Below are 62,578 nucleotides of genomic sequence, written 5' to 3'. Positions count from 1 at the left end.
GGGCTAAACAGTAGGGCGTCACTGGGCTCAGGCTAAACAGTAGGACGTCACTGGGCTCAGGCTAAACAGTAGGACGTCACTGGGCTCAGGCTAAACAGTAGGGCGTCGCTGGGCTAAACAGTAGGGCGTCGCTGGGCTAAACAGTAGGGCGTCACTGGGCTCAGGCTAAACAGTAGGGCGTCGCTGGGCTCAGGCTAAACAGTAGGACGTCACTGGGCTCAGGCTAAACAGTAGGGCGTCACTGGGCTCAGGCTAAACAGTAGGGCGTCACTGGGCTCAGGCTAAACAGTAGGGCGTCACTGGGCTAAACAGTAGGGCGTCACTGGGCTAAACAGTAGGGCGTCATTGGGCTCAGGCTAAACAGTAGGGCGTCGCTGGGCTCAGGCTAAACAGTAGGGCGTCACTGGGCTCAGGCTAAAACAGTTGGGCGTCACTGGGCTAAACAGTAGGGCGTCACTGGGCTCAGGCTAAAACAGTTGGGCGTCACTGGGCTAAACAGTAGGGCGTCACTGGGCTCAGGCTAAACAGTAGGGCGTCACTGGGCTCAGGGGCGTCAAAACAGTTGGCGTCACTGGGCTAAACAGTAGGGCGTCACTAAACAGTAGGGCGTCACTGGGCTAAACAGTAGGGCGTCACTGGGCTCAGGCTAAACAGTTGGGCGTCACTGGGCTCAGGCTAAACAGTTGGGCGTCACTGGGCTAAACAGTTGGGCGTCACTGGGCTCAGGCTAAACAATAGGGCGTCACTGGGCTAAACAGTAGGGCGTCACTGGGCAAAACAGTATGGCGTCACTGGGCTAAACAGTAGGGCGTCACTGGGCTAAACAGTTGGGCGTCACTGGGCTAAACAGTAGGGCGTCACTGGGCTAAACAGTAGGGCGTCACTGGGCTAAACAGTAGGGCGTCACTGGGCTAAACAGTAGGGCGCCACTGGGCTCAGGTTAAACAGTAGGACGTCACTGGGCTCAGGTTAAACAGTAGGCGTCACTGGGCTAAACATATAGGGCATCACTGGGCTAAACATATAGGGCGTCACTGGGCTAAACAGTTGGGCGTCACTGGGCTCAGGCTAAACAGTTGGGCGTCACTGGGCTTAGGCTAAACAGTAGGGCGTCACTGGGCTCAGGCTAAACAGTAGGGCGTCACTGGGCTCAGGCTAAACAGTAGGGCGTCACTGGGCTCAGGCTAAACAGTTGGGCGTCACTGGGCTCAGGCTAAACAGTTGGGCGTCACTGGGCTCAGGCTAAACAGTTGGGCGTCACTGGGCTCAGGCTAAACAATACGGCGTCACTGGGCTCAGGCTAAAAGTAGGGCGTCACTGGGCTCAGGCTAAACAGTAGGACGTCACTGGGCTCAGGTTAAACAGTAGGCGTCACTGGGCTAAACATATAGGGCGTCACTGGGCTAAACATAAAGGTCGTCACTGGGCTAAACATATAGGGCGTCACTGGGCTAAACAGTTGGGCGTCACTGGGCTAAACAGTTGGGCGTCACTGGGCTCGGGCTAAACAGTAGGGTGTCACTGGGCTCAGGCTAAACAGTTGGGCGTCACTGGGCTCAGGCTAAACAGTTGAGCGTCACTGGGCTCAGGCTAAACAGTTGGGCGTCACTGGGCTCAGGCTAAACAGTAGGGCGTCACTGGGCTCAGGCTAAACAGTTGGGCGTCACTGGGCTCAGGCTAAACAGTAGGGCGTCACTGGGCTCAGGCTAAACAGTTGGGCGTCACTGGGCTCAAGTTAAACAGTAGGGCGTCACTGGGCTCAGGCTAAACAATACGGCGTCACTGGGCTCAGGTTAAACAATACGGCGTCACTGGGCCCAGGCTAAAAAGTAGGGCGTCACTGGGCTCAGGCTAAACAGTAGACGTCACTGGGCTAAACATGTAGGGCGTCACTGGGCTAAACATATAGGGTGTCACTGGGCTAAACATATAGGGTGTCACTGGGCTAAACAGTTGGGCGTCACTGGGCTCAGAATAAACAGTTGGGCGTCACTGGGCTCAGGCTAAACAGTTAGGCATCACTGGGCTCAGGCTAAACAGTAGGGCGTCACTGGGCTCAGGCTAAACAGTTGGGCGTCACTGGGCTCAGGCTAAACAATAGGGCGTCACTGGGCTCAGGCTAAACAGTAGGGCGTCACTGGGCTCAGGCTAAACAGTAGGGCGTCACTGGGCTCAGGCTAAACAGTAGGGCGTCACTGGGCTCAGGCTAAACAATACGGCGTCACTGGGCTCAGGCTAAAAAGTAGGGCGTCACTGGGCTCAGGCTAAACAGTAGGGCGTCACTGGGCTCAGGCTAAACAATACGGCGTCACTGGGCTCAGGCTAAAAAGTAGGGCGTCACTGGGCTCAGGCTAAACAGTAGGGCGTCACTGGGCTCAGGCTAAACAGTAGGACGTCACTGGGCTCAGGTTAAACAGTAGGCGTCACTGGGCTCAGGTTAAAAAGTAGGCGTCACTGGGCTAAACATATAGGGCGTCACTGGGCTAAACATAAAGGTTGTCACTGGGCTAAACATATAGGGTGTCACTGGGCTAAACATATAGGGCGTCACTGGGCTAAACATAAAGGTCGTCACTGGGCTAAACATAAAGGTCGTCACTGGGCTAAACATATAGGGCGTCACTGGGCTAAACAGTTGGGCGACACTGGGCTCAGGCTAAACAGTAGGGCGTCACTGGGCTCAGGCTAAACAGTAGGGCGTCACTGGGCTCAGGCTAAACAGTAGGGCGTCACTGGGCTCAGGCTAAACAGTTGGGCGTCACTGGGCTCAGGCTAAACAGTTGGGCGTCACTGAGCTCAGGCTAAACAGTTGGGTGTCACTGGGCTCAGGCTAAACAATACGGCGTCACTGGGCTCAGGCTAAACAATACTGGGCTCAGGCTAAAAGTAGGGCATCACTGGGCTCAGGCTCACAGTAGGGCGTCACTGGGCTCAGGCTAAACAGTAGGGCGTCACTGGGCTCAGGCTAAACAGTAGGACGTCACTGGGCTCAGGTTAAACAGTAGGCGTCACTGGGCTAAACATATAGGGCGTCACTGGGCTAAACATAAAGGTCACTGGGCTAAACATATAGGGCGTCACTGGGGAAACATATAGGGCATCACTGGGCTAAACATAAAGGTTGTCACTGGGCTAAACAGTTGGGCGTCACTGGGCTCAGGCTAAACAGTTGGGCGTCACTGGGCTCAGGCTAAACAGTAGGGCGTCACTGGGCTCAGGCTAAACAGTAGGGCGTCACTGGGCTCAGGCTAAACAGTTGGGCGTCACTGGGCTCAGGCTAAACAGTTGGGCGTCACTGGGCTCAGGCTAAACAGTAGGGGCGTCACTGGGCTCAGGCTAAACAGTTGGGCGTCACTGGGCTCAGGCTAAACAGGTCACTGGGCTCAGGCTAAACAATAGGGCGTCACTGGGCTCAGGCTAAACAGGCTAAAAGTAGGGCGTCACTGGGCTCAGGTTAAACAGTAGGACGTCACTGGGCTCAGGTTAAACAGTAGGACGTCACTGGGCTCAGGTTAAACAGTAGGCGTCACTGGGCTACACAAAGGTCGTCACTGGCTAAACATATAGGGCGTCACTGGGCTAAACATATAGGGTGTCACTGGGCTAAACAGTTGGGCGTCACTGGGCTCAGAATAGACAGTTGGGCGTCACTGGGCTCAGAATAAACAGTTGGGCGTCACTGGGCTCAGAATAAACAGTTGGGCGTCACTGGGCTCAGGCTAAACAGTTGGGCGTCACTGGGCTCAGGCTAAACAGTAGGGCGTCACTGGGCTCAGGCTAAACAGTAGGGCGTCACTGGGCTCAGGCTAAACAGTAGGGCGTCACTGGGCTCAGGCTAAACAGTTGGGCGTCACTGGGCTAAACAGTAGGGCGTCACTGGGCTCAGGCTAAACAGTAGGGCGTCACTGGGCTCAGGCTAAACAGTACGGCGTCACTGGGCTCAGGCTAAACAGTAGGGCGTCACTGGGCTCAGGCTAAACAGTAGGGCGTCACTGGGCTCAGGCTAAACTGTAGGGCGTCACTGGGCTCAGGCTAAACAGTAGGGCGTCACTGGGCTCAGGCTAAACAATACGGCGTCACTGGGCTCAGGCTAAAAAGTAGGGCGTCACTGGGCTCAGGCTAAACAGTAGGGCGTCACTGGGCTCAGGCTAAACAGTAGGCGTCACTGGGCTCAGGTTAAACAGTAGGCGTCACTGGGCTCAGGTTAAACAGTAGGCGTCACTGGGCTAAACATATAGGGCGTCACTGGGCTAAACATATCGGGCGTCACTGGGCTAAACAAAGGTCGTCACTGGGCTAAACATATAGGGCGTCACTGGGCTAAACATATAGGGCGTCACTGGGCTAAACATATAGGGTGTCACTGGGCTAAACATATAGGGCGTCACTGGGCTAAACAGTACTGAGCTCAGGCTAAACAGTCACTGGGCTCAGGCTAAACAGTAGGCTAAGGTAGGGCGTCACTGGGCTCAGGCTAAACAGTTGGGCGTCACTGGGCTCGGCTAAACAGTAGGGCGTCACTGGGCTCAGGCTAAACAATACGGCGTCACTGGGCTCTGGCTAAACAGTAGGCGTCACTGGGCTCAGGCTAAACAATAGGCGTCACTGGGCTCAGGCTAAAAGTTGGGCGTCACTGGGCTCAGGCTAAACAGTAGGGCGTCACTGGGCTCAGGCTAAACAGTAGGGCGTCACTGGGCTCAGGCTAAACAGTAGGGCGTCACTGGGCTCAGGCTAAACAGTACGGCGTCACTGGGCTCAGGCTAAACAGTAGGGCGTCACTGGGCTCAGGCTAAACAGTAGGGCGTCACTGGGCTCAGGCTAAACAGTAGGGCGTCACTGGGCTCAGGCTAAACAGTAGGGCGTCACTGGGCTCAGGCTAAACAGTAGGGCGTCACTGGGCTCAGGCTAAACAGTAGGGCGTCACTGGGCTCAGGCTAAACAGTAGGACGTCACTGGGCTCAGGTTAAACAGTAGGCGTCACTGGGCTACACAAAGGTGGTCACTGGCTAAACATATAGGGCGTCACTGGGCTAAACATATAGGGTGTCACTGGGCTAAACAGTTGGGCGTCACTGGGCTCAGAATAGACAGTTGGGCGTCACTGGGCTCAGGCTAAACATTTGGGCGTCACTGGGCTCAGAATAGACAGTTGGGCGTCACTGGGCTCAGGCTAAACAGTTGGGCGTCACTGGGCTCAGGCTAAACAGTAGGGCGTCACTGGGCTCAGGCTAAAAGTAGGGCGTCACTGGGCTCAGGCTAAACAGTAGGGCGTCACTGGGCTCAGGCTAAACAGTAGGGCGTCACTGGGCTCAGGCTAAACAGTAGGGCGTCACTGGGCTCAGGCTAAACAGTAGGGCGTCACTGGGCTCAGGCTAAACAGTAGGGCGTCACTGGGCTCAGGTTAAACAGTAGGGCGTCACTGGGCTCAGGCTAAACAGTAGGGCGTCACTGGGCTCAGGCTAAACAGGGCGTCACTGGGCTCAGGCTAAACGTCACTGGGCTCAGGCTAAACAGTAGGGCGTCACTGGGCTCAGGCTAAACAGTAGGGCGTCACTGGGCTCAGGCTAAACAGTTGGGCGTCACTGGGCTCAGGCTAAACAGTAGGGCGTCACTGGGCTGAGGCTAAACAGTATGGCGTCACTGGGCTCAGGCTAAACAGTAGGGCGTCACTGGGCTCAGGCACTGGGCTCAAAACAGTAGGGCGTCACTGGGCTCAGGCTAAACAGTAGGGCGTCACTGGGCTCAGGCTAAACAGTACGGCGTCACTGGGCTCAGGCTAAACAGTAGGGCGTCACTGGGCTCAGGCTAAACAGTAGGGCGTCACTGGGCTCAGGCTAAACAGTAGGACGTCACTGGGCTCAGGTTAAACAGTAGGCGTCACTGGGCTCAGGTTAAACAGTGGGCGTCACTGGGCTAAACATATAGGGCGTCACTGGGCTAAACATAAAGGTCGTCACTGGGCTAAACATAAAGGTCGTCACTGGGCTAAACATATAGGGCGTCACTGGGCTAAACATATAGGGCGTCACTGGGCTAAACATATAGGGCGTCACTGGGCTAAACATATAGGGCGTCACTGGGCTCAGGCTAAACAGTAGGGCGTCACTGGGCTCAGGCTAAACAGTAGGGCGTCACTGGGCTCAGGCTAAACAGTAGGGCGTCACTGGGCTCAGGCTAAACAGTAGGGCGTCACTGGGCTCAGGCTAAACAGGTGGGCGTCACTGGGCTCAGGCTAAACAGGTGGGCGTCACTGGGCTCAGGCTAAACAGTTGGGCGCCCCGGGGTCAGGCTAAACAGTAGGGCGTCACTGGGCTCAGGCTAAACAGGCGTCACTGGGCTCAGGCTAAACAGGTGGGCGTCACTGGGCTCAGGCTAAACAGTTGGGCGCCCCGGGGTCAGGCTAAACAGTAGGGCGTCACTGGGCTCAGGCTAAACAGTTGGGCGTCACTGGGCTCAGGCTAAACAGTAGGGCGTCACTGGGCTCAGGCTAAACAGTGGGCGTCACTGGGCTCAGGCTAAACAGTAGGGCGTCACTGGGCTCAGGCTAAACAGTAGGGCGTCACTGGGCTCAGGCTAAAAGTAGGGCGTCACTGGGCTCAAACAGTTGGGCGTCACTGGGCTCAGGCTAAACAGTAGGGCGTCACTGGGCTCAGTAAACAGTTGGGCGTCACTGGGCTCAGGCTAAACAGTTGGGCGTCACTGGGCTCAGGCTAAACAGTAGGGCGTCACTGGGCTCAGGCTAAACAGTAGGGCGTCACTGGGCTCAGGCTAAACAGTAGGCGTCACTGGGCTCAGGCTAAAAGTAGGGCGTCACTGGGCTCAGGCTAAACAGTAGGGCGTCACTGGGCTCAGGTTAAACAGTAGGAACAGGTTAAACAGTAGGGCGTCACTGGGCTCAGGCTAAACAGTAGGCGTCACTGGGCTCAGGTTAAACAGTAGGCGTCACTGGGCTAAAAAGGTCAGGCTAAACAGTAGGGCGTCACTGGGCTAAACATATAGGGTGTCACTGGGCTAAACAGTTGGGCGTCACTGGGCTCAGAATAGACAGTTGGGCGTCACTGGGCTAAACAGTACTGGGCTCAGGGTTGGGCGTCACTGGGCTCAGGCTACATTGGGCGTCACTGGGCTCAGGCTAAACAGTTGGGCGTCACTGGGCTCAGGCTAAACAGTAGGGCGTCACTGGGCTCAGGCTAAACAGTAGGGCGTCACTGGGCTCAGGCTAAACAGTAGGGCGTCACTGGGCTCAGGCTAAACAGTAGGGCGTCACTGGGCTCAGGCTAAACAGTTGGGCGTCACTGGGCTCAGGCTAAACAGTAGGGCGTCACTGGGCTCAGGCTAAACAATACGGCGTCACTGGGCTCAGGCTAAACAGTAGGGCGTCACTGGGCTCAGGCTAAACAGTAGGGCGTCACTGGGCTCAGGCTAAACAGTAGGGCGTCACTGGGCTCAGGCTAAACAGTAGGGCGTCACTGGGCTCAGGCTAAACAATACGGCGTCACTGGGCTCAGGCTAAAAGTAGGGCGTCACTGGGCTCAGGCTAAACAGTAGGGCGTCACTGGGCTCAGGCTAAACAGTAGGGTCACTGGGCTCAGTCACTCACTGGGCTCAGGCTAAACAGTAGGGCGTCACTGGGCTCAGGCTAAACAGTAGGGCGTCACTGGGCTCAGGCTAAACAGTAGGGCGTCACTGGGCTCAGGCTAAACACTGGGCTCAGGCTAAAAGTAGGGCGTCACTGGGCTCAGGCTAAACAGTAGGGCGTCACTGGGCTCAGGCTAAACAGTAGGGCGTCACTGGGCTCAGGCTCAGTAGGCGTCACTGGGCTCAGGCTAAACAGTAGGGCGTCACTGGGCTCAGGCTAAACAGTAGGGCGTCACTGGGCTCAGGCTAAACAATCACTGGGCTAAAAAAGTAGGGCGTCACTGGGCTCAGGCTAAACAGTAGGGCGTCACTGGGCTCAGGGGCGTCACTGGGCTCAGGCTAAACAATACGGCGTCACTGGGCTCAGGCTAAAAAGTAGGGCATCACTTGGCTCAGGCTAAACAGTAGGGCGTCACTGGGCTCAGGCTAAACAGTAGGGCGTCACTGGGCTCAGGCTAAACAGTAGGACGTCACTGGGCTCAGGTTAAACAGTAGGCGTCACTGGGCTCAGGTTAAACAGTGGGCGTCACTGGGCTAAACATATAGGGCGTCACTGGGCTAAACATAAAGGTCGTCACTGGGCTAAACATAAAGGTCGTCACTGGGCTAAACATATAGGGCGTCACTGGGCTAAACATATAGGGCGTCACTGGGCTAAACATATAGGGCGTCACTGGGCTAAACATAAAGGGCGTCACTGGGCTAAACATATAGGGCGTCACTGGGCTAAACATAAAGGTCAGTCACTGGGGCTACAACAGTGGGCGTCACTGGGCTCAGGCTAAACAGTAGGGCGTCACTGGGCTCAGGCTAAACAGTAGGGCGTCACTGGGCGGCACTGGGCTCAGGGCTAAAACAGTTGGGCGTCACTGGGCTCAGGCTAAACAGTAGGGCGTCACTGGGCTCAGGCTAAACAGTAGGGCGTCACTGGGCTCAGGCTAAACAGTAGGGCGTCACTGGGCTCAGGCTAAACAGTTGGCGTCACTGGGCTCAGGCTAAACAGTAGGGCGTCACTGGGCTCAGGCTAAACAGTAGGGCGTCACTGGGCTCAGGCTAAACAGTAGGCGTCACTGGGCTCAGGCTAAAAATTGGCACTGGGCTCAGGCTAAACAATACGGCGTCACTGGGCTCAGGCTAAAAAGTAGGGCGTCACTGGGCTCAGGCTAAACAGTAGGGCGTCACTGGGCTCAGGCTAAACAGTAGGGCGTCACTGGGCTCAGGCTAAACAGTAGGACGTCACTGGGCTCAGGTTAAACAGTAGGCGTCACTGGGCTAAACAGTGGGCGTCACTAAACAGTAGGGCGTCACTGGGCTCAGGTCTAAAACATAAAGTAGGGGCGTCACGGGCACTAGGGCGTCACTGGGCTATAAGGGCGTCACTGGGCTAAACATATAACTGGGCTCACTGGCTAAACATATAGGGCGTCACTGGGCTCAGGCTAAACAGTAGGGCGTCACTGGGCTCAGGCTAAACAGTAGGGCGTCACTGGGCTCAGGCTAAACAGTAGGGCGTCACTGGGCTCAGGCTAAACAGTAGGGCGTCACTGGGCTCAGGCTAAACAGGGCGTCACTGGGCTCAGGCTAAACAGTAAACCCGGGTCAGTAAACAGTAGGCGTCACTGGGCTCAGGCTAAACAGTAGGCGTCACTGGGCTCAGGCTAAACAGTGGGCGTCACTGGGCTCAGGCTAAACAGTATGGGCGTCACTGGGCTCAGGCTAAACAGTAGGGCGTCACTGGGCTCAAAACAGTAGGGCGTCACTGGGCTCAGGCTAAAAAGTGGGCGTCACTGGGCTCAGGCTAAACAGTAGGGCGTCACTGGGCTCAGGCTAAACAGTAGGGCGTCACTGGGCTCAGGCTAAACAGTAGGGCGTCACTGGGCTCAGGCTAAACAGTAGGGCGTCACTGGGCTCAGGCTAAACAGTAGGGTCACTGTCACTGGGCTCAGGGCTCAGGCTAAACAGTAGGGCGTCACTGGGCTCAGGCTAAACAGTAGGGCGTCACTGGGCTCAGGTTAAACAGTAGGCGTCACTGGGCTCACAAAGGTGGTCACTGGCTAAACAGTATAGGGCGTCACTGGGCTAAACATAGCACTGGGCTAAACAGTTGGGCGTCACTGGGCTCAGAATAGACAGTTGGGCGTCACTGGGCTCAGAATAAACAGTTGGGCGTCACTGGGCTCACAGTTGGGCGTCACTGGGCTCAGGCTAAACAGTAGGGCGTCACTGGGCTCAGGCTAAACAGTAGGGCGTCACTGGGCTCAGGCTAAACAGTAGGGCGTCACTGGGCTCAGGCTAAACAGTTGGGCGTCACTGGGCTCAGGCTAAACAGTTGGGCGTCACTGGGCTCAGGCTAAAAGGCTAAACAGTAGGGCGTCACTGGGCTCAGGCTAAACAATACGGCGTCACTGGGCTCAGGCTAAAAGTAGGGCGTCACTGGGCTCAGGCTAAACAGTAGGGCGTCACTGGGCTCAGGCTAAACAGTAGGGCGTCACTGGGCTCAGGCTAAACAGTAGGGCGTCACTGGGCTCAGGCTAAACAGTAGGGCGTCACTGGGCTCAGGCTAAACAGTAGGGCGTCACTGGGCTCAGGCTAAACAATACGGCGTCACTGGGCTCAGGCTAAAAAGTAGGGCGTCACTGGGCTCAGGCTAAACAGTAGGGCGTCACTGGGCTCAGGCTAAACAGTAGGACGTCACTGGGCTCAGGTTAAACAGTAGGCGTCACTGGGCTAAACATATAGGGCGTCACTGGGCTAAACATATCGGGCGTCACTGGGCTAGGTTAAACAAAGGTCACTGGGCTAAACATATAGGGCGTCACTGGGCTAAACATATAGGGCGTCACTGGGCTAAACATATAGGGTGTCACTGGGCTAAACATAAAGGTCGTCACTGGGCTAAACAGTTAGGGCGTCACTGGGCTCAGGCTAAACAGTTGGGCGTCACTGGGCTCAGGCTAAACAGTTGGGCGTCACTGGGCTCAGGCTAAACAGTAGGGCGTCACTGGGCTCAGGCTAAACAGTTGGGCGTCACTGGGCTCAGGCTAAACAGTAGGGCGTCACTGGGCTCAGGCTAAACAGTACGGGCGTCACTGGGCTCAGGCTAAACAATACGGCGTCACTGGGCTCAGGCTAAACAATACGGCGTCACTGGGCTCAGGCTAAAAAGTAGGGCGTCACTGGGCTCAGGCTAAACAATACGGCGTCACTGGGCTCAGGCTAAAAAGTTGGGCGTCACTGGGCTCAGGCTAAAAAGTAGGGCGTCACTGGGCTCAGGCTAAACAATACGGCGTCACTGGGCTCAGGCTAAAAAGTAGGGCGTCACTGGGCTCAGGCTAAACAATACGGCGTCACTGGGCTCAGGCTAAACAGTAGGGCGTCACTGGGCTCAGGCTAAACAGTAGGGCGTCACTGGGCTCAGGCTAAACAGTAGGGCGTCACTGGGCTCAGGCTAAACAATACGGCGTCACTGGGCTCAGGCTAAAAAGTAGGGCGTCACTGGGCTCAGGCTAAACAGTAGGGCGTCACTGGGCTCAGGCTAAACAGTAGGACGTCACTGGGCTCAGGTTAAACAGTAGGCGTCACTGGGCTACAGGTGGTCACTGGCTAAACATATAGGCGTCACTGGGCTAAACATATAGGCTGGCTAAACAGTTAGGGCGTCACTGGGCTCAAACAGACAGTTGGGCGTCACTGGGGCTAAACAGTTGGGCGTCACTGGGCTCAGAATAGACAGTTGGGCGTCACTGGGCTCAGGCTAAACAGTGGGCGTCACTGGGCTCAGGCTAAACAGTAGGGCGTCACTGGGCTCAGGCTAAACAGTAGGGCGTCACTGGGCTCAGGCTAAAAGTAGGGCGTCACTGGGCTCAGGCTAAACAGTAGGCGTCACTGGGCTCAGGCTAAAGGTGGTCACTGGGCTCAGGCTAAAACAGTAGGGCGTCACTGGGCTCAGGCTAAACAGTAGGGCGTCACTGGGCTCAGGCTAAACAGTTGGGCGTCACTGGGCTCAGGCTAAACAGTAGGGCGTCACTGGGCTCAGGCTAAACAGTAGGGCGTCACTGGGCTCAGGCTAAACAGTACGGCGTCACTGGGCTCAGGCTAAAAAGTAGGGCGTCACTGGGCTCAGGCTAAACAGTTGGGCGTCACTGGGCTCAGGCTAAACAGTAGGGCGTCACTGGGCTCAGGCTAAACAATACGGGCTCACGTCACTGGGCTCAGGCTAAACAGTAGGGCGTCACTGGGCTCAGGCTAAACAATACGGCGTCACTGGGCGTCACTGGGCTCAGGCTAAACAGTAGGGCGTCACTGGGCTCAGGCTAAACAGTAGGGCGTCACTGGGCTCAGGCTAAACAAGTAGGGGTCACTGGGCTCAGGCTAAACAGTAGGGCGTCACTGGGCTCAGGCTAAACAGTAGGGCTAAACAGTTGGCATCACTGGGCTCAGGCTAAACAGTAGGGCGTCACTGGGCTCAGGCTAAACAGTAGGGCGTCACTGGGCTCAGGCTAAACAGTAGGGCGTCACTGGGCTCAGGTTAAACAGTAGGCGTCACTGGGCTCAGGTTAAACAGTGGGCGTCACTGGGCTCAAACATAAAGGTCGTCACTGGGCTAAACATAAAGGTCGTCACTGGGCTAAACATATAGGGCGTCACTGGGCTAAACATATAGGGCGTCACTGGGCTAAACATATAGGGCGTCACTGGGCTAAACATATAGGGCGTCACTGGGCTAAACATATAGGGCGTCACTGGGCTCAGGCTAAACAGTAGGGCGTCACTGGGCTCAGGCTAAACAGTAGGGCGTCACTGGGCTCAGGCTAAACAGTAGGGCGTCACTGGGCTCAGGCTAAACAGTAGGGCGTCACTGGGCTCAGGCTAAACAGGTGGGCGTCACTGGGCTCAGGCTAAACAGGTGGGCGTCACTGGGCTCAGGCTAAACAGTTGGGCGTCACTGGGCTAAACAGTAAAGGGCAAACAGGTGGGCATCACTGGGCGGTGGGCGTCACTGGGCTCAGGCTAAACAGTAGGGCGTCACTGGGCTAAACAGGCGTCACTGGGCTAAACAGTTGGGCGTCACTGGGCTCAAGTTAAACAGTAGGGCGTCACTGGGCTCAGGCTAAACAGGTGGGCGTCACTGGGCTCAGGCTAAACAGTAGGGCGTCACTGGGCTCAGGCTAAACAGTAGGGCGTCACTGGGCTCAGGCTAAACAGTAGGGCGTCACTGGGCTCAGGCTAAACAGGTGGGCGTCACTGGGCTCAGGCTAAACAGTAGGGCGTCACTGGGCTCAGGCTAAACAGTAGGGCGTCACTGGGCTCAGGCTAAACAGGTGGGCGTCACTGGGCTCAGGCTAAACAGTTGGGCGCCCCGGGGTCAGGATAAACAGTAGGGCGTCACTGGGCTCAGGCTAAACAATACGGCGTCACTGGGCTCAGGCTAAACAGTAGGGCGTCACTGGGCTCAGGCTAAACAGTAGGACGTCACTGGGCTCAGGTTAAACAGTAGGCGTCACTGGGCTAAACATAAAGGTTGTCACTGGGCTAAACATATAGGGCGTCACTGGGCTAAACATATAGGGTGTCACTGGGCTAAACAGTTGGGCGTCACTGGGCTCAGAATAGACAGTTGGGCGTCACTGGGCTCAGAATAAACATTGGGCGTCACTGGGCTCAGGCTAAACAGTTGGGCGTCACTGGGCTCAGGCTAAACAGTAGGGCGTCACTGGGCTCAGGCTAAACAGTTGGGCGTCACTGGGCTAAACAGTAGGGCGTCACTGGGCTCAGGCTAAACAGTAGGGCGTCACTGGGCTCAGGCTAAACAGTTGGGCGTCACTGGGCTCAGGCTAAACAATACGGCGTCACTGGGCTCAGGCTAAACAGTTGGGCGTCACTGGGCTCAGGCTAAACAGTAGGGCGTCACTGGGCTCAGGCTAAACAGTAGGGCGTCACTGGGCTCAGGCTAAACAGTAGGGCGTCACTGGGCTCAGGCTAAACAATACGGCGTCACTGGGCTCAGGCTAAACAGTAGGGCGTCACTGGGCTCAGGCTAAACAGTAGGCGTCACTGGGCTAAACATATAGGGTGTCACTGGGCTGAACATATAGGTCGTCACTGGGCTAAACATAAAGGTCGTCACTGGGCTAAACATAAAGGTCGTCACTGGGCTAAACATAAAGGTCGTCACTGGGCTAAACATAAAGGTCGTCACTGGGCTAAACATAAAGGTCGTCACTGGGCTAAACATATAGGGCGTCACTGGGCTAAACATATAGGGCGTCACTGGGCTCAGGCTAAACAGTTGGGCGTCACTGGGCTCAGAATAAACAGTTGGGCGTCACTGGGCTCAGGCTAAACAGTTGGGCGTCACTGGGCTCAGGCTAAACAGTAGGGCGTCACTGGGCTCTGGTTAAACAGTAGGGCGTCACTGGGCTCAGGCTAAACAGTTGGGCGTCACTGGGCTCAGGCTAAACAGTAGGGCGTCACTGGGCTCAGGCCAAGGTCTCATTTAGTGTTTCTTACCTTTCAGCTGCTTCTTCAGTGGTTTGTTGGCCTCCAGCCACCTCTGCAAGACAAACTATGTTAATCAAAGACATGATGCTACATTCACCATCTGTTGTGTGCGTTTTAGAGTATTCACTAAGTGTGTGTGTGTAGCTACTCACAGGAGAGCGTGTTTGAGCTGTGTTAGTGTAGCTACTCACAGGAGAGTGTGTTTGAGTGACGATGGTGGTGTTGGAGTCTCGTAGCTGCAGACTGAAGAAGTGTCTCTCCAGCAGACCCAGCTGGTTACACACCTGCTCCAGTAAAACCTCACCTGCATCCTGCTTCTGAGAGACGCAAAACACACCTTATACCGGGAGTCAGTCAGTCTGTGTGTGTGTGATATATTGCAGTACAGTGTGTTTTGGTAAAGCCTTTCTAGTGAGTATGTTCTCCAGGTCAAGGTTGTGTATTGAGATCAATGGGAAGCTGAGATCTGAGTCTCCCGGTCTATCATTCCCACTCTACTCAGGACTGTGTGTACTCACGTTGACTGTAAAGGTCTGGATAGTGTTGTCCAGTAGTTGAACCAAACACAGTAGATCAGGTTTGGGCATGTCTGTTACAGCAGGTTACTCAACCTCTTACACACACACACACACACACACACACACACACACACACACACACACACACACACACACACACACACACACACACACACACACACACACACACACACACACACACACACACACACACACACACACACACACACACACACACACACACACACACGTCTATCAGTGTCCAAAATGTGCACGCACAGCAGTATTCTAGAATATTGGACCATTGGCTTTCATACTTTTCTAATTCTCAATGCGGCTCAAGCTATTTCTCCAACTGTCAACACATTCAAATCAATAGAGGGACGAGTATGTGGAGCCGCGTTGGTTTCGGAATGTTGGGGAGGTACCCGTTATGGCTGTGTGTTCCCCCCTGCAGACTGGTCTCAGAGCTGCGTTGGTTGGGAATGTTGGGGAGGTACCCGTTATGGCTGTGTGTTCCCCCCTGCAGACTGGTCTCAGAGCTGCGTTGGTTGGGAATGTTGGGGAGGTACCCGTTATGGCTGTGTGTTCCCCCCTGCAGACTGGTCTCAGAGCTGCGTTGGTTGGGAATGTTGGGGAGGTACCCGTTATGGCTGTGTGTTCCCCCCTGCAGACTGGTCTCAGAGCTGCGTTGGTTGGGAATGTTGGGGAGGTACCCGTTATGGCTGTGTGTTCCCCCCTGCAGACTGGTCTCAGAGCCGCGTTGGTTGGGAATGTTGGGGAGGTACCCGTTATGGCTGTGTGTTCCCCCCTGCAGACTGGTCTCAGAGCCGCGTTGGTTGGGAATGTTGGGGAGGTACCCGTTATGGCTGTGTGTTCCCCCCTGCAGACTGGTCTCAGAGCCGCGTTGGTTGGAAATGTTGGGGAGGTACCCGTTATGGCTGTGTGTTCCCCCCTGCAGACTGGTCTCAGAGCAGCGTAGCTATGTCACAATGGGACGCGGGACTGTCACGTCTCTGTGTCTTTGCACTCTGAATTACGCGTCACTCACTCACACACACACACACACACTGACACAACCCTCAGTCCATCTCTCCACAACCTGGGGAGAGAACACACACACACACATCTTAATGAAACACCTCCAGACTCTGGAAACTGTGATGATATCTGCTCATGTAGTTTAGCCCCTCCCTAAGGATGACATCGTCTGCAGTGAACAGCTCCTTTTCTACTTCACACACACACACACACACACAGTGAGTAATTTGTGTGTCTGAAGCAATAGCATGCTACAATGAGTAATGCAGTGTGTATGTTGGTAATACATTATTATCTGTCCAGAGTCTTAACATGTCCTTTTTCCCTGTTCTCTCCTCCACCCTGTGCAGACTGCTGAATGATAAGAATGTTAAATATTGTCAGAGACAAGCTGGTCCATCCACAGGCCTAGGAACTGATCTCAGATCTACATGCACACACACGAACTGCAGTGTTGTTTACACACCAGTTCTGCTGGGCATCCCACTAACCCATACTTTTAATAACAGCCCTGTGTGTGTGTGCTTGTTAATGTAGGCTGAGGGGAGTGGGACAGGTCTTTTTGTAGGTCTCTCTCTCTCTCACACACACACACACACACACACACACACACACACACACACACACACACGTTAATCTGAATACTTTGAATACATTACAGTGAGTAGAGCACTCTCTCACGCCTGATTTTCCATGATGATAATGACATTCACACCAGTTAAACTGAGCTGCCTAAACTATTTTAGGACAGAGTTTTTTGCCAAGTCTAGACTGTTGAGTGGGCAGTATTGGTATACAACATTGCCTATTTAAAGTGTGTCAACTAGGCCTGAGATTTGCACCTGGTTGCATTGGCAAACTTGTTTTCAGATGAGCAACGTCATCTCGGTTATCGATTAAACTAGTGTATCGCAATGATTAACACGGAGAATAAGATAACCTACCATATAGTATATTGGACGTTATTTGAAACATACAGCCTCGACGTGAACTTTAAACTAAGTAGGCTCTATGAACGACCAACATAAACGTAGCCTAATGTTATAGGTTATTCTGCTGCTACGCTCAACATGCCATTCAGCAACTTTAACGTTACTTCACTTCAGATATCAAGTTGATCCTGGAGGTTTGTTAGGAGAACACAGACAATCTAGCTCGAGAAGATCAGTTAAAATACCTCAGTAGTCCTGGATTTGGGAACTTTGTCATGTCCGTTGATACTACCGCTGTTAAAAACCTTGGAACTGGGCGCGTCGCGCGGGCAGGTGGAGGTAAATATCCGGAAAGAGATATTCCCGCTGCCCCGCCTCTTCACAATGCGCGCTCCCGCCTTGATGGATGCGTGTTCTGGTCCTCAACCACCCCCGCTGTAGCCTACAGCATATCATATTCTTTCATCAGAGGAAGAAGATATCATGTCATCTATTCACGCAGCCCTACAGAACTGTAGAGTGACACTCTGATTCACCAGAACAAGGGGTGGAATATACTTTGAAAAAAAGCTCAACTTCCAGAGATGTGAAAGTGAAACCCGGTCTAGGTTCTTGGCTGGTCCGCAAAAGAGTGGAGTCCCTCCGGATTTGTTCATTGGGACTACTTTGGGAACGAATCATTCTTTCCTTCCTTCCTTGAAGTAGCCTATGTTACTTATTCATATGACAAAACGAATGGTGTCTCAGCATAGCTTCCACATGTCCTATTACATTTACATTTAAGTCATTTAGCAGACGCTCTTATCCAGAGCGACTTACAATCGTGAGGAGGCTCATCCATGGTCCATTCAGGGGCTCGCACCCTCTCTTAAAGCAGCGTCATCTCCTTGTCTCCTCTCCAATATCTCAATCGTCAAATGACTCCATCTCATTGTCTCTTCTCCTCGTTCATCTGTACTCATCCTTAAAGTCAGATATCTCCAGTTGTTCCATTCCAGGGCAGATGAAGAGAATGAAACCTGTCTAATTACATCCCCAATTAAAATGTGATTTTCTTATCCGATCGAGACAATCACATTACTATCAATGTACCGGTCTGTGTCCTAACAGAATATGTTGTAATCCAATGTCAAACAGCCTGTAATTTACTCCCATAGAACCTCTCTGGGGTCCTGCTGCCATCTACAGGGAAGTTGAGGTACTGCTGAAGCGGGTGTTCGTTTGTTTTTTCAATTCGTGGCGAATTAATTTGTGTAGACAACCAGGTGAGGGGAGATCCTAACTAATCAATGGCGTTAATTGATCAATCAAGTACAAGGGAGTAGCAAAAATCCACTGACACTCTGGCCCACCTAGGACAAGGGTGGGCAAACGTTTTGGTTCGAGGGCCGCACAGATTTTGGGGGGGACTGATTTGTTTGTCAAAATCAATTTGCAGGCCAGAAAAGGCGGAGTTATTTGACAATGTATAGTGTAGGTCCATTATAATTTATATAAATATATAGTATATAAATATATAGTGTAGGTCCATTATAATTTATATAAATATATATTGTTGATCCATTATAATTTATATAAATATATAGTGTAGGTCCATTATAATGCAAGCATGTGTTTTCTAAATGGCCAATGAGAGGAAGGTTAAATATCAGAGGTCATAGATCAGGTCAATGTTGAGTGTAAATCGACAGTTGTCATTCCTCCTCAGACAGGTCTATATAGCCTACAGTCTGTAGTGACTCTGAACAGAGTGTACCTGTATCTGGACCAAATCAGATTAAGTCTGACCTTGACCTTTGTATCTTCCTGGGGTAGTTTGGAAAACAGCATGGTCTGACTGTCACGCCCTGACCTGAGAGATCCACATTTATTCTCTATGTTTGGTTAGGGCAGGGTGTGACTCGGGTAGGAAAATCTATGTTTTGTATTTTTTTATTGTTTTGCCGAGTGTGGTTCCCAATCAGAGGCAGCTGTCTATCAGTGTCTCTGATTGGGGATCAAAAATAAGTTGTGATTTTCCGTTTAGGTTTTGTGGGGGTGTTATTTTCTGTTTAGTGTCTGTGCCTGACGGAACTGTTCGTTTTCGGATTTGTTATTATTTTTGTTTGAGTGTTTCTTGTAAATAAATATCATCAACACTTTCCACGCTGCGCTTTGGTCCACTCTTCTTTCTACCGACGACGAGCGTTACAGAACACCCCACCAAAGAAGGACCAAGCAGCGTGGCCAGGAGGACTGGACATGGGAGGAAATACTGGAGGGGGAAGGACCCTGGACACGGGCTGGGGAGTATCGCCGTCCAAGGGAGCAGATGGAGGCAGCGAGAGCGGAACGGCGACTATACGAAGAGTTAGCTCAACAACGGAAGCACAAGAGGCAGCCCCCGCAATTTCTTTTTGGAGGCGGCACACGGGGAGATTGGCGGAGGTAGTGTTTAGACCTGAGCCAACTCCCCGTGCTTACCGTGGGGAGCATGTGACTGGTCACACACACACACACACACACACACACACACACACACACACACACACACACACACACACACACACACACACACACACACACACACACACAAAGCAGTAGCATTGTCTGTCCATGCATAGCTCTTACAAAGTTTGAGTTTTTCCATTGATAGGAGCGTTGATTCGACAATACACCCGGGGCGCGCGGGAGCCCCTGTCAGGATTTCGTGGATGAGTGACTTGAGCCCAATGCCCACACAATAATGTTGCCTACAGAGGTGCCTTGGACTCAATTAGGCCTACGTCAGAGAGGTCTTTTGACAGGAGCGCGTGTGGGATTGTTGTAAATAGCCTGCCTGCCGAGCGCGCTGTCAGTGGTGCTGAAATCTTCAAACCGCAGCCACCAGAGTTAAAGAACATGTAGTTACAACTATGTGTTTTCATATTCTAGTGTTTGAATGCTCGGTGGCCTAACACATTTTCTCACCAACTGCTATAATGCGTTATTATGGGGTTATAAAGCATTGTCAATAACAGGTACACTACATGACTAAAAGTATGTGGCCACCTGCTCCTCGAAGATCTCATTCCAAAATCATGGACATTAATATGGAGTTGGTCCTGCATTTGCTGCTATAATAGCCTCCACTCTTCGGGGAAGACGTTCTACTAGATGTTGGAAAATTTCTGCTGGGACTTGCTTCCATTCAGCCACAAGAGCATTAGTGAGGTTGGGCACTGATGTTGGGCAATTAGGCCTGGCTCACAGTCAGCGTTCTAATTCATCCCAAAGGTGTTCAATAGGGTTGAGGTCGGGGCTCTGTGCAGGCCAGTCAAGTTCTTCCACACCGATCTCGACAAACCATTTCTGTATGGACCTCGCTTTGTGCACGGAGTCATTGTCATGCTGAAACAGGAATAGGGCTTTCCTCAAACTGTTGCCACAAAGTTGGAAGCACAGAATCGTCTAGAATGTCATTGTATGCTGTAGTGTTAAGATTTCCCTTTGCTAGAACTAAGGGGCCTAGCCCGAACCATGAAAAACAGCCCCACAACATTATGCCTCCTCCACCAAACTTTACAGTTGGCACTATGCATTGGCGCAGGTATTGTTCTCCTGGCATCTGCCAAACCCAGATTTGTTCGTTGCACTGCCAGATGGTGAAGCATGATTCATCACTCCAGAGAATGTGTTTCCAAGGCTCCAGAATCCAATGGCGGCGAGCTTTACACCACTCCAGCTGAGGCTTGGCATTGGGCATGGTGATCTTATGTTTGTGAGGCTGCTCGGCCATGGAAACCCATTTCATGAAGCTCCTGACGAACAGTTATTGTGCTTATGTTGCTTCCAGAGGCAGTTTGGAAATCGGTAATGAGTGTTGCAACCGAGGACAGATAATTTTTACGTGCTACGCGCTTCAGCACTCGGTGGTCCCGTTCTTTGAGCTTGTGTGGCCTACCACTTCGCAACTGAGCCGTTGTTGCTCCTAGACGTTTCCACTTCACAATAACAGCCCTTACAGTTGACCGGGGCAGCTCTAGCAGGGCAGACATTTGATGAACTGACTTGTTGGAAAGGTGGCATCCATTCTATTTCCATTCCATTATATTCATTATCTATCACTCTCTCCCTCTCTCCTTCCAGCAGAGACGTGATGGTAGAGAGGTTGTTGCTGAAGGGACTGCGAGGGCATGTCTGTGGGTGGGACTATGGAAACCTTCTGTGGAACCCCTGAGTATCTGGCACCAGAGGTGCTGTTAGGCCACACCAGCTGTGGACTGGTGGGGGCTGGGGAGTGCACTTTATGAGATGCTTCAAGGACTGGTGAGTGTTTCTCTTTCTCTTCTCTTTCAGCTACTTTTCAACTAGCATATTCTATCCACTGCACACTTATCTTGCTCCCTATTTCTTATTTTCTCTCTCGCTGTTCCTCAGCCCCCCGTTCTACAGTCGCAGTAAAGCAGAGATGTTTGAGAATTGATAGAGGAATTCTAAATTCCTGTATGTTTTATTGCCAAAACCAATTCGCACACTAATCTCTTTTTCGGCGCGTCCCATTCTCTTTTTTGCTTCCGAAAGCCAAACTCCGGCTGTGTATAACCCCTGTTTATTCTGCTTTTTCACATTATTACCACATTCCTTATGTATCTGTTTTATAAGGGATTCCAGCTTTTCTACATTTAGACGGCCATCAAAATCGTATTTTCTTTTCCATCTTAGACCGAAATCGATGTTTCTCTTGTCTTTCTGTTCCATATAACGCTCGTCTCCCGTTAGTTCTGGGGCTTCTTTCGAGGCATTTCTCCCCATTCTTAATCCTTACCGTTACTAGTAGCTATGGTCTTTAAACACTTATCTATGCCTTTCTATATAATTTTAAATTCTATGTGCGTGCAGTTCTATAAATTTGTAATTTACCGTTACTTAGTTACTTCTAGTTATTCTTCTGTCTTAATCTCTCATGATTAAGTTTAGCTCTTTTATGGAAATCTTACCAATAGTTTTGACTTTTGAATCAGATTTTTAGGTCTAACCTAACAACTATAAGCCCAGGGTTTGTAAGGCCCTAGTTAAAATATTATTTTCCGGTTGTGTCAGTAAAGAACTCTAATAATCGTTATCTCACGCCACTAATTGTTAGACTTCCCTCTCGCATGGAACTATCATGTCTATAGATATGGCTTTTATCTCATTTCTTTAGATTTAAGTTTCCCTCTCCTCCTCATTTGGATATTTTCTGTAGTATTAGTTGAATCGGGACGGTGATCAATACTGCCACTATTTAAATGACCCATCCAGTTATCTTGCGCATTCTTGCCGTCTCTCTACGCCCAGTATTTCTACAAGATCACCGTCCTATCTCCCAGTACCTATTTAATATCCCTTCTTAATCTCGGGCGCTATATACCTCTCATGATTAAGTTTAGTTTATTTCCTGTTGTGCACATTACCACAGGTTATTTTCGAACCTGCTTCCGTGTATATCGGTTCTACAAAACCCATTGTATGATGATCATACATCCCTGTGGGGATAGCAAAGTTCTCACTATTGATGAATTCTCAGAACATCAATTAAAGAACTCAAATCCCCCCAAAATCAAGAATAAAGGCTACTTTACCTGGCTGCCGGCTGGGAAAAGCACTGTTCGTTTGAATCTAGTCACTCTCTCTGTCCTCTGTGATAATACGCAGGCCTGTTTCAATTTTAACCTCAATTCAGAGGTCAGGTCTTTAGTAAAACGAGTCAAAAACTTGTCCGTGCACGATTTTCCAGCGTACTACCTCCAGGCACAGGGAGAGGTATTTAGATCCGGCACTCGAAGGACCAAATTGATAGAGGAATTCTAAATTCCTGTATGTTTTATTGCCAAAACCAATTCGCACTCATTTCTAATTCATTAATGAGTTGTAAGTTCATTAATTATGCATGAAGTAGATTGAGACCAGTCTTAAAAGCCAAAGGTAACAGCGTGTATTACAAGAGAGTACTAACCACATACACATATTTCCACAGGTTATAAACTGCAAATGACATAATCAGTTTCCCACCCTCTCTCCGATTCTCACAAGAGCCCATTGTTTTTTGGTCTGGAACTCTTCCTCTACTCCCCCCATAAAACTACATTCCAAACTGTCTAAATGATATACTTTTCTCCACTAATGGAACACCACCCAAACATTTCTTATCTGTCTGAAAAGCTATAGCATCTCTCCCCCTTTAACTTCCCAAGAGGCACAGACAATTAATTCGTTCTGCTTACATTTTCAGTAACAGCCAAGAACCAAGAACCCATGCATTTCATATCATAACATAATAGTATCAGAATAAATGGTTCTAATCAATAATGTATACATAATTAATCATTTCAACCATAATTTCCTCTATCAAGAACATCCTTCACGCCCCTCTGCAGCTCCATAGAAGTGTGTCCCAGTCTGCCCGGACTCTGCTGCAGAGCCTGCTGGAGAGAGACTGTACCAAACGCCTTGGGGGGGACATGACCTTGTAAGCACCCCCCAGTACCCCACCTGGCAGAGTGCTGACACATGCATGCAAGACCACATACACACTCGCACCCATACACACATTGACGTGCTGTCTCACTTTGTTTGTTGACTGAGCTGCAGGGCTACACCTTCTTCATGTCCATCAACTGGGATGACCTGCTAGCCAGGAAAGTCCCTCCCCCATCCATTCCCAACCTGGTGAGCGTGTGTGTTTTATAGGGGCTATGGGTCAGTTTGGATCTGTGACTACCTGAATGTGTGTCTGGTCACGCGTTCCCTCCCTCTCTCTTTCAGTCTGGTCCGTGTGATATGCTGTATTTTGACCCGGAGTTCACGCTTCTTCCAGCCCCCGCCTCCCTCGGTTTGAGTGACATGTTGGGAGACGTGGTCAATGGAGCCTTCCCAGGGTTCTCCTATATGTCTCCGGCTGAGGTTGGAGTCACAGAGCCCTGATATCATTCTAATATTATTTGTGTTTTGAATAAATTAAAATGCATTTATCAGATTGTTTATATCTCACAGAGAACGGAGGCTCAGGCCGGGTTAGAACCAGTGGTTAAATTGAACCGGAGCTACCTGGAGTCAGCCTCCTGCACCCTGGGTCAAAGGGAGAACCAGGTGGAGCCTAGCTTCATCACATTATGGGTCAAAGAGAAAAGTAGGATTAGGGTAAGGGTTGAGGTTACGGTAAGGCTTGTGGTTGAGGTTACGGTAAGGCTTGTGGTTGAGGTTAGGGTAAGGCTTGTGGTTGAGGTTAGGGGGTTAGGGTACCGGTTGTGGTTAGTCTTAAACCAGGATGTGATAAGAAAAAGTGTGTGTGTGTAGAGCCAGCCCAGATGTGAGGTTACAGCTAGTTTAATACTTTAATACTAAGATGATCAATTACATGATTAACATTGTCTGACATAAGATTAACATTCAATTACATACTACAGATATGACATACTACAGATATGACATATAAGAGCTGTTTCCTGGACTCAAAAGCTTGCTCATTGGAGAATCACTTGGCTCAATTGGTGTCTGGGAAGCCGGTCCAACAGAAACAAAGTGCAACAATCAAACAGGTAACCAAGTCAACAGGAACATTTGGTTTCCCTCCATTTCCACCGGACTGACTGCAAAGACTGTGTGTGTGTGTGTGTGTGTGTGTGTGTGTGTGTGTGTGTGTGTGTGTGTACTCAGTAGCTGTTGAAGGTGGGGTAACTCTGGTCACTCTGGCAGGTGAAGTAAGCTATCAGCTGACCGTTACAGATCATCAGAAACAACCCGCTGCCTTCAAACAAAACATACAACCACACACACACACACACACATAAAACCATTAATAAAGAAGAGACAACCAATTTCTTGTCTATAACTCCTCCTCAGGTTTCACACAAAACAGAACATGTGAGGGTGAGGTACAGGTCTTACCAAGGGCCAGCCACCACTGCCATACCAAGGGAAACTCCAACATCACTGAAACACACACATTAAAAACAGGCAATATGCCACACAGAACTAAGGATGGGGAGTGTACATCGTATTGCTTTAGAGCTAGACCCATCTAATCCTTACACATGAGGAAGGGGAATTAAAGAAGACCATGGGATAGGGTCAATATATGTGCCTTGTTTTGGGCCCAGCTGCTTCTCAACTCTAACCCTACTTCCCATCCTGTCATGATGTCATCCAAGCTGGCCCTGAGCACTCTGCTCTGCCAGCAAGGGATCATTCAGAGTTAAGCCAGTGTGTGTGTGTGAGTTCAGGCATGTGTATGCATTTCTCTGTGTATGTGTGTGTGTCTCACCCAGGCTGGTGAGCAGTACGTGCAGTAGTGTGACTGTGAGAGCGTAGTCCCAGACCCATCTCCTCACCACGGCTGCAAACAGCAGACCACTGCAGAAATAGGTCAACTCCATGGACAGCAGGTTCACTGGAACAACAATATAAGACCATAAACATATGTAGAGGGCATGCATGCGCACACACACTACCATACACATCTTCACTCACCCAGGTATTTGGAGTTGGACTCCAAATTGGTTGGTTCAGTCTTAAAGTCAAAGGGAATAAGTCCATCAAAGTGATCCAACCTGAATGCAAACAGAAGAGCAGCAGATAAAACAAACAAACAAACATGATATTCAAAAGGAGGAGCTAGGAGGGAACCAGGGTGGTTGAAACTGACTGTCATTCCAATCAATGAAAACAGACCAATAGTTGCTGTGTATTCCACGAATCCCTCCTCCTCACTTCTGTCACCTGGTGTAAAAGTGTAACTTTTGACCGTCCCCTCGCCCATACCCGGGCGCGAACCAAGGACCCTCTGCACAAATCAACAACACTCACCCACGAAGCATCGTTACCCATCGCTCCACAAATGCCGCGGCTCTTGCAGAGCAAGGGGAACTACTACTTCAAGGTCTCAGAGAAAGTGAGGACACCGATTGAAACGCTATTTAGCGCGCACCGCTAAATAAACTAGCCGTTTGACATCCGTTACACTGGCACCAGGTTTATAGAAGCCACGTGAGGACAGCTCACCGTTCAAGCAAGGTCACTTACCCAATAACCACACGTGAACGCAGAGAGAGGAAAAGAAAAGTGTCGCACCTGAACGCGCCGAAACACACACTCCCAATCATGTAGTAGAGAGAGTAGAATATGACGAGGCATAGCAGCAGGTGCACAAGCACTGTCTGGGGGAGAGAGATCGAGAGAAAGAGAGAGTGAAAGAGAGAAAGAGATTGAGAGATAGTCAGAGTCATTCATCCCAATAATAATATATCACATATCATAGACCTAGGCTACACTCAAATCAGCCGCCAAGACACTGTGGCAAAGCCGTGACAGCACTGTCAACTGAACCGTGGATCATTCAGCAGGTGTAAAAGCTCCCATGGCAGAACTCCAACAGACTCTGCAGGGGATGCGCACTGCGGGGGAGCAGCAGAGGACAGAAGACCTTCATTTGCACAGACTGAGTGATCATTATCTGTTGCTTTTGCCATTCACGATAAATTAAATATCAGTCGCTGAATATAAATGATAGGCTGATAGCTTATGTTTCATAGTCGCCAACAACGACACCTGATGATTTCGTATTTTATTATAACAGCGTCCATATCTGACCCACGGCTGCCCGGTTGGTACATAATTCGATTTTTTCTGAGTGAAAAATCAGAGTAAACAGTCCTCTTACCCTCGTGTCGGCCACTTTACCCCTGAAGGCCATCTCATGGTTTGCATCTGTCGTTCTTCTGATGTTGAGAATAATGTATGTGACTGGGCAACTGAGATGCTACAGTGTAATCCGTAAGAAAACAGCATTATTACTGCCATCTAGCGGTAGCGACTGGAAAAAGCAGGCTTATTTATAGTCGACACTGCCATTGAAGGTCTGCATCTCATGCCAAATAAGACTACAGTAGCCTCTTCCAGTCCAACGTTTCACTTGTAATAAGAACAGTAGGGATGTCTTATTAATTAACCCTTAAAATAGCAAAGTCAGAGAGCTTCTATTCCGGACGTCTGGTCTGATTGGGCATAGATAACAAACATGAAAATGCATCACGTTTTACAATTAAAAAGCATTCAGAGTTTATAGGCCTTGTTGTAATCAATACTACGGTATAACTACTGTAGACCTATTTGGCGTCTGGATTTGACTGTTCTTATTTTTTTGCTTAATTACTGGTTGAAAGTGTGGCCAAGTTCATACAACAGCTAGAAATTGGGATTATGATTAATCTACTGTCATCTTTCTTTTAACACATGGAGACAATATTGACTGGTGGTGACGTAAAGAGTTATTGACGGCATACAGCGACATGACCACAATGGAAATCGCGCGCCACGCCAAACAGACTCTGCACGCCCCTGCGCTCCAATTGTATGCTCTCTGAGATTCTGAAATTAAGAGGAAGAAAGACTAGTCCCAAGGCATGAATACAATATTTAATAAACGATATGTCAACTCTAAGCGTCCGCCTTGCTGTACCTATTGATCATCAATAGTTGTGTGCTCAAGTTTACCAAGATCCAAAGTTGTCAGGCAGCGTTCATTGAACGCATGCGCATTGCATCCACTATCCAGCTCAAAATAAGAGTTAAAACAGAAACGAGGTGAGTTCCATAATTTTCAAACAATATAATCGCTGTTAAACATTAAATGTTGCAAATAACAACAGTAATCGAAAAAGCATCGTTCGTTTTATAATTTGCACCGGTTCTTATTATTTGTACTGTGATTTAAAACCGTAAAGATAAATCGGAGAGTCAAGTTTCTATTGAAGAAATTAAAAGCAAGCAATTCTATATTTTAGCCTTGAACAAATAAGGCAGTGTAGGGGCGGTTATTTACTTATTCATACCAAGTAATGTGGAAGTCCGTTCCTAAGCATTCTACAACGTTCAAAACCTGGAAACTTATTTATTACTGGTTGTTCTTACTTCGCTACACCAAGCCAAAATGCTAGTCCCAGTTCCTAGCCGTCTCGCTACCAATTTGAATTGAACCGTAGTGACGCTTTGCTAGCCAGAAGCGGTTAGCAAGCTAGCTGGCAGCTAGCTGGCTGACATTCCGAGACAAGGGGAAAGTAAAGAAAATTGCCATGATGAGGGAAAACACTAACCTATGAAATTGCAGGGTATATATGTGGTTTTATTTGACAGACACGGCCCTGTATTATATGTTTCAATAAATAACTTGAGTCATTTACATAGTTTTAACGTGTTGGTGGCCTCTTCCTTTGCTCCGCCATTTTGTACAAGACGAATGATAATCATGGGCGCACGAACACTTTATTTATGGTCGAATAAATTCGAGGTTTAAACTTGGGAACGTAAACTGACAGCTGTTGAACAGAACACTTGATTGTTTACTTCCCATCCGTATATTTCAGTCAAAAAATATTATTTCTGACCAAACTATAGGGTTGATTCAGCGTCGAGGCGAAAACGTTATATCGTGATCTTGGTTTGATTAAAACACACGCAAATTTGACATTTCTATGCAGAACACATTGTTTTCTTTAAAATCATTGATTATTCTACCATCGCTGTTGTCCGCGTCAATGCAAACAGCCGATTTAATAAGATACTGTTAAAACAAGGAAAAGCTGAACTTGTTCTTTTAACTTGTATTTGACACGTCTCTCACGGTGTTTGTCAATACTTGTGTTCTAGGCCAATCCATGCAGGGGTGCTTGTGCATTTATTTTTTGATATTTAGCTTTAAAAAGTTAAATATTTTCTTGTTTTGCTTCATATAAGTGCATGCATGTATTCCACAACAGTCGCCCTCTAGCGGCGATGGGATGCAGTTCTTTAGTACCCGACTTGCACGCGCTGGTTGACTTCTTGCAGGTACCTGTACTTTTTGTGCCAGGGATATTTTTTGAGTACCCCATTTTGGATAATGTCATTTGATTGATTGTTTTTATTAGCTAATTTAAAAAATATACATACACACTACATTCATTTGAAAAACTTAACAGTGATTGCTAAATAAAGTCAGTGACTTATTCCCATTGTGGTCCCTAAAGTACAGGGTGGAAAAATATTACAAAGATACAGACATAGATATCTTATATATATATATATAATGAAAACAACACATAGATAGACATTTGAGAAAGATCTGTCAAATGGATACAATTTCAGTTTTACTTTGAGAACATACAGACAGACCTATTCTAGCCCATATCCTTGCATGAACAAACCCCCACACATCTTGCATGAGACAGACAGATGTCAATAGGCATGTGGCAGTGTTTCCCCATCCACTGCTGAAGTGGGCGTGCTGTCTTAATTCAAATCAAATGTTATTTGTCTCATGCATCCTAAACAACAGATGTAGACTTAACAGTGAAATGCTTACTGATGGGCCCTTTCCAACAATACAGAGAGAAAAATAGAAAAGTAATATAAAAAATAAGAACACAAGGAATAAATCCACAATGAGTAAGAATAACTGGGCTATATACACGGGGTACCAGTACTGAGTCAGGATAACTGGGCTATATACACGGGGTACCAGTACTGAGTCAGGATAACTGGGCTATATACACGGGGTACCAGTACTGAGTCAGGATAACTGGGCTATATACACGGGGTACCAGTACTGAGTCAGGATAACTGGGCTATATACACGGGGTACCAGTACTGAGTCAGGATAACTGGGCTATATACACGGGGTACCAGTACTGAGTCAGGATAACTGGGCTATATACATGGGGTACCAGTACTGAGTCAGGATAACTGGGCTATATACACTGGGTACCAGTACTGAGTCAGGATAACTGGGCTATATACACGGGGTACCAGTACTGAGTCAGGATAACTGGGCTATATACACGGGGTACCAGTACTGAGTCAGGATAACTGGGCTATATACACGGGGTACCAGTACTGAGTCAGGATAACTGGGCTATATACACGGGGTACCAGTACTGAGTCAGGATAACTGGGCTATATACACGGGGTACCAGTACTGAGTCAGGATAACTGGGCTATATACACGGGGTACCAGTACTGAGTCAGGATAACTGGGCTATATACACGGGGTACCAGTACTGAGTCAGGATAACTGGGCTATATACACGGGGTACCAGTGCTGAGTCAGGATAACTGGGCTATATACACGGGGTACCAGTGCTGAGTCAGGATAACTGGGCTATATACACGGGGTACCAGTACTGAGTCAGGATAACTGGGCTATATACACGGGGTACCAGTGCTGAGTCAGGATAACTGGGCTATATACACGGGGTACCAGTACTGAGTCAGGATAACTGGGCTATATACACGGGGTACAAGTACTGAGTCAGGATAACTGGGCTATATACACGGGGTACCAGTACTGAGTCAGGATAACTGGGCTATATACACGGGGTACCAGTACTGAGTCAGGATAACTGGGCTATATACACGGGGTACCAGTACTGAGTCAGGATAACTGGGCTATATACACGGGGTACCAGTACTGAGTCGATGTGCAGGGGTACGAGGTCATTTGGATGTGACACCTGTCTGGTTATTGATTGATTGGGTGTGTTCAAGTAGTAAGGCTAACAAAACTTTGTGTTAACGAGTAAAGTCAGGTGAGGTGCATCTGCGACAACCAAATGCTGGACACTGTAATGGTTAGCTGTGTATCGCAATGTTTTTTACACGGCAAAAATTCAAACCCAGACAAAACACTTTGGTCCTTTAATATCCTGCTGTATGTAAAATATTGTGTCTATAGCTTGGAAACAAATCAATGTGATTCTGGATGACAACATAATACCGTTTATTTCCACCTATAGGGCTTCTTTGTTTGTTTCCGTGCCATGATCCTAACGAGAATCGCGATATTGGTATCTTCCCGGCCCAAGTAATGGTTTTCCAACAGAAAGGGTCAGATCAACATGGCAGTGTCAACATACCTGCTATTGTATATACATGTTTTTCTTTTTCTTTACTTTTCTATATCACACACTTACAAACTGAAAACATAACATGTGTACAATTAATTGGTTAGAGAGAGGTCTCAAATCACTTTAATTTGTATCCCCTATAGCTTTAGAATCGCAAAAAAGTTGGTTCCTGTTTCAGTCACATCTATGGTCATGTTCACATGGGTCCATCAAAAATATCCTAATGATTGGTTGACAAATAATGCATGGTGCAGTTGGTGAGAAGCAACAGCAGTGACTTCATCAAAAACTGCACGACCTTTGATCACACTGTTTTTGTCAAGTTCAAGCAGTCGACATGTAGGCACAAGTCAAACAATTTTTATCCCCATCCCTATGTTGCAACCCGACTAGACGAAATGTACCCGCTCGAACACGCCCGCTGACTGGACAACAACCTCTCCCTCAACGCGAGCAAGACTAAGGAGATGATTGTGGACTCCAGGAAAAGGAGGACCGAGCACACCCCATTCTCATCAATGGGGCTGTAGTGGAGCAGGTCGAGAGCTTCAAGTTCCTTGGTGTCCACATCACCAACAAACTAACATGGTCCAAGCACACCATGACAGTCGTGAAGCGGGCACGACAAAACCTATTCCCCCCTCAGGAGACTGAAAAGATTTGGCATGGGTCCCAGATCCTCAAAAGGTTCTACAGCAGCACCATCGAGAGCGTCCTGACTGGTTGCATCACTCTTTGGTATGGCAACTCCTCTCCCACCGACCGCAAGGCATTACAGAGGGTAGTGCGTATAGCCCAGTACATCACTGGGGCCAAGCTTCCTGCCATCCAGGACCTCTATACCAGGCAATGTCAGGTGAAGGCCCTAATAATTGTCAAAGACTCCAGCCACCCTAGTCATAGAATGTTCTCTCTGCTACCGCATGGCAAATGGTAACGGAGCGCCAAGTCTAGGTCCAAGAGGCTTGTCAACAGCTTCTATACCCAAGCCATAAGACTCCTCAACATCTAATAAAATGGCTACCCAGTCTATTTGCATTGTCCCCCCTCTTTTACGCTCTGTTATCATCTATGCATAATCACTTTAACTCTACCTACATGTACATATTACCTCAACTAACTCCTGTATATAGCCTCGCTGTTGTTATTTTATTGCTGCTCTAATTGTTAGTTACTTTTATTTCTTATTTTTTTTAGGTATATTTGTTTTTTAAACTGCATTGTTGTTAAGGGCTTCTAAGTAAGCATTTCACTGTAAGGTCTACCTGTTGTATTCGGCGCATGTGACAAATACCATTTTGATTTGATTTTGATTGATGTCAGTGCAGGAGGAGGAGAGCGGGAAGAGATGACTGACACCCCTCCCAGTGATGGCCCCTCCCAGGGGGCAGAGTTTGACATGATGGGCGCTCTGGACTGGCAGGACGGCATCGCCACACTGCCTGGCAGCGACATCAAGGTAGTGTGTGTGTGTGTGTGTGTGTGTGTGTGTGTGTGTGTGTGTGTGTGTGTGTGTGTGTGTGTGTGTGGATACCACAGACAGGTAGACTGACTGGTATCTCTCAGTTCCGTATGACAGAGTTTGGAACTTTGGAGATTGTGACAGAGCCAGAGGTCAAAGAGTCAGGGCCAACCCCCCAGAACCCCGCCCAGTCGAAAAGCCCCACCCCTCCACCAGAGGCCCAATCAGAGAGCAGCGCAGCCTCTTCTGCAGCCAAGGAAGTCCAGCCACTTGCACCTAAGGGTAAAGTAAACGTATGGTTATGAAGGAGTTATAACGTAGTTTTGACTGTTTATAATACAGGTGTGTAGTATTTAGACTCATAGCTCTGATATATGTCAGCACTGTGTATATTAGCATACTACATACCGGGTGCTCTGCAGATGGGGGCATAGAATTACAAAGCTTCAATATTATTCTGCTCTTTCCCCCAGCTCAAGGCCCTGTGCTTCTGTCTCTAGAGGAGGGTCCCATGGTGGAGGAGCCCAGGGTGGAGGCGGGCCCCAGGGCGGAGGTATGCCCCGAGGTGGAGGCAGGCCCCAGGGCTGCGATGGCTAGCTGTAGGTCATGTGGGGGCTCCGGTCCACTGGAAAGTTTCCTCCAGGGCAAATACTGCAGCTCCATTTGTGTCCAGCCCTCCAGTGGCAGGTAAACATGTTAGCTGTTCTTACTGTACTATATTTTAGAAAGCATATTGATAGTAGTAACAGTTAAGACCCAAAACAGTCATCACATGAGCATAGTTCCTAGAATGACCTCTGTTCCATGTGTGTTTAGGTCATCACCCGGAGAGCGGAGGGAGAGAGATGGGGGGGAGGGGGGACTGGGGAAACGAGTGAGGAAGAAGAGGAAGATCTACATGGACTCTGGTGATGAAGAGGAAGACAACCAGGAGGAGGAAGAGGTGATGATAGAAGATGTGGCCAACGCTGGTCCTGAAAAGCATTGTGATGTTGTGTGTGTGTGTGTGGCAGCTCACCTGCCGATGAGTGACTGTGTCTCTCTCTACAGGACAAGTCCAAGGCTGTCAAAGGGAGGAGAGCTGCTAAGCTGGCCAAGCTAGGTATGTCCTATTATTACACTGAGGGGAGGGAGAGGATGGATAGATGAGAGGATGGATAGATGAGAGGATGGATAGATGAGAGGATGGATAGATGGAGGGATGGATTTGTTGGGAATGACAAGGGTTGGAAAGTTTGTCCAATTAGTTAGACCAGGGGTCAGTGCTGCAATCCTGCTGCTTTTCATGTCACTGATTTGCTGATGTGACTGTTTTGTTGTCCCACCCCCAGTGACAGCCCCACCCAATAAGAAGCGATCCTGGAGCTGGCCCTCCTACATGGAGGAGGAGAAGGCTATAGCTGCCCCCCTTAAACTGTTCAAGGAGGTGAGGCACGCACACTTTATCATACTCTCTCTGACACACACACACAGCTGTACAGACATGTGAAAGAGTGTTATGTGTGTGTGCCTCGCAGCACCAGTCGTTCCCTCAGAGCAGGAATGCCTTCAAAGTGGGGATGAAGTTAGAAGGACTGGACCCCTGTCACCCCTCTCTGTTCTGTGTGCTCAGTGTTGCTGAGGTACGTGTCTAACAGGTCAGACCAATAAGATATAGGAGGAATGTCTGCTTTCTAACAACTAACCCTTCGCTTTCCCTCATTTCTTTGCGTTCCTTCCTCTCTGTCTCTTTCTCTCTCTGTTGGTCTCAGATCCAGGGTTATAGGGTAAGGCTTCATTTCGATGGGTATCCAGAGTGTTATGACTTCTGGGTAAATGCTGACACCTGGGATGTGAAGCCGGCGGGCTGGTGTGAGAAGATGGGACACAAGCTGCTACTGCCTAAAGGTACACATACACACACACAGACACACACACACACACCCCAGACACAGATACAAACACACCCGACACGCATACACACACACCCGACACACATGCATATTCTACCGACTGTACAATGTTGTGTGTGTGGATAGACAAAACTATAACCTTCAACCTTTTGTGTGTAGGTTGTAAGGATGGGGAGTTCAACTGGAACATGTATGTGAAGAACTGCAGAGGTCAGCTGGCCCCCAAACACCTCTTCAAGAGCCTCAACACGGTGAGCCTACCTGACAGCCTGTGTGGATCCATTAATAGTGTTTGTGTTGTGAATTAGTTGGTGACCTTCGGTCCATTCAAGTAAGTTTGTATATGAACTATGTGGGTGCATGTGTGTGTGCAGTCGGTGACTCCGTCAGGGTTCCGTGCGGGTATGAAGCTAGAGGCGGTGGATAAGAAGAACCCATATCTGATCTGCGTAGCGTCCATCGCGGCTGCTGTTGACAACAGACTCCTCATACACTTTGACAACTGGGACGACACCTATGACTACTGGTGTGATGCCAGCAGTCCCTACATCCACCCTGTAGGCTACTGTGAGGAGGCTGAGCTGACCCTCACCACCCCTGCTGGTGAGACACACACAAACATATTTCAACGCTTTATTTGGATACACCATGAAACATTGTATAAGGGTGTGTGTTGTGGTTTCTCCTCTTAGAGTATAAGCACCCAAGGAGTTTTTCCTGGGATAAATACATGGAGGAGACTGGCACACAGGCAGCCCCTGCACGTGCCTTCAAACTGGTAAGACACTCACATTCTCACACACAGATAGAGTTGACACTCAAAACATATGACACATGCAAATTACATTGTTGGTGTTGATTGGGAGGCCTGGGGGAATTTCACATGGAGTTCCCCAGGGCTCTGTTCTGGGTCCACTGACAGTCTTTATTTATGTCAGCTACACCTGTTATAAAACATGTATATTAATCCATCTGTATCACCTGATGTTAACTCTTGAATCTGTCCTGTAGCGTCCGTGCCATGGGTTCCAGGCTGGAATGAAGCTGGAAGCTGTCGATAAGAGGAATCCCATGCTCATCCGCGTAGCAACCATCGCAGAGGTGGAGGACCACCGACTGAGGGTATGCTGTGTGTGAGAGTGCAGTATGATTATTGTGGAGTAGTGTGTGTGTGTAACTCTCTGTCTTTCTCAGATCCATTTCGATGGCTGGAGTGAAGAGTACGACTACTGGGTGGATGCTGACTGCCCAGACCTGCACCCTGTGGGCTGGTGTCAGAAGACGAGTCATCCCCTACAACACCCCTCCAATGGTGAGACACACACGCACACACTTCCAAAAAATTGACATGGTTATAACTTTGCTGAAACCCACAAATATTTCCCAATCTGTTTATGTGTGTATGTGTGTCTCTGTGTGTAGTATTAACTCTGCAGTGTGTTTCAGGCTCCACTGATATGCTGGTCCTCCCAGGGCAGGGCTGTCCTACCCCAGGATGCAATGGGGTAGGTCACATCCGAGGACCCCGCTACGGAACCCACTACACGTCAGTAACAAACACACACTAACTGTCAAAAAAGTTTTAATCAAAACACGTCATACAATGACTTGTGATCTGTGTGCTGTAATCTGTGAGTAAGGTGACGTGTGTTCCTGTTCTGAACTTGTGTGTGTAGGGGGGTGAGTTGTCCGTACTCGGAGATGAACCTGAACAGGGAGGGCCAGGTACCAGACCGTCTGAGTGGAGAACGACCTATGACCCTGAGTGGACCTCATCACCGTGGGCGACGCCCAGACCCTCCTGTACACACCCAGACAAACAGCCCCACCACACCGGAGCAGCCCGAGCCTGCAGACGACTCCCCTCAGACCAGGTATGTGTGGAACATGTAACAGAAGGGGTTTGGAAGAGCTTCCATGACTTTGTTTATCTGACTGCAAATAAAGTCTGGAGTTGTGGACTTGTTTCCATGGTAACAGTTGTTTCTATGGTAGTGTAACTAGGGGGCCGACGGTTGACGAGGGCGAACAATCCAGGTGCAGCAGTCAGAGTGAGCCACCAGGGGGCTCCACTGAGCCCATCAACGACGGAGCCAAGGCCAAGAGGTAGCACACAGACTCCACTCTCTCCTACCAAACTCTAGAATGCATGATGGAGCAGAGTGTTTGTTGTTGGTTTACTAAGAGAGTACAATGCCTTCACAAAGTATTCACACCCCTTGACTTATTCCACATTTGATTGTGTTACAGCCTGAATTCAAAATGGATTAAATTGATTTTTTTTCTCACCCATCTGCACATCTAATGACAAAGTGAAAACATGATTCTAGAAATGTGAGCAAATTTTTGGGCAATTAATACAGAAATGTCTCATTTACATAAGTATTCACACCCGAGTCAATACTTTGTAGAAGCACCTTTGGCAGCGATTACAGCTGTGAGTCTTTCTGGGTAAGTCTCTAAGAGCTTTCCATACCTTCCACACTTGCCCATTATTCTTTGCAAAATTCTTCAAACTCTGTCAAATTGGTTGCTGATCATTGCTAGACAACCATTTTCTGGTCTTGCCATAGATTTTCAAGTAGATTTCAGTAAAATCTGGAACTCGGCCTCAGGAAATTTCACTGTCTTCTTGGTAAGCAACTTCAGTGTAGATTTGGCCTTGTGTTTTAGGTTATTGTCCTGCTGAAAGGTGAATTCATCTCCCAGTGTCTGGTGGAAAGCAGACTGAACCAGGTTTTCCTCTAGGATTTTGCCTGTGCTTATCTCCATTAGGTTTAATTTTTAACCTGAAAAACTCCCCAGTCCTTAATGATTAAAAGCATACCCATAACATGACGCAGCCACCACTATGCTTGGAATGTGGAGAGTGGTACTCCATAATATGTTCTATTGGATTTGCCCCCAAACATAACATGTTGTATTCAGGACATAAAGTTAATTGCTTTGTCACATTTTTTGCAGTACTACTTTAGTGCCTTGTTGCAAACAGAATGCATATTTTGGAATATTTTATATTCTGTAAAGGCTTCCTTCCTTTACTCTCAGTATGGTTAGTATTGTGGAGTAACTACAGTGTTGTTGATCCATCCTTCTACCACAGCCATTAAACTGTGTAACTGTTTTAAAGTCACCATTGCCTAATGGTGAAATCCTTGAGCAGTTTCCTTCCTCTCCGGCAACTGAGTTAGGAAGAACGGCTGTATCTTTGTAGTGACTGGGTGTATTGATACACCATCCAAAGTGTAATTAATAACTTCACCATGCTCAAAGGGATATTCAATGTATATTTTTTAAATGTATTTTTACCCATCTACCCATAGGTGACCTTCTTTGGGAGGCATTGGAAAACCTCCCTGGATTTGTGGTTGAATCTGTTTTTGAAATTCACTGCTCGACTGAGGGACCTTACAGATAATTGTATTTGTGGGGTACAGAGATGTTAAACACTTATTGCACACAGAGTGAGTCCATACAACTTATTATGTGACTTGTTAAGCACATTTTTACTCCTGAACTTATTGACTCGACATTTCAGCTTTTAATTTTTAATTAGTAATTCAAAATAAAATAAAAACATAATTCCACTTTGACATTATGGGGACTTGTGTGTCGGCCAGTGACAAAACACAGCTCTAATTAATTCATTTTAAATTCAGCCTGTAACACAACAAAATGTGGAAAGATTTGTGGGGTGTGAATACTTTCTGAAGGTACTGTATGTTGTCTTTCAACAGGTCTGCTCCAGTCCCAAAGTATCTGAAGCTGCACGTCGTCAAGCAGGAGAGTGGAGATGGGAAAGGTAGAGGTTCTGCTCTCAGAAATAGAGAATGAGTGTAACGCTGTGTGGATTATATATTGTCTGTGCATGTCTATTGAAGATATTTACAGCTAATTTCTCCTCCCTCTCCCCCAGACTCCCTGTCTCTCCAGCAGGCGCTCCATGAGTCAGTGTTCTCCCCGGGTGGCTCCTCCTCTCCCCCTCACAGGGTGGCTCTGTGCTGGGACAAACACTGCCAGCTGCTCCCTGAGGTCCTGGGCCTCACAGCTAAGAGAGTTGCAACCTGGACCGCCGACGAGGTCAGACACGCACACATAAACACATAGGCAATACAAACATGTACAGGCGCTGTACGCATACTGTACAAACTGACATATTGTGCAAAACACATACATTACACATACACCCAATACCATAGCTTTATGTATCCTATTGCATTTTAATCTTTTGTGTCTTAATGTTTGTTTCCCTGTGGGTCAGGTGGCCAGTTTTGTCAAAGGGCTCCCGGGCTGTAAAGAGCATGCTGCCACCTTCAGGACAGAGGTAAGAGCTACCATTTAAAAACCCAACTTTGTGAATCACAATAGTCACACACACTCCTCTCATCTGCTGCTCCTGGTTGGTGTATCCTCTGACAATGCAACCAAGTCAAGTTAAATTCTGCCATTAACATTCAAACACTCACGCACACGTTCTGTGTTGGAGCTTATTTTGTGTCTCTGTGTATCGCTCCAGCAAATGGATGGAGAGGCCTTCCTGCTTCTCACCCAAGCAGACATAGTCAAGATCCTGTCAATCAAACTAGGCCCTGCCCTCAAGATATACAACGCCATACTCATGCTGAAGAACGCTGATGAGGAGTGAGACGCCCCCTGACGCTTCATTTCCTCCCACACCCGACCGCTGTATCTGAATAGTCTAGAGAAGTTTAATCTCTTTCTTTGCCTCCTCACCTTATTCTCTTTGGTCTTCATCTGCACTGATCTGAGCCCGTAGGATAGGTCAGAGCAACGTAATGGATGGCCACCAGGAATCTGCTTTCAGCTATCCTGTTCTTCCACATCAGTGTAGAGGAGTAGAGAGGATGTACCTGGTGTCAGTGTAGAGAGGATGTACCTGGTGTCAGTGTAGAGGAGTAGAGAGGGTGTACCTGGTGTCAGTGTAGAGGAGTAGACAGGATGTACCTGGTGTCAGTGTAGAGGAGTAGAGAGGATGTACCTGGTGTCAGTGTAGAGGAGTAGAGAGGATGTACCTGGTGTCAGTGTAGAGGAGTAGACAGGATGTACCTGGTGTCAGTGTAGAGGAGTAGAGAGGATGTACCTGGTGTCAGTGTAGAGGAGTAGAGAGGATGTACCTGGTGTCAGTGTAGAGGAGTAGAGAGGATGTACCTGGTGTCAGTGTAGAGGAGTAGAGAGGATGTACCTGGTGTCAGTGTAGAGGAGTAGAGAGGATGTACCTGGTGTCAGTGTAGAGGAGTAGAGAGGATGTACCTGGTGTCAGTGTAGAGGAGTAGAGAGGATGTACCTGGTGTCAGTGTAGAGGAGTAGAGAGGATGTACCTGGTGTCAGTGTAGAGGAGTAGAGAGGATGTACCTGGTGTCAGTGTAGAGGAGTAGAGAGGATGTACCTGGTGTCAGTGTAGAGGAGTAGAGAGGATGTACCTGGTGTCAGTGTAGAGGAGTAGAGAGGATGTACCTGGTGTCAGTGTAGAGGAGTAGAGAGGATGTACCTGGTGTCAGTGTAGAGGAGTAGAGAGGATGTACCTGGTGTCAGTGTAGAGAGGATGTACCTGGTGTCAGTGTTGAGGGGTAGACAGGATGTACCTGGTGTCAGTGTAGAGGAGTAGAGGATACAGAGAGGATGTACCTGTGGTGTCTGTTGGAAGATCTTAATTGCATACTCCTCGTGTCCTCTCCTCGTCTCCTTCTTAAAACCCATTGGATGAGAGAGCCAGAGGAGAGAGGACGCGAGGATTATGCAATTGAGATCTTACATGTCAGACATCACAGTCAACCCAAGAAAGTGTTTTATACTATAACATAGCAACAATTATAATTTAAAGGGGCAATCTGGAGTTGAAACAATTACAAAGCAGTAACCCCACCACTGTTTTGGCCAAAAGCTGAGGGATGGATGGGGCTGGAGAAATGTTACCGCTCTCAAATTCATAGACAGAACTATGTATACAAGGACTGACCATCAAAATGATGTTTTGAGGCTATACAGTGTTTGTTTACATTTACTTTGTTTACCAACATTGAAGATGAACAAGCTTATATTTGGTGTTTTGGGGTTCTGATGGGGTACGACAGTTGAACTAAGCTCATGAGGCATTTATAAGATATTCTTTGAGAATCAAAAATGTATGTAGCAACTGCAGATTGCCCCATGAACTTAAATGTTTTTCTGAGTGAGTAAGAAATGAGTAGTGGGCACCTTTAAAGTTCAGGCATCTTTAAAGTATTGATATTGAATTAAATTTGAAGGTAGACTCAGTGAAATGACGTTGTCACGAGCAGCTCCACAGATATTGAGATGAGTGAGATGCAGGACCTCACACACGGTGTCTGCGGAACAGGAGGCTGGTGGCTTTTTAATTGGGGAAAACGGGCTCATAGTAACGGCTGGAACGGAATCAATGGAATGGTATTGGTTTCCATGTGTTTGATAGCATTGCATTCACTCCATTCCAGACATTACTATGAGCCGTCCTCCCCTCAGATGTGGATGGGTTCGCTTCACACTGTTCCCTGGCCTGGCTACCGGGAATCAAAACAGCGGAGAAGTTAAGCCTCGCGCTTTAACTCTCATAGTTGTTGTGGGAATTGATCCTCGCAACCTTCCGGTTACTAGTCCAACGCTCTAACCACTAGGCTACGCTGCCGCCCCACATCTACGTCATATCGCTGCATCCACCTTTAATATTATCATTTTAAAAAGAATAATGTTTGAGGAAATGGTGCTGAGCCCTGAGCAGATGGAACCAGATTAGTCCAAACATGTTTTTACTGGAATACTTGAGTTCTTATTTATTGTTGTGAAAGAAACTCACCATGTAGTTTACCTCTCTGTCAGATGGATACATTCCTCTACGTCCAGGGCAGGAAGAGGTTGGCACGTCTCAAGGCTTGGGTGGAGGGAGAGGATTGGTTTGTGTGTGTGTGCGTCAGTCAGTCAGATGTTTATTTAAAAGGGTGAATGTTATAGCATTGGAACTTTAAGGAAAGCTGGACTTCAGGACTAATTCAACTGAAGAGAGATGTGTTTCTATGTACCTGCTTTAGAGCTAATGGTAAAACACTAATGAAATTGGAATGTAAAGAAGGAAAGACAAAATTCATCAATTTGTTCTGAATGAATATTGTTTCCTGTTTCATTGATCTTTGTGTACACCGTGTAAATAGTGTATTATAGCTCTGGGGTTGTGACACCCTGCATCCCTATAGGAAGTGGTTATTTGGAAGCTTATGCAAATCAATACCAATCTTTTCCAAGAAATTAAAAATGTAATTTTTTTTTATTGAACTGAGGAATTCATCTTTTAAAGCTTGAGTGAAATTTTGTAAACTATTTTATTTTGTCAATCTCCTCCGTGCGATATCTTGGAAGTGTGTTGCAATGAGCCTAAATGTGTTTATCAACCATATAGTTTATATTCAAAACCGGGATTTCTGTATTTTAATTTAAGGGGCATTGATAAGTGCTGTTGACTTGTGAGATGGTGTGAGTGGTGTAGGTGCAGAATGGCTTGTGTTTGCTGGAGTGTGTGAATGGAATGGAATAAATGAAATGCAGTCTCTGGGGTTGTATATTCTTCTAATGTGCATACTGCCTGAGGGCTTGGTTATCCACTCTTCTGATTTGTTAACCACACTGATCTGTGGTCATCATTACCTTGTGTCAGTGGTGTGTCTGTATCATGTCTCAGATTCACAGGAACTGACACCACACCTGTCCTGTCCACGGACACACCTGGTTATGTCATAAGCTTTTCTCCATCCCGGCCCACGCCAATCTATTTATCAATCCCTCTTCTCCTCCCTTCATCCCCCCAGTATGCTGCTGTTCTAACTAATAATAACTACTAGGATCACTGTGGGACTCGCCCAAACCAGCCAACGAATCCCACGACCCCTCACAACCAGACACAGCTTATCTTGTTAACACACACACACACAGTCTGGTTTAACTATCCTTGTGGGTACCAAACAATTGATTCCCATTCAAAAATCTATTTTCCCTAACCTTAACCCCCTAATCCCTAATTCTAACTGTAAACCCTAAACCTAAAGTAGATGTTTTTTTCCTTGTGGGGTCCAGCAAAATGACCCTAGTTGGGATATTAAAACCACAAAAAAACACACAGAGCGTAATGCTCTGGCTTACTGCTTCTGAAACATCAAACTATTCCAAAAAGAAAAGTGTGCGCATAGTATAGAGTCAAGTCAAAAGGCAACTGAAACATTTAGGCATATTTAGTAATCGGGAATTTATGAGGACCAAGATCTCGCATGCGCCGTAGTAGCCTACTCGCCGCTTTAAACCAAGGCTGGACAGATGTTAAGCAGCCTGGTTGAGGGGTGAAACTCCGGGAAAACATTTTAAAGAGGGAGCTGAAGAGTCAACGCTGACCATATGAATGTAGGGACAAAATAAATAACGGGCATCATGTTGAGAAAATAGTTCCAGATATGTCAGCAGCAGGAGCGACGCGGAAATGTCCACAACCGAGCAACAGCCAAATCGAGGCAAGTAACTATCGGAACATTCTCAAAAATCAGAGCGCAGCACATGAAAAGCAAGTGTTACTTGTTAATTTTAGTTTGTATTTGGTCAATAGTGTTGACTTACTTTTTAAAACATTATTCAGACATCCCCAATGTCAAAAAGGCTTTAGCGACAGATAACCGTAAATTAAAAGATTACCGTTTCATTGCATCCGGAATCGGACAACGCAACTCCGTTCTCTCTCTCGAAAAGTTGTCGAGGGTCTGCTACAATGTTGCACAAGTTCAACCCTTCGATTAACGTTTTTGACTGGTGTTAATGTCATCATTTATATAATATTATGTAAAATCTACCATTTCTGAACTTGTTGTAATCTTTACTAAAGGTCTCGTTTTTTGCATTCATGTTCCTTGTTTAAGTGACGGAACGATTGAATGTTATGTTCAAGGAAAGCCCCAAATCAGACGAAATTACTTTATGTGAAATCTAATAGAAGCTACACCTGGGACTTGGTCAATTGAGAGTTACCACTGGGACCATATATTATCAATTTAGTTAAGAATTGGACGCCATTTATATGTCAGTCTTGACAGTGCTTTGTTTTATTATTTACATAGGCTATTGTGGAATATTTAGTTCGAGTTTAAATGTGACGGCTACAGTGAACGGGCTTGTGTACAGGGTAATCTAGCGTGGAGTTTAGAAGGGGGCGCGAGAGACTCACATACTGCATCTCATTAACTCCTGGGGTTTTTATCACCTCTGTTATTTCCTGTTGTTTACAAAGTCAACTCTCAACAATCCCTCTCACTCCACCCCACCCTTTTCCCCCTGTCTTTTTTCTCTTCCTCTGATTTAACCCCTTTCTCTTCCCCCTTACCTCACTCCTGTCCTCGCCCTCCCTCTCTCCTTTCCTCGCCCTCCCTCTCTCTCCTGTCCTCATCTTCTTTCTCCTGTCCTCGTCCCCTCTTTCTCCTGTCCTCCTCCCCCTCTCTCTCTCTCTCCTGTCCTCGTTCTCTCTCTCTCTCTCCTGTCCTCGTTCTCTCTCCCTCTTTCTCCTGTCCTCGTTCTCCCTCTCTCCTGTCCTCGTTCTCTCTCCCTCTCTTTCCTGTCCTCGTTCTCTCTCCCTCTCTTTCCTGTCCTCGTTCTCTCTCCCTCTCTCCTGTCCTCGTTCTCTCTCTCCTGTCCTCGTTCTCTCTCCCCTCTTTCTCCTGTCCTCGTTCTCTCTCCCTCTTTCTCCTGTCCTCATCTCTCCCTCTTTCTCCTGTCCTCTTCTCTCTCCCTGTCCTCGTTCTCTCTCCCTCTTTCTCCTGTCCTCGTCCCCCTCTCTCCTGTCCTCTTTCTCCCTCCTGTGCTCATCCTCCCCTCCCTCCCTCCCTCCCTTTCTCCTGTCCGCGTCCTCCCTCCCTCCCTCCCTCCCTCCCTCCCTCCCTCCCTCTCCTCCCTCCCTCCCTCCCTCTCTCCTGTCCTCATCCTCCTCCCTCTTCTCCTGTCCGCGTCCTCTCTCCCTCCCTCCCTCCAGTCCCTCCCTCCCTCCCCTCTCTCTCCTGTCCTCGTTCTCTCTCCCTCTTTCTCCTGTCCTCGTTCTCCCTCCCTCTTTCTCCTGTCCTCGTTTTCTCCCTCCCTCTTTCTCCTGTCCTCGTTTTCTCCCTCCCTCTTTCTCCTGTCCTCGTTTTCTCTCCCTCTTTCTCCTGTCCTCGTTCTCTCTCCCTCTTTCTCCTGTCCTCGTTCTCTCTCACTCTTTCTCCTGTCCTCGTTCTCTCTCCCTCTTTCTCCTGTCCTCGTTCTCTCTCCCTCTTTCTCCTGTCCTCGTTCTCTCTCCCTCTTTCTCCTGTCCTCGTTCTCTCTCCCTCTTTCTCCTGTCCTCGTTCTCTCTCCCTCTTTCTCCTGTCCTCGTTCTCTCTCCCTCTTTCTCCTGTCCTCGTCCTCCCTCCCTCTTTCTCCTGTCCGCGTCCTCTCCCTCTTTCTCCTGTCCGCGTCCTCCCCTCCCTCCCTCCCTCTCTCTCTCCTGTCCTCATCCTCTCTCTCTCTCTCTCTCTCTCTCTCTCTCTCTCTCTCTCTCCTGTACTTGTCCTCTGTCTATCCAGTCTGTGGTAGAGGATGACAGCAGAGGGGTCCACCGGAGCGGTCAACGCCGTCTGCACCCAAGACTCCTCCCACTCACCTAAAACAACCTGCCCACAAACCACATGGCCCTGCCCACAGAAGGATGAGCTCGAAGTCAGACTCCGCCTCCGCTCCCCTCCTGGGGCGTGGCTACTAGCGGGCGTTGTCGTGGTGATGGTGGGAATGTTTGTGGCCGTGGCCGGGTACGCTAGCTCCACCCCTAACCCTGTGGGTGGGCGAGGCAGCTCCCACAGCGAGCGAATGAAACTGCTCGGCCCTGTCGTGATGGGCATCGGCCTGTTCATCTTCATCTGTGCTGGAACCCTGCTGTATGAGAACCGGGACCGCGAGAACCGAGAGCGTGAGAACCTTGAGAACCCTGAGGAGCAGCGGAAACACAAACAGAAGAAAACAAGGGAATGGCGCCGGGAGAACCGTGATTGTGAGGATGTGGAACAGGGGAACCAGAGAGAGCCCTCAGACAGACACTCCCCTCTCCCTGAGTGCCCGCCCCCCCTGCCTCCCAGAGTGCCTAGACAGGAGGGGTTAGAGTTGAACGTTCTCTCTGTGGGGGCGCTGAGCTCACTGCTACCAGGGGAGGGACAGGGGCGTGAAGAGAGAGTCAGAGAGGTGGGGGGTAAAGGGGGGTCAACCCTGCTGACCAGAGTCATGCACCACCAGGACCCCCTCCTCCTGTCCCTCCCCAGCTCCCTCCTCTGTGTACTCTGACTCCTGTAACTCCAGTCAGATCAACTATAACGTTCAGACAGGCTCCCCTATCCACTCTATTCTCCAACTCTGAGATACTACTGTACTCACATCTTTACACGCTTTTCTAAATAAATGCACCACATATTTCTCCATCTGTGTGGTTTCTATAGGCTGTAGATGCAGTGGAGTGTGTTGGGCATCTCTCTCTACCCCCCTAGGACGGGCAGGGCCAGGGGGAGACAGGGCTAGGTGACGTCAGCTTGTTGTGTAGTAAAGTCTCTCTCAGGGGTGTTTGACTGTATTTGGACTTAGGAGAGGATTCCACTGCAGACAGTGACTGTGGTGCCATCCTGAATGATGCACGTACACACACTATCATAGCAATGAAAACAAAATTAATGCCTTCTCATAGTTGGCTGTTGGCTGTCTACATGCTTACTCTTTACTTGAGTTAGATGTTACTACCCACTGGCCAATAAGTGGTAGAATCCACGTTGTTCCACTTCATTTCAACAAAACATTTGCAAAAAGTCATCAACGTAAGGCAATTGCGTCCTTTTCCCACCCAAATTTTAACCTAAATCCAATGTCATTGTGAATTTGTTTTGTTGATTTCACGTTGAATTCACATTAGCTGACAACTCTACCAAATGTGCCCAGTCTGTTTGCAGTCCATATATGAAGTATATCTTTGCAGCGTGTATGCAGAAAACTTTTGGTCTTTAAGGTACACAAAACCATTAGGATGTTAGACTGGGTTTAATTGAATAGAGCCCACAGATGCAGATGCAGTAAAAGGGGGGAGGAGGAGGGAGAGATGAAGGGGGGAGAGGGAGGGGTGAATTTAATTGTCCTGAGTGTTCTCCTCCAGCCTCCAATTACACTGTGGAAACGACCAAGGGTTTTTTATTGGTATTTCAGGACTGCAGAGTATTTCCTCTGTTGTTCAGACACATGCTGGGATAATGCCATTGAGATTAGTGAGGAACGCCAAGACTGCCTTGCCCTGCACGGCCAGACACACACACACACACACAACCGCATGCATGCTTTCACACATGCTAAACATCACACACCTCGTACTGCTTTTGAACCCATTAACCCCGGTTCACCACCAGTGACACTACCAGGGATAGACCAGTACTTGGTTTCTCACTTCTGACTATGCTAAAACTGGGAAGTGTGTTTTTTTTTGTGAGTTTAATGCAGCAGCTGAATTATGTGGTCAGTCAGTGTTTGATTGCTGGACTGTAATCCTGAACATCAGATTAAATTCACATGTAATCCCTGCCTGACCCTAACACTTACTCTCACAATGCTCCACCTATGGCCTCCCATAACACGCACACGCACACACCCTCTCTGTCCCACATGGAGATAACCTGTGCATTTTATTTCTGCTCTTGCTGTTGCCTAGGTTTGTTTAACTGTCTCAGTCTGTCTCTGTGTTACGCAATCCCACAAACAGGACAGTTGTTTTAGTCTCCCTCTAATGTCAGTCATACATTTTATTAGAGTTTATGCAGGATCCCCCCTTGTGGGACTGGGAGCACTGTCTCTAAGCTGCTTAACTCCTCGCTGAGTCAGACACGTGTGTTTTACCGAGGAGGGAGACCCTACTGGGGTTACAGGACCAGAGACAGAGGGCTGAATCCTAACATGCAAATCACAACTTTGTGCAAATATCCCATTGATCAGTAGATAGTCAGGATCTCAAGTTAGTGTTTCAACTTGGCACCGCAATAACACTTGGGACACCTGTGACCCACAGCAACAACATCTGGGACCCACAACAACAACAACACCTGGGACTCATAGCAACAACACCTGTGACCCACAGCAACAACATCTGGGACACCTGGGACCCACAGCAACAACACCTGGGACCCACAGCAACAACACCTGGGACCCACAACAACAACAACACCTGGGACTCATAGCAACAACACCTGGGACACCTTGGACCCACAGCAACAACATCTGGGACATCTGGGACCCACAGCAACAACACCTGGGACCCACAGCAACAACACCTGGGACCCACAGCAACAACACCTGGGACCCACAGCAACAACCTACCTGGGACCCACAGCAACAACATCTGGGACCCACAGCAACAACATCTGTGACAAAAAGCTAAAACACCTGGGACCCACAGTAACAACACCTGGGACCCACAGTAACAACACCTGGGACCCACAGCAACAACACCTGGGACCCACAGCAACAACATACCTGGGACCCACAGCAACAACCTACCTGGGACCCACAGCAACAACATCTGTGACAAAAAGCTAAAACACCTGGGACCCACAGTAACAACACCTGGGACCCACAGCAACAACACCTGGGACCCACAGCAACAACACATGGGACCCACAGCAACAACACCTTCACATAAAGTAGGATTTTAATAGTGCCCCCTTTCATGTGGTAGACCATTCAGTCAAGTACAGATGTCCATTAGTCATCTAACCGTCATTGTTGATTTAGGACATCTCATTATTCCCTTTGAGGTGTTTAAACATGTTCATGAAATAATGAAGTGTAACAGTCTTTTTCCAGCGGCCCTGTCAGAGAACCTAATCCTCTCCACCTGGTCTTTCCTTTGTAACTTTAATATTTTTTTGCTTTTCAGTGTATTTTTTAAATTACACGGCTCATCTGTAAAATAAACCCTGGTCTCAGCATGACTCCCTGTCAAAATAAGGGTTAAATCAAATAAGTATTTAGATCCCACATAAGGAGCATTTCTAAGAATCCAACAGCTCTCTCTCAAAAAACTTTCTCTCTGATGATGCTACGGTGTTAGTTTAATATGGGGGAAGTGCAGATATTTTCATGAGCAAGTGAATAGTAACTAGTCAAAGTAGCCCAGACTAGTTACAGACAGATCTTAGTCTGAGCCGATTGGTTAACTAAATGTCTTAGCTTTACAATAACACAGTTGTGTAAATTACTTAAGTAAAAAAATACTTTAAAGTACTAATGAAGTCATTTTGGGGGGTATCTGTACTTTAATTTACTATTTAGCAGTGTGACCTGACTATAAAAAAAAAAAACATTTTGCCATCTGGTTTGCTTATTTTAAGGAATATGAAATTATTTATACTTTCACTTTTGATATTTAAGTATATTTGAGCAATTACATTTACTTTTACTCACGTCATTTTGTATTAAGGTATGTTTACTTTTACTCAAGTATGATAATTGGGTACTTTTTCCACTACTGCAATAACATGCTCCGGATCAGAGCCATATATACACTGCTCAAAAAAATAAAGGGAACACTTAAACAACACAATGTAACTCCAAGTCAATCACACTTCGGTGAAATCAAACTGTCCACTTAGGAAGCAACACTGATTGACAATACATTTCACATGCGGTTGTGCAAATGGAATAGACAACAGGTGTAAATTATAGGCAATTAGCAAGACATCCCCAATAAAGGAGTGGTTCTACAGGTGGTGAACACAGACCACTTCTCAGTTCCTATGCTTCCTGGCTGATGTTTTGGTCACTTTTGAATGCTGGCAGTGCTTTCACTCTAGTGGTAGCATGAGACGGAGTCTACTACAACCCACACAAGTGGCTCAGGTAGTGCAGCTCATCCAGGATGGCACATCAATGCGAGCTGTGGCAAGAAGGTTTGCTGTGTCTGTCAGCGTAGTGTCCAGAGCATGGAGGCGCTACCAGGAGACCGGCCAGTACATCAGGAGGCCGTAGGAGGGCAACAACCCAGCAGCAGCACCGCTACCTCCGCCTTTGTGCAAGGAGGAGCAGGAGGAGCACTGCCAGAGCCCTGCAAAATTACCTCCAGCAGGCCACAAATGTGCATGTGTCTGCTCAAACGGTCAGAAACAGACTCCATGAGGGTAGTATGAGGGCCCGACGTCCACAGGTGGGCGTTGTGCTTACAGCCCAACACCGTGCAGGACGTTTGGCATTTGCCAGAGAACACCAAGATTGGCAAATTCGCCACTGGTGCCCTGTGCTCCTCACAGATGAAAGCAGGTTCACACTGAGCACATGTGACAGACATGACAGTCTGGAGACGCCGTGGAGAACGTTCTGCTGCCTGCAACATCCTCCAGCATGACCGGTTTGGCGGTGGGTCAGTCATGGTGTGGGGTGGCATTTCTTTGGGGGGCCGCACAGCCCTCCATGTGCTCGCCAGAGGTAGCCTGACTGCCATTAGGTACTGAGATGAGATCCTCAGACCCCTTGTGAGACCATATGCTGGTGCGGTTGGCCCTGGGTTCCTCCTAATGCAAGACAATGCTAGACCTCATGTGGCTGGAGTGTGTCAGCAGTTCCTGCAAGAGGAAGGCATTGATGCTATGGACTGGCCCACCCGTTCCCCAGACCTGCATCCAATTGAGCACATCTGGGACATCATGTCTCTCTCCATCCACCAACGCCACGTTGCACCACAGACTGTCCAGGAGTTGGCGGATGCTTTAGTCCAGGTCTGGGAGGAGATCCCTCAGGAGACCATCCGCCACCTCATCAGGAGCATGCCCAGGCATTGTAGGGAGGTCATACAGGCACGTGGAGGCCACACACACTACTGAGCCTCATTTTGACTTGTTTTAATGACATTACATCAAAGTTGGATCAGCCTGTAGTGTGGTTTTCCACTTTCATTTTCAGACCTCCATGGGTTGATAAATTTGATTTCCATTGATAAGTTTTGTGTAATTTTGTTGTCATCACATTCAACTATGTAAAGAAAAAATTATTTAATAATAATATATCATTCATTCAGATCTAGGATGTGTTATTTTAGTTTTCCCTTTATTTTTTTGAGCAGTGTATATTTAGACGGCTTATAGAGAGCCTAGGTCTTTACCGCTCTGCTCCGGATGGCTGGCCCACTGCGCAGTGCTGCCTCTGACAACAACAGTGATTGGTCTGTGAGAATAGACAGGTATAATGCGTCTTAATCCTATTCTAGCTTTAGGGGTGCCTGCTCCTACAGTCACAATGGAGCTCATTGCCTTCCTCAGGGACACTCCTCATTTTGTGGTCTCAACTGGCCCTTCTCTGGATAGTTTGAAGGATTTATTTCTGAAATGAGGGGATTGATGCTCTGTGTTTTTGCCCTGGCGATGTTAACAGCTTCTGCAGGTAAATCGAGATGAATTGGTCTTTCTCTGCTCTGGGTCATAGTATTTAGGTAGGCTATACTTTAGGTATGGGATGTGAAGTTTTTCACACAGAATGTGGGGGACATAAAGTTGAAATGTTATAATCATAGAATTATATTATATATCTTTCCTGATGTTGTTTAACACCAACTACAGACCAGGGTCATTGGAAATAAGAATTTGTTCTTAACTGACTTGCCTTGTTAAATACATAAAATTAAAAACTCAACTGCTACAGCACATTTAAGAGTTCATAAAGCATACATAACATGTCAATAAGAACATAAACATGACATTGTAGCTACACAGAGCCTCCATGAACATATTCACTATGAAAATAATTATATGATGTCATACAAATGTCAGTATAAGTTTTATACAAATACTGGGATTGTTCTGATTGAAGAGGATGGGCTTTTCATGTCTTTAAACACCTCCACCAGTCCTGCAGTCGCTCTCCTGAAGGTAGTTGCGCTTTTTTTACTGAAAAAGGGTTAGGTTGGATGACTCTATTTTTGGGATGATTACTGGAAGAGAAGATAATTACTGGAAGAGAAGATAATTACTGGAAGAGAAGATAATTACTGGAAGAGAAGATAATTACTGGAAGAGAAGATAATTACTGGAAGAGAAGATAATTACTGGAAGACACAGTCTTCTGTAGTCTACTATAGACACAGTCTTCTGTAGTCTACTATAGACACAGTCTTCTGTAGTCTACTATAGACACAGTCTTCTGTAGTCTACTATAGACACAGTCTTCTGTAGTCTACTATAGACACAGTCTTCTGTAGTCTACTATAGACACAGTCTTCTGTAGTCTACTATAGACACAGTCTTCTGTAGTCTACTATAGACACAGTGGTTACTGCCAAAGATGCAGTGAGCTACCTTGGATGTGAGTAAGATAGTGACCCATCAGGTGAGAGTATGGCCTTAAAATCTCTCAAAGATTAACCAAAAAGTAAAGTTTCTGGCTAGGAAATAATGTTGTCATGATAGGAAAATACTATAGACACTGGCAGGGCCCCTTGTGCAGTGTCATTTTGATTAGATAATTGATTATGTGTGTGCCTCAAGAATAAGCTTCAGAAAACTCAGAATAAGCAGTGGTGGAAAAAGTACCCAATTGTCATACTTGAGTAAAAGTTAAGATACCTTAATATAAAATGACTCAATTAAAAGTGAAAGTCACCCAGTAAAGTACTACTGGAGTAAAAATCTAAAAGTATTTGGTTTTCAATATACTTAAGTATCAAAAGTAAATGTAATTGCTAAAATATACTTAAGTTTCAAAAGTAAAAGTATAAATAATTTCAAATTCCTTAAATTAAGCAAACAAGACGGCACCCTTTTCTTATTTGTTTGTATTTACGGACAGCCAGGGGCCAGGGGCCACACCCTTCCCACTTCAGGCAGAAGTTTGCATCTTGTAGCTCCAACTCCAAAAAGTTCTGGGACACTGAAGTCCATGGAGAACAAGAGCACCTCCTCCCAGCTGCCCACTGCACTGAGGCTAGGTAACACGGTCACCACCGATAAATCCATGATTAGCGAAAACTTCAACAAGCATTTCTCAACGGCTGGCCATGCCTTCCGCCTGGCTACTCCAACCTCGGCCAACAGCTCCGCCCCCCGCAGCTACTCGCCCAAGTCTCTCCAGGTTCTCCTTTACCCAAATCCAGATAGCAGATGTTCTGAAAGAGCTGCAAAACCTAGACCCGTACAAATCAGCTGGGCTTGACAATCTGGACCCTCTATTTCTGAAACTATCCGCCGCCATTGTCGCAACCCCTATTACCAGCCTGTTCAACCTCTCTTTCATATCGTCTGAGATCCCCAAGGATTGGAAAGCTGCCGCAGTCATCCCCCTCTTCAAAGGGGGAGACACTCTGGACCCAAACTGTTACAGACCTATATCCATCCTGCCCTGCCTATCTAAGGTCTTCGAAAGCCAAGTCAACAAACAGGTCACTGACCATCTCGAATCCCACCGTACCTTCTCCGCTGTGCAATCTGGTTTCCGAGCCGGTCACGGGTGCACCTCAGCCACGCTCAAGGTACTAAACGATATCATAACCGCCATCGATAAAAGACAGTACTGTGCAGCCGTCTTCATCGACCTTGCCAAGGCTTTCGACCCTGTCAATCACCATATTCTTATCGGCAGACTCAGTAGCCTCGGTTTTTCTGATGACTGTCTTGCCTGGTTCACCAATTACTTTGCAGACAGAGTTTAGTGTGTCAAATCGGAGGGCATGCTGTCCGGTCCTCTGGCAGTCTCTATGGGGGTGCCACAGGGTTCAATTCTCGAGCCGACTCTTTTCTCTGTATATATCAATGATGTTGCTCTTGCTGCGGGCGATTCCCTGATCCACCTCTACGCAGACGACACCATTCTATATACTTCCGGCCCGTCCTTGGACACTGTGCTGTCTAACCTCCAAACGAGCTTCAATGCCATACAACACTCCTTCCGTGGCCTCCAACTGCTCTTAAACGCTAGTAAAACCAAATGCATGCTTTTCAACCGTTCGCTGCCTGCACCCGCACGCCTGACCAGCATCACCACCCTGGATGGTTCCGACCTTGAATATGTGGACATCTATAAGTACCTAGGTGTCTGGCTAGACTGTAAACTCTCCTTCCAGACTCATATCAAACATCTAGTAAAACTGACTATCCTACCGATCCTCGACTTCGGCGATGTCATCTACAAAATTGCTTCCAACACTCTACTCAGCAAACTGGATGCAGTTTATCACAGTGTCATCCGTTTTGTCACTAAAGCACCTTATACCACCCACCACTGCGACTTGTATGCTCTAGTCGGCTGGCCCTCGCTACATATTCGTCGCCAGACCCACTGGCTCCAGGTCATCTACAAGTCCATGCTAGGTAAAGCTCCGCCTTATCTCAGTTCACTGGTCACGATGGCAACACCCATCCGTAGCACGCGCTCCAGCAGGTGTATCTCACTGATCATCCCTAAAGCCAACACCTCATTTGGCCGAATTGCTGGAACTGGAACGAATTGCAAAAATCGCTGAAGTTGGAGACTTTTATCTCCCTCACCAACTTCAAACATCAGCTATCTGAGCAGCTAACTGATCGCTGCAGCTGTACATAGTCTATTGGTAAATAGCCCACCCATTTCCACCTACCTCATCCCCATACTGTTATTATTTATTTACTTTTCTGCTCTTTTGCACACCAATATCTTTACCTGTACATGACCATCTGATCATTTGTGTTCATCTGATCCAGTGTTAATCTGCAAAATTGTAATTATTTGCCTACCTCCTCATGACTTTTGCACACAATGTATATAGACTCCCCTTTTTTTCTACTGTGTTATTGACTTGTTAATTGTTTACTCCATGTGTAACTCTATGTTGTCTGGTCACACTGCTATGCTTTATCTTGGCCAGGTCGCAGTTGCAAATGAGAACTTGTTCTCAACTAGCCTACCTGGTTAAATAAAGGTGAAATATAAAAATAAAACTCCAACACTCAGACATAATTTACAAATGAAACATGTGTTTAGTGAGTCTACCAGATCAGAGGCAGTAGGGATGACCAGGGACGTTCTCTTGATAAGTTTGTGAATTAGACCATTTTCCTGTCCTACTTTTGGGTGTCAGGGAAAATGTATGGAGTAAAAAGTACATAATTTTCTTAAGGAATGTAGTGAAGTAAAAGTTGTCATAAATAGTAAGGTACAGATACCCGCAAAAACTACTTAAGTAGTACTTTCAAGTATTTTTACTTAATTATGTTACACCACTGAGAATAAGATCAAGATTGTCAAGATTGAGAAGTCAAGATTGTTCTCAAGCTCCCATTCGGGAAACCCATGTTCAACCCTGTAGATTCAAGAGCTTCACTGGGAATAACGTATACCTCTATTCTACTCTTGCATTACTGTGGAACAAATTACCACTGTAAATTAAATCTTTGTCATCAGAGCTTTAAAGCATCACACAAAAATAATGGTTGATTGATTAGGGCTATTTTTCTTTTCAAGAAGTGACCCGTGTAAGGGTTTATTTAATTATTTAATTTAATTAGGCTAGTCCGTTAAGAACAAATTCGTATTTACAATGACGGCCTATCCTTCAAAAACCATAACCCGGACGACGCTGGGCCAATTGTGCACCACCCTATGGGAATCCCAATCACAGCTGGTTGTGATACAGCCTGGAATCAAACCAGGGTCTGTAGTGACGCCTTGAGCACTGAGATGCAGTACCTTAGACCGCTGTGCCACTCGGGAGCCTTGGGTACCTCTGTACTGTTGATTATGTTGTAAATATTTGTAATTGTTCATGTTTTTAAAACTGCATTGAGTGTAGTGTGTACAATGCGATCTTGCCCACCTTTCATATTATTTGCCAAAGAGGATCACAATAGAAATAAACCTTCAATCTTTTTTTATGAATGTAATGTTGTCTCCGTCAGGAGCAGCCTTCGACGTTAAATGATCAATTCTATCAATAAAACACTCATGACTTGTAGCGATTATGTCCCTGTGTGAGAGTGTACTGTATATGATATTACCCTGTGGTCCCAGATGAGGATGATCAGGAGGAGCAACGGGAGGAGGGGCCTCTGCAGTGTTTCCGCTGTGACCTGGGCTTCTGGGATGCCTGCTACACCACCAAAACCAACTGCAATATCGGGGAGAAGTGCTACACTGGCCGAGGGAAGGCAGGTGGGTCACATGGATGGACATGGCCGGCGGGTGCTGTGTGTGTGAGTGGGGGCTGTGTGTGGGACATTACGGTGCTGGGTTTTGTGGATTTTTGGCAGAGAAATGTGAAGCACACACTGTGTTGACAGTGTGTGTGTGTTTCTGTAGGTGATGTGTTGGAAGTTAAGTTGCTGGGCTGTGTCAAGACGAAGGAGTGTGAGCTGGTGACCAATGTGGAGCTCTTCTCCAACACAACCATCTACATGATGACCAGGCACTGCTGCGACACACACTTCTGCAACACCGGACACACACTACCCCTCAACACACTTCTCTCCCTGTCACTGACTACAATAACCATCATCCACCTCTCCTCTCCCTGACAGTGACTACAATAACCATGATCCTCCCCTTCAACAGACTACAATAACCACCATGCATCATAAAGTCCCCAGCAGTACACATTTATTCAATTTCTGTTAATATGTTTATTTGTCAAGGAATATGGACAGTAATTAACATATGTGGATGTGCCAGATTGAGGCAAAAGTCTCATGTTCAAATCTTAGAAGCTGTCTCTGGGCTCAGTCAAAATTGGTTAGATGTATTTATGGTATTCAATTTTTAATAAATGTAATTTTCTCATTCTGTTGTTGGCATAAACTACAAAAGGACACTGGATTTTATTTTATCATATTTATTGAACATTCTGAATTGTAACTGAATAACGTAATACGAATTTACATTGAGGACAATCTTGGTTGGCATATTTTAAACACGTGAAAATTACTTTTATGTTCTCCTCCAAACCTAAATGTTTCCATAGAGAATACTACAGTATCTCCCATTGACTTTCGTGTTATGTTAAATCCTAAAGTAGTATGCATCAATCTCTCAGACCCATAGGCACAGATCTAGGATCATCTTAACCTCTCTAAAACCATCAGCATCTTGGGGCAACTTCCTCCTACAGTCAGTGAAGCTGAGGTCATACTGGTATACAGTAGTGTTGCTGTTAGACAGACAACAGTAGTGTTGCTGTTAGACAGACAACAGTAGCGTTGCTGTTAGACAGACAACAGTAGCGTTGCTGTTAGACAGACAACAGTAGCGTTGCTGTTAGACAGACAACAGTAGCGTTGCTGTTAGACAGACAACAGTAGCGTTGCTGTTAGACAGACAACAGTAGCGTTGCTGTTAGACAGACAACAGTAGCGTTGCTGTTAGACGAGACAACAGTAGCGTTGCTGTTAGACAGACAACAGTAGCGTTGCTGTTAGACAGACAACAGTAGCGTTGCTGTTAGACAGACAACAGTAGCGTTGCTGTTAGACAGACAACAGTAGCGTTGCTGTTAGACAGACAACAGTAGCGTTGCTGTTAGACAGACAACAGTAGCGTTGCTGTTAGACAGACAACAGTAGCGTTGCTGTTAGACAGACAACAGTAGCGTTGCTGTTAGACAGACAACAGTAGCGTTGCTGTTAGACAGACAACAGTAGCGTTGCTGTTAGACAGACAACAGTAGCGTTGCTGTTAGACAGACAACAGTAGCGTTGCTGTTAGACAGACAACAGTAGCGTTGCTGTTAGACAGACAACAGTAGCGTTGCTGTTAGACAGACAACAGTAGCGTTGCGTTAGCGTTGCTGTAGACAGACAACAGTAGCGTTGCTGTTAGACAGACAACAGTAGCGTTGCTGTTAGACAGACAACAGTAGCGTTGCTGTTAGACAGACAACAGTAGCGTTGCTGTTAGACAGACAACAGTAGCGTTGCTGTTAGACAGACAACAGTAGCGTTGCTGTTAGACAGACAACAGTAGCGTTGCTGTTAGACAGACAACAGTAGCGTTGCTGTTAGACAGACAACAGTAGCGTTGCTGTTAGACAGACAACAGTAGCGTTGCTGTTAGACAGACAACAGTAGCGTTGCTGTTAGACAGACAACAGTAGCGTTGCTGTTAGACAGACAACAGTAGCGTTGCTGTTAGACAGACAACAGTAGCGTTGCTGTTAGACAGACAACAGTAGCGTTGCTGTTAGACAGACAACAGTAGCGTTGCTGTTAGACAGACAACAGTAGCGTTGCTGTTAGACAGACAACAGTAGCGTTGCTGTTAGACAGACAACAGTAGCGTTGCTGTTAGACAGACAACAGTAGCGTTGCTGTTAGACAGACAACAGTAGCGTTGCTGTTAGACAGACAACAGTAGCGTTGCTGTTAGACAGACAACAGTAGCGTTGCTGTTAGACAGACAACAGTAGCGTTGCTGTTAGACAGACAACAGTAGCGTTGCTGTTAGACAGACAACAGTAGCGTTGCTGTTAGACAGACAACAGTAGCGTTGCTGTTAGACAGACAACAGTAGCGTTGCTGTTAGACAGACAACAGTAGCGTTGCTGTTAGACAGACAACAGTAGCGTTGCTGTTAGACAGACAACAGTAGCGTTGCTGTTAGACAGACAACAGTAGCGTTGCTGTTAGACAGACAACAGTAGCGTTGCTGTTAGACAGACAACAGTAGCGTTGCTGTTAGACAGACAACAGTAGCGTTGCTGTTAGACAGACAACAGTAGCGTTGCTGTTAGACAGACAACAGTAGCGTTGCTGTTAGACAGACAACAGTAGCGTTGCTGTAAGACAGACAACAGTAGCGTTGCTGTTAGACAGACAACAGTAGCGTTCAGCTGTTAGATAGACAACAGTAGCGTTGCTGTTAGACAGACAACAGTAGCGTTGCTGTTAGACAGACAACAGTAGCGTTGCTGTTAGACAGACAACAGTAGCGTTGCTGTTAGATAGACAACAGTAGCGTTGCTGTTAGACAGACAACAGTAGCGTTGCTGTTAGACAGACAACAGTAGCGTTGCTGTTAGACAGACAACAGTAGCGTTGCTGTTAGACAGACAACAGTAGCGTTGCTGTTAGACAGACAACAGTAGCGTTGCTGTTAGACAGACAACAGTAGCGTTTGCTGTTAGACAGACAACAGTAGCGTTCGCTGTTAGACAGACAACAGTAGCGTTGCTGTTAGACAGACAACAGTAGCGTTGCTGTTAGACAGACAACAGTAGCGTTGCTGTTAGACAGACAACAGTAGCGTTGCTGTTAGACAGACAACAGTAGCGTTGCTGTTAGACAGACAACAGTAGCGTTGCTGTTAGACAGACAACAGTAGCGTTGCTGTTAGACAGACAACAGTAGCGTTGCTGTTAGACAGACAACAGTAGCGTTGCTGTTAGACAGACAACAGTAGCGTTGCTGTTAGACAGACAACAGTAGCGTTGCTGTTAGACAGACAACAGTAGCGTTGCTGTTAGACAGACAACAGTAGCGTTGCTGTTAGACAGACAACAGTAGCGTTGCTGTTAGACAGACAACAGTAGCGTTGCTGTTAGACAGACAACAGTAGCGTTCGCTGTTAGACAGACAACAGTAGCGTTGCTGTTAGACAGACAACAGTAGCGTTGCTGTTAGACAGACAACAGTAGCGTTGCTGTTAGACAGACAACAGTAGCGTTGCTGTTAGACAGACAACAGTAGCGTTGCTGTTAGACAGACAACAGTAGCGTTGCTGTTAGACAGACAACAGTAGCGTTGCTGTTAGACAGACAACAGTAGCGTTGCTGTTAGACAGACAACAGTAGCGTTGCTGTTAGACAGACAACAGTAGCGTTGCTGTTAGACAGACAACAGTAGCGTTGCTGTTAGACAGACAACAGTAGCGTTGCTGTTAGACAGACAACAGTAGCGTTGCTGTTAGACAGACAACAGTAGCGTTGCTGTTAGACAGACAACAGTAGCGTTGCTGTTAGACAGACAACAGTAGCGTTGCTGTTAGACAGACAACAGTAGCGTTGCTGTTAGACAGACAACAGTAGCGTTGCTGTTAGACAGACAACAGTAGCGTTGCTGTTAGACAGACAACAGTAGCGTTCGCTGTTAGACAGACAACAGTAGCGCTGCTGTTAGACAGACAACAGTAGCGTTGCTGTTAGACAGACAACAGTAGCGTTGCTGTTAGACAGACAACAGTAGTGTTGCTGTTAGACAGACAACAGTAGCGCTGCTGTTAGACAGACAACAGTAGTGTTGCTGTTAGACAGACAACAGTAGTGTTGCTGTTAGATAGACAACAGTAGCGTTGCTGTTAGACAGACAACAGTAGCGTTCGCTGTTAGACAGACAACAGTAGCGTTGCTGTTAGACAGACAACAGTAGCGTTGCTGTTAGACAGACAACAGTAGCGTTGCTGTTAGACAGACAACAGTAGCGTTGCTGTTAGACAGACAACAGTAGCGTTGCTGTTAGACAGACAACAGTAGCGTTGCTGTTAGACAGACAACAGTAGCGTTCGCTGTTAGACAGACAACAGTAGCGTTGCTGTTAGACAGACAACAGTAGCGTTGCTGTTAGACAGACAACAGTAGCGTTGCTGTTAGACAGACAACAGTAGCGTTGCTGTTAGACAGACAACAGTAGCGTTGCTGTTAGAGAGACAACAGTAGCGTTGCTGTTAGAGAGACAACAGTAGCGTTGCTGTTAGACAGACAACAGTAGCGTTGCTGTTAGACAGACAACAGTAGCGTTGCTGTTAGACAGACAACAGTAGCGTTGCTGTTAGACAGACAACAGTAGCGTTGCTGTTAGATAGACAACAGTAGCGTTGCTGTTAGACACAACAGTAGCGTTGCTGTTAGACAGACAGACAGACAACAACAGTAGCGTTGCTGTTAGACAGACAACAGTAGCGTTGCTGTTAGACAGACAACAGTAGCGTTGCTGTTAGACAGACAACAGTAGCGTTGCTGTTAGACAGACAACAGTAGCGTTGCTGTTAGACAGACAACAGTAGTGTTGCTGTTAGACAGACAACAGTAGCGTTGCTGTTAGACAGACAACAGTAGCGTTGCTGTTAGACAGACAACAGTAGCGTTGCTGTTAGACAGACAACAGTAGCGTTGCTGTTAGACAGACAACAGTAGCGTTGCTGTTAGACAGACAACAACAGTAGCGTTGCTGTTAGACAGACAACAGTAGCGTTGCTGTTAGACAGACAACAGTAGCGTTGCTGTTAGACAGACAACAGTAGCGTTGCTGTTAGACAGACAACAGTAGCGAGACAGACAACAGTTTGCTGTTAGACAGACAACAGTAGCGTTGCTGTTAGACAGACAACAGTAGCGTTGCTGTTAGACAGACAACAGTAGCGTTGCTGTTAGACAGACAACAGTAGCGTTGCTGTTAGACAGACAACAGTAGCGTTGCTGTTAGACAGACAACAGTAGCGTTGCTGTTAGATAGACAACAGTAGCGTTGCTGTTAGACAGACAACAGTAGCGTTGCTGTTAGACAGACAACAGTAGCGTTGCTGTTAGACAGACAACAGTAGCGTTGCTGTTAGACAGACAACAGTAGCGTTGCTGTTAGACAGACAACAGTAGCGTTGCTGTTAGACAGACAACAGTAGCGTTGCTGTTAGATAGACAACAGTAGTGTTGCTGTTAGACAGACAGACAGACAACAGTAGCGTTGCTGTTAGACAGACAACAGTAGCGTTGCTGTTAGACAGACAACAGTAGCGTTGCTGTTAGACAGACAACAGTAGCGTTGCTGTTAGACAGACAACAGTAGCGTTTGCTGTTAGACAGACAACAGTAGCGTTCGCTGTTAGACAGACAACAGTAGCGTTCGCTGTTAGACAGACAACAGTAGCGTTGCTGTTAGACAGACAACAGTAGCGTTGCTGTTAGACAGACAACAGTAGTGTTGCTGTTAGACAGACAACAGTAGCGTTCGCTGTTAGACAGACAACAGTAGCGTTCGCTGTTAGACAGACAACAGTAGCGTTGCTGTTAGACAGACAACAGTAGCGTTGCTGTTAGACAGACAACAGACTGTTAGACAGACAACAGTAGCGTTGCTGTTAGACAGACAACAGTAGCGTTCGCTGTTAGACAGACAACAGTAGCGTTGCTGTTAGATAGACAACAGTAGCGTTGCTGTTAGACAGACAACAGTAGCGTTCGCTGTTAGACAGACAACAGTAGCGTTGCTGTTAGATAGACAACAGTAGCGTTCGCTGTTAGACAGACAACAGTAGCGTTGCTGTTAGACAGACAACAGTAGCGTTGCTGTTAGACAGACAACAGTAGCGTTCGCTGTTAGACAGACAACAGTAGCGTTCGCTGTTAGACAGACAACAGTAGCGTTGCTGTTAGACAGACAACAGTAGCGTTGCTGTTAGACAGACAACAGTAGCGTTGCTGTTAGACAGACAACAGTAGCGTTGCTGTTAGACAGACAACAGTAGCGTTCGCTGTTAGACAGACAACAGTAGCGTTCGCTGTTAGACAGACAACAGTAGCGTTGCTGTTAGACAGACAACAGTAGCGTTGCTGTTAGACAGACAACAGTAGCGTTGCTGTTAGACAGACAACAGTAGCGTTGCTGTTAGACAGACAACAGTAGCGTTGCTGTTAGACAGACAACAGTAGCGTTGCTGTTAGACAGACAACAGTAGCGTTGCTGTTAGACAGACAACAGTAGCGTTGCTGTTAGACAGACAACAGTAGCGTTGCTGTTAGACAGACAACAGTAGCGTTCGCTGTTAGACAGACAACAGTAGCGTTGCTGTTAGACAGACAACAGTAGCGTTGCTGTTAGACAGACAACAGTAGCGTTGCTGTTAGACAGACAACAGTAGCGTTGCTGTTAGACAGACAACAGTAGCGTTGCTGTTAGACAGACAACAGTAGCGTTGCTGTTAGACAGTTAGACAGACAACAGTAGCGTTGCTGTTAGACAGACAACAGTAGCGTTGCTGTTAGACAGACAACAGTAGCGTTGCTGTTAGACAGACAACAGTAGCGTTGCTGTTAGACAGACAACAGTAGCGTTCGCTGTTAGACAGACAACAGTAGCGTTGCTGTTAGACAGACAACCAGTAGCGTTGCTGTTAGACAGACAACAGTAGCGTTCGCTGTTAGACAGACAACAGTAGCGTTCGCTGTTAGACAGACAACAGTAGCGTTGCTGTTAGACAGACAACAGTAGCGTTGCTGTTAGACAGACAACAGTAGCGTTGCTGTTAGACAGACAACAGTAGCGTTGCTGTTAGACAGACAACAGTAGCGTTGCTGTTAGACAGACAACAGTAGCGTTCGCTGTTAGACAGACAACAGTAGCGTTCGCTGTTAGACAGACAACAGTAGCGTTCGCTGTTAGACAGACAACAGTAGCGTTGCTGTTAGACAGACAACAGTAGCGTTGCTGTTAGACAGACAACAGTAGCGTTGCTGTTAGACAGACAACAGTAGCGTTGCTGTTAGACAGACAACAGTAGCGTTGCTGTTAGACAGACAACAGTAGCGTTGCTGTTAGACAGACAACAGTAGCGTTGCTGTTAGACAGACAACAGTAGCGTTGCTGTTAGACAGACAACAGTAGCGTTGCTGTTAGACAGACAACAGTAGCGTTGCTGTTAGACAGACAACAGTAGCGTTGCTGTTAGACAGACAACAGTAGCGTTGCTGTTAGACAGA

At 47.6% G+C, this 62,578-nt stretch overlaps 4 protein-coding genes and 2 long non-coding RNA genes across 21 annotated transcripts in view; 3 read left to right on the top strand and 3 right to left on the bottom strand.

Annotated features, from left to right (window-relative positions):
• Positions 1-15,510, bottom strand: part of ptpn3 (protein tyrosine phosphatase non-receptor type 3) — a 22,137-nt gene extending 6,627 nt beyond the window's left edge. The window contains exons 1-4 of the mRNA XM_052495574.1: positions 14,975-15,510; positions 14,658-14,752; positions 14,331-14,456; positions 14,149-14,191 (exon numbers count right to left, since the gene is read on the bottom strand). Coding sequence (XP_052351534.1) covers positions 14,149-14,191; positions 14,331-14,456; positions 14,658-14,726 — 238 coding nt within the window. The 5' untranslated portion in view covers positions 14,727-14,752; positions 14,975-15,510. The remainder of the gene's footprint in view (positions 1-14,148; positions 14,192-14,330; positions 14,457-14,657; positions 14,753-14,974) is intronic.
• LOC127915368 (uncharacterized) lies at positions 604-14,138 on the top strand. Of its 6 annotated transcripts, XR_008091141.1 has the most exons (6): positions 604-1,792; positions 2,148-2,436; positions 4,176-4,311; positions 10,429-10,521; positions 12,350-12,544; positions 12,960-14,138. It is a non-coding gene; the product is annotated as an uncharacterized LOC127915368 (long non-coding RNA). The 6 variants fall into 6 exon arrangements; XR_008091146.1 differs by lacking the exons at positions 4,176-4,311; positions 10,429-10,521; positions 12,350-12,544 and adding an exon at positions 5,863-6,240; XR_008091142.1 differs by lacking the exons at positions 12,350-12,544; positions 12,960-14,138 and having other exon boundaries at positions 4,204-4,287; positions 10,429-10,715.
• An 8,430-nt stretch (positions 15,511-23,940) lies between the features above and the next one.
• LOC118375925 (transmembrane protein 244-like) lies at positions 23,941-28,253 on the bottom strand. Of its 5 annotated transcripts, none has more exons than XM_035762567.2 (6): positions 27,539-28,253; positions 25,700-25,785; positions 25,100-25,179; positions 24,894-25,019; positions 24,518-24,562; positions 23,941-24,377 (listed from the first exon to the last, which is right to left on the bottom strand). In XM_035762567.2, the coding sequence occupies exons 2-6, from the start codon at positions 25,729-25,731 to the stop codon at positions 24,283-24,285; spliced, it is 378 nt and encodes a 125-aa protein (XP_035618460.1). In that variant the 5' UTR covers positions 25,732-25,785; positions 27,539-28,253; the 3' UTR covers positions 23,941-24,282. The 5 variants fall into 5 exon arrangements, with proteins under 5 accessions (XP_035618460.1, XP_035618458.1, XP_035618457.1 ...); XM_035762565.2 differs by having other exon boundaries at positions 27,460-27,552; XM_035762564.2 differs by lacking the exon at positions 27,539-28,253 and adding an exon at positions 26,289-26,429.
• l3mbtl1b (L3MBTL histone methyl-lysine binding protein 1b) lies at positions 26,919-41,440 on the top strand. Of its 4 annotated transcripts, none has more exons than XM_052495572.1 (21): positions 26,920-27,211; positions 31,831-31,966; positions 32,074-32,251; positions 32,470-32,656; positions 32,786-32,912; positions 33,020-33,071; positions 33,301-33,395; positions 33,487-33,591; positions 33,721-33,856; positions 34,021-34,112; positions 34,236-34,464; positions 34,554-34,639; positions 34,873-34,983; positions 35,056-35,173; positions 35,308-35,407; positions 35,538-35,735; positions 35,857-35,967; positions 37,599-37,663; positions 37,778-37,941; positions 38,123-38,185; positions 38,378-41,440. In XM_052495572.1, the coding sequence occupies exons 1-21, from the start codon at positions 27,159-27,161 to the stop codon at positions 38,504-38,506; spliced, it is 2,535 nt and encodes an 844-aa protein (XP_052351532.1). In that variant the 5' UTR covers positions 26,920-27,158; the 3' UTR covers positions 38,507-41,440. The 4 variants fall into 4 exon arrangements, 3 of the variants coding, with proteins under 3 accessions (XP_052351532.1, XP_052351533.1, XP_052351531.1); XM_052495573.1 differs by having other exon boundaries at positions 26,921-27,211; positions 31,836-31,966; positions 32,443-32,656; XM_052495571.1 differs by having other exon boundaries at positions 26,921-27,211; positions 32,443-32,656.
• A 660-nt stretch (positions 41,441-42,100) lies between these two features.
• On the top strand, positions 42,101-55,713 carry LOC127915366 (sperm acrosome membrane-associated protein 4-like). Of its 3 annotated transcripts, none has more exons than XM_052495570.1 (3): positions 42,101-42,389; positions 54,913-55,053; positions 55,201-55,713. In XM_052495570.1, exons 1-3 carry the CDS (start codon positions 42,359-42,361, stop codon positions 55,413-55,415), a joined length of 387 nt encoding a protein of 128 aa, XP_052351530.1. In that variant the 5' UTR covers positions 42,101-42,358; the 3' UTR covers positions 55,416-55,713. The 3 variants fall into 3 exon arrangements, 2 of the variants coding, with proteins under 2 accessions (XP_052351530.1, XP_052351529.1); XR_008091134.1 differs by lacking the exon at positions 42,101-42,389 and adding an exon at positions 47,438-47,588; XM_052495569.1 differs by lacking the exons at positions 54,913-55,053; positions 55,201-55,713 and adding an exon at positions 44,457-45,338 and having other exon boundaries at positions 42,145-42,389.
• Positions 46,896-50,294, bottom strand: LOC127915367 (uncharacterized). 2 transcript variants are annotated; one of them, XR_008091135.1, is made up of 4 exons: positions 47,490-50,294; positions 47,332-47,375; positions 47,089-47,287; positions 46,896-47,035 (listed from the first exon to the last, which is right to left on the bottom strand). It is a non-coding gene; the product is annotated as an uncharacterized LOC127915367 (long non-coding RNA). The 2 variants fall into 2 exon arrangements; XR_008091136.1 differs by lacking the exon at positions 47,332-47,375 and having other exon boundaries at positions 47,089-47,265; positions 47,422-47,570.
• Positions 55,714-62,578: the final 6,865 nt, after the last annotated feature.

This window comes from Oncorhynchus keta, chromosome 34, assembly GCF_023373465.1.
Source record: "Oncorhynchus keta strain PuntledgeMale-10-30-2019 chromosome 34, Oket_V2, whole genome shotgun sequence".
NCBI lineage: Eukaryota > Metazoa > Chordata > Actinopteri > Salmoniformes > Salmonidae > Oncorhynchus > Oncorhynchus keta.
This window is presented reverse-complemented; position numbering and strand designations above follow the sequence as displayed.

Excerpts from the sequence above, each read along its gene's own strand:
- LOC118375925 (XM_035762563.2), bottom strand. The coding sequence starts at position 26,428 with ATGGCAGTAATAATGCTGTTTTCTTACGGATTACACTGTAGCATCTCA. Across the intron at positions 25,180-26,288 it reads GTAAAGTGGCCGACACGAGG|GTTGGATCACTTTGATGGAC; the intron begins GTAAGAGGACTG and ends GTTTGCATTCAG. Across the intron at positions 25,020-25,099 it reads GTCCAACTCCAAATACCTGG|TGAACCTGCTGTCCATGGAG; the intron begins GTGAGTGAAGAT and ends TTGTTGTTCCAG.
- l3mbtl1b (XM_052495571.1), top strand. The coding sequence starts at position 27,159 with ATGCGCATTGCATCCACTATCCAGCTCAAAATAAGAGTTAAAACAGAA. Across the intron at positions 32,657-32,785 it reads GTCCAGCCCTCCAGTGGCAG|GTCATCACCCGGAGAGCGGA; the intron begins GTAAACATGTTA and ends ATGTGTGTTTAG. Across the intron at positions 34,465-34,553 it reads GACCCTCACCACCCCTGCTG|AGTATAAGCACCCAAGGAGT; the intron begins GTGAGACACACA and ends TTCTCCTCTTAG.
- LOC127915366 (XM_052495569.1), top strand. The coding sequence starts at position 44,470 with ATGACAGCAGAGGGGTCCACCGGAGCGGTCAACGCCGTCTGCACCCAA.